The sequence below is a fragment of the Ruditapes philippinarum genome, unplaced genomic scaffold (genome assembly GCF_026571515.1).
Source record: "Ruditapes philippinarum isolate M1 unplaced genomic scaffold, ASM2657151v2 ctg4891_1_1_1_1, whole genome shotgun sequence".
NCBI lineage: Eukaryota > Metazoa > Mollusca > Bivalvia > Venerida > Veneridae > Ruditapes > Ruditapes philippinarum.
In genome coordinates, this window is record NW_026866488.1 from 1 (window position 1) to 72,089 (window position 72,089).

The window sequence follows — 72,089 nt, forward strand, 5'->3', positions numbered from 1 at the left end:
AATTTGACTCAAACCGTGCATTTTCTACAACAATGCACTCAGAATGATATCTATTTCCTAATTTAATTATAAGAGATTTATGTATGATTCTTTTAGGGTTTTTCGGGTTTTCTGAGATATATTGATGAACTTAGTTCACTGAAATGTAATGATGTTAATTTTTTGAAATTATATGTCTCTTAAAAATTTCAAAATGTAAAACTGATCAATATCGTTTAGGGTAGCGAAGGTTGTTATTTCCAAAGGCAAAACCGTTGCATGTCCTTTTAACATGTTAAAAACGTTATTTGTTTAATTACTGAACAAGATGTTTCTGATGAAAAGTTTTTATTTAGACCTTGTTTTTAGATCAGGAAATAATTGTAAATTGATTTACAAGAATAAGCCGTTAAGTTATACAAGGGCTAGAGAGTGCATTTTAGAAAGGTTACGTCCTTTTACGGGTAATTTAAATATTGGCTTGCACTCGCCTTAGATCCGGTGGAGATAAAAAACAAAACCGTAGCTGCTAATGCCGGGGTAAATGAATAGGTGGTTTGGAAGCGTCATGGTCGGTGGAAGTCCGATAGTAGTAAAGATGGCTATGTTGCGGATTCTTTGTCTAGACGACTTGAGGTTTCTAAGATACTTCTTCTTTAATTGACTCGGACACTTATAAACGCTACGTGAACGTAAAGCCCTTTATTTTTAATATCTACATGCTTGTCCGGCAAAGCATTTATGAGTTTGTTTTTATATTGGTCCTTTATTAAGTGTTATTGTAAAGAGTGAAGGAAAGACTAAAATTTTCACGCGTTTCATCAAGTATAGCGTGAAAATATTGTCTTAACGATGCGTATACACAATATTGTAATGGTCAGTTTTTGTAATGTATATACATAGTATCTGCACGTGATATTGCGTGCGATATCGTGTTAGTATATATAGGGGTTTTACAGTAGGTTAATTCAGTCTACCGGGACACTAGCGCATTGTTCAGTCGGTTTTATCCAAGTTTTTCATTTAAGTATAATATTATGACTTAAGGTCAAGGATTGGATATACTATATTGATTATCTGCTGCCAATTATTGAAAAAAATATTTTTTTTTAAAGTTTATATCAGGCATCATTTTACGCTTATTGTAGGACAAACATATGGAGCTTAAATATTTATTTTATCAATTAAAGATTGATCAGATTGGTTTATGTTGCATTTTCTTTTTGTAATGTTATATTATATGTATAATGGTTGCAGAAAATAATGAGATAATAAGCAGGTTAGATGTATGTTAAGAGTGAGTACCCCCAACACTCATCGCGGTATGACATTGACAAATGGGAACAGGTTTCCAGAGTAAATTTCTTTCAAAAGTAAAAGTTTTTTATCTCTGGTTTTTCCTGGGCGAGTCAACCGTGATCATTATAAGAGTATTGTGAAATTTGTGAATGGTTTTGTATCATGAGAAATAACAATCATTTGTTGATTCATATGTCAATATTTTGTTTGTCGAATGATGAGCCACGTGATCTAACAATACATGCTTGTCCGGCAAAGCATTTATGAGTTTGTTTTTATATTGGTCCTTTATTAAGGTTATTGTAAAGAGTGAAGGAAAGACCAAGTTAAATAACAGGCTTGAAGTATACGAAATAGCTTATTTCCACTTCTATCTTTTAGTTTTGCTAATTTAATCCCGTTTTTTGATTGAAATTGGTTAAGGCAAACAATAGCAACACAAATCAAAGCACAGAAGGCGCTGAATTTGTTTGGGTCTCAGAATGTAAGAAAGGTGCAGGTTGTAAGATTATATGTATAGTGCCACCAATGCCTTCCAGCGTTTTAATTGTAGTAAATTGGCTATAAGACTAATTGCAACACTGATATTCAATCCAATGTTTATTTGACTTTAACAATTTGAAAAAAAATGAGTTACCTTTACTGGGATATGAACTCCAGACCTCTCGCTTCCTAAGCGAGCCCGAAAACCCTTCAGCCACGGTGAATTTATATGTGAATAGCCTGAAGAAAAACCATATTATTCTAAATTAGGGCTTGTCACGACTTTAACTGTTGTTTAACACAGATGTAAATAATCCTGGAGCTTACTATAAGCATGTATATTTATAAAAAAATCAAAGGGCTGCAAGTTCTGTGGTATTTTCTGATCTTAGCAATCTAAATCGTACTGTATACCTGTATGCATTTTCCTGTATAAGTTTATTTTTATGTATATAATTCATTTTGCAAGGCACCAGAGTTTGATACATACGGAATTCTGCATAACTAGAGTTGCATCAAAAAATCATTTATGTTCATTTTTTTTACGACAGCCACACTTTATCCTGACGTGTTTTTTAGTGGGATAGAAAAACTTAATTTTTGGATTTATATATGAGACAAAGGTACTTAAAATTGTAAATATAGTTTTGTGATTAAATGTTATTTTCGGTGATGTTTCATGGATACCAAAATAAACGAAGATAGTGATAAAAAAACGAAAATGTAGTAGTGACAATACATGTAGCGGTTTATTGAAAAATCCCAGAAATGGCCGCTCGCCGCAGGGTGATATAACCATTGACAACAGTTCAAACGTTATTGATCTAATACATCAAGCTAACACTGTGCTTTTCAATGATACGTTATTACTAGAAGTTTCTGTGTTCGAATCGTGTGAAGCTGAAATGGCTACGAAATGTACCAAAGAGGTAAAAACGCCTCCTATTTCCACATCTCAATCTACTAGTACCTTGAATATTCCTATCTCTACAGATTCTTCACCTACAGACGCTGTAATAGACTACCTAAAGCGCATAGAAACCAAATTAAATCACGTAGATCAAAGATTAAATACTTTAGATACGCTAGAAAAAAAGGTCAGTAATTTTGAATTAGACTTGAAAAAACTTTGGATTTTTGTGTGCATGATCAAAACAAACGCATCGATCAGAAGGTTTCGGATATTGACCAGCGTGTTGATAACCTTGAATTTGCCCTTGGCCAAGCACAAAGTGAAATTACTGAAGTGCATAAAGATGACTCTAAAACCAAGGACGAACTTTTATATGTCAAAATCTCAAAGTATGCGCAATAACCTGATATTTGGCAAGATCCAGAGCTTAAGAATGAAACACACGAGCAAACGGAATCATTGTTGCGTACATTTCTTGTAGAAAAGCTTCAAATCGCTCATGAGTTGGTATCAAATTTGAAAATTGAACGTGCGCATCGTATGGGCTATAACAACAGAAATAGTTTGAACCCCGCACCTCGCAGAATAGTTGCAAAATTTGCATTCTTTAAAGATAGAGAGATGATACGGCGCCAACGTGTTAATCTAGACAAAACTGATTTTTTCATGCATGAGCAATTTCCGCCGGAAATAGCTGCACGAAGAAAAGCTCTCATCCCAACACTCAAAGCTGCTCAGAAGCAGGGCCGAAGTCCTGGATTGCTTACGATACGCTTTACGTTGATGGATTGCCGGTACGTGACGGTAAGCTTCCAGAAAGTGCATTAAGTGGTGCGAAGAAGTAGCATTGCAATGAGGCTGGACTGCGTGTTTTATCGTGGAACAATAATGGATTAAATAAAAATAAACTTGAAGACAGTGATTTTATTAATAAACTTTCAAATTATGATATAGTGTTTCCTGTTTGAGTCGTGGGGTAATAAAAATTCGGACTTTGAAATTAATGGTTATAAATGCTATAACTTTTATCGTAAGTTTCAGAATCGTCGAGAGAAGCGATGTAGTGGAGGTGTAGTTGTATATATTAAAAAAACAGTATAAGTAAGGGTATAAAAATAATTAAAAATCATTTCGACACAATTATATGGCTACAGCTAAATAAATCTTTTTTTCATACATCTGATGATATATATTTATTGCAGGTGTCTATATCTGGGTTGATGGATCACCGGCGTATAACTGTATAAATGATGATCTTTTTGATATTATACAAAATGACGTCTATTGTTATGAAACAGAGGGGATTATATATTTGATAGGTGTAAAGAATGCTAGGTGGGAAATGGGGACAGGAAAGACTACATAATTTGTGACAGACCTGTACATTTTATAGATAATGATGATTACTGTCCGGACGAATCGATCGATCGCTATTTTCTATGGACAATGTACATAATAGCTTTGGTATCAAGCTGATAGATTTGTGTAAATCTACCTCTTTAAGAATTGCTTACGGTAGACTTGGTAATGATTTTAATAAGGGTAGTTTTACATATGCTTGTACAACTGGTTCGAGCGTTATTGACTATTTACTGCTTCATGAGCAAAACTTTAACACGATTAAATATTTTTCTATTGAAGAATTTAACGAGTGGTAAGATCACGCTCCAATTAGTTTTAATTTAGCATGTAATTTTGTTTGTGATGAAAATGATAGTCAATACGAGCGAATCAGTATTAAATGAATCAGTGACCTCCGTGATGATTTTAGGCGTAGTCTTATTTCTATGTTACCGAAAATGAATAGCATTTACTGATAATACTGACTTCAGAAATAAATCAGAAATGAACAATTGTATTGAACAATTTACGAATATTATAAATGATGTTGCAGAACCACTGTTTCACAAACATTATGTTGTATATGATACGCCTCGCTTTAAAAATGCAAGTTGTAAAAAAGCGAAATGGTTCGATAATGAATGCTCTATTGCAAAGAATGAATATGTTAAGCTGTAAATGTATACAATTTGTGTAAAAATGATGAGAAAATAGAGTATTGATGTGTAGTCATAAATCTGTTTATAAAAATATTGTTAAAGTTAAGAAACGAGATATAAAATAGGTAAAATGAAAGAAATAGAGCGCCTGCGCCATTGTAAACCCGGAGATTTCTGGAAATTTTTTTCTAAGAAACAGAATTCACATGAAAATAGCGGAATTAGTACTCAGGAATTTTATGAATACTTTTCTAAATTGAGTGATGATTTGCCTGATGTTTACAATGATAATGTTGAACAATTCTGTAGCAGTCACAATTTTGTAAATGAGAAATGTATTTTTGAAGAACTAGATTCTCCAATAACGGCTATAGAAATTGAATACGTTATACGTCATTTGAAGAAATGTAAATCCTTTGCGGGTGATCAGCTTTTATATGAATATTTTATTGAATCTTCAGATATACTGATGTCACATTTAGTAGAAATTTTTAACGGTATATTGGATTAACGGTGTATTTCCAGATCAGTGGATGAATGGTATTATCGTTCCTTTATTTAAGAAAAAATGACCCATGTGACGTAAAAAATTATAGAGGTATTACTTTAGTGAGTTGTTTTTCAAAGATATTTACAGGGGTTTTAAATAAAAGGATTTCTGATTGGGTTGAAAATAATAATGTTGTTAGTGATGCCCAGTTCGGTTTTCGTAAGAATCGTTCAACTATTGATGCAATATTTGTATTAAATGCTATTGTTAGTAAAATTTTAAATGAAAATGAAAGACTGCCATGTGCTTTTATCGATTTTAAAAAAAGCATTCGATAGTGTATATCGTAATGGTCTGTGGTTTAAGCTTTATAATGTTGGACTCAGAGGCAAAACGTTAAATATTTTACGAAGTATGTACTCAAAGGTTAAAGTTCATGTCAGAGGTTGTAAAACATATTCAGATTATTTCGAATGTTCAATAGGATTAAAACAAGGGGAGGTAATGTCCCCTTTACTTTTTTCATTATTTTTAGAAGATTTAGAGTTATTTCTCCAAGATGATGTAAACTCTGGTATTTGTTTTGATGAAGTTGCTTTTATACTTATGTTATTTGCAGATGATATAGTCATCTTTGGGAAAAATACTTATGACTTACAAAAGAATCTTTGATTTATTATTCACGTATTGCAGTACTTGGGGATTAGAGGTTAATCCGGATAAAAGTAAAATTGTTGTTTTTAGAAAACGTGGGCCTTTAAAGCATGATGAAAAATGGACTTATAACAATATGCATATAGAAGTGGTTTTCTAACTTTAATTACCTTGGCACAGTTTTTAATTATACCGGAAATTTTAACCTAAATCAGGAAAACATTGACTGGTAAAGGCTTAAAGGCATTAAATATGCTGCTTGCTAATACCAAAGGCATGTCATTAAAGCCAAGCACCCTTTGTCAACTATTTGATGCATTTGTTGGCTCCGTGTTAAATTATGCGAGCGAGATATGGGGTTTTTAGCAAAAGCAAAGACATTGAGAGAATTCATTTAAAATTCTGTAAGTCAATACTCTATGTTAAACAAAGTACTTGCACTATGGCTATTTATGGAGAGCTATGCAGATACCCGCTGTTCATTAACAGATATGTCAGGATTGTAAAATACTGGCTAAAAATTGTAAACAGTGAAAATATTATAGTTAAAAAGATGTATGAAATAATGTTAAATGATTGTCAAAGAGGCAAGGTAAATTGGGTATCTAAAGTAAAATCTTTGTTAGAAAATAATGGATTTTTATATGTATGGAACAATCCTGATATTATCAATATTAAAACGTTTCCTTTGTTATTCAAACAAAGACTAACGGACCAATTTGTTCAGGCATGGACTGCCACATTGTCTGTTAGTTCGAGTTTATGTACTTATAAATTATTTAAAAACTCTTTTAAATTTGAATATTATTTAGATAACATTCCGCTTAAACTTCGTATTCCATTGACTAAGTTAAGGCTATCTTCTCACCAACTACGAATCGAAACAGGTCGCTATGGTAATAATAGAACTGAACGTAACCAAAGACATTGTATGATTTGTAACAGTGGTGACCTAGAAGATGAATATCATTTTATTTGTATCTCTGTTCAGCATACAATCAGATTCGAAAACGTTACATTAACAAATTTTATTTTTACAGACCAAGTGTTGTTAAATTTATAGAACTTATGCAATCTGTAAACTATTCTGTAGTAATTAAACTATGTAAATTTATACGAGAAGCATTTATAATAAGACAAAACATTGTAAACAACTATACTTAGAAGTAATTAAGGCTACTTCCTGTAATCACTTACATGTGCATTAATTTAATACAATAATTTCTACGTTATTTGGTATTGTACAATAATTATCTGATACTGTGGTGTAAATGTATTGTAAAAAGTTTTGTGTTAAATAATTTTTTCATATTTTTCATTTTCGCTTTACATTTTTGTTTTAATTTACATAGTTCATCCTCTTGATATGGGTCATTAGCTTAAACCCGTTTTCAGTGAGTTTAATCACATTTCCCTTTTTTTGTTTTTGTCATGGTTTAAAATGTATATATGTTAATTGTATCATGTAACAAGAAACATAACTTGTTTACGTTACTTAATAAAGAATCTTGAATCTTGAATCTTAACAAAGACACTTAAAAAAGAATTTAACAAAAAAAAAAGTTTCCTCGATTGGGATGTGAACCCGAGACCTCTCACTCACTAAGCGAGCGCGTTACCACTGTACCACGGAGACGTTATATACACACAGTCTGAATAACATCAAGTCATTGTAAATTAAGAACTTCCATTGCATTTCGGGTTTGTAATCCTTATTAATTTCGAGGTATTTTGTTCAGGATAAACCTGTTGTTTAAAATTGAAGTCAATAATTTAGCGAAAATCCTCTCGCCCAAACAGTCCGACATGTAGAATCTATATATTCCACTACTCGGTAGGTTGTGTAGTATTCGGTAATCGACATCGCTAAAAAATAGCATTTTCATTGATATCAATGAAAATCAAATTCATCCGCGTAATTTGTGATTGTGCATTTATTGACAATTCTATAAGACAAACACTACTTTTAAACTTTGAATGCGTTGTAATTTGTTGGATACTTGTAACAAAATAAAAATATTTCTTTCTTTTAAATCGCTAGTTTTTAAGCTGTTTTGGGAACTACTTGTTGTTAGGTTTGTCGGGAAATTCTGTGTCAGAGATTGAATGTCAGCTATGTATTTACTGACCTTCGGTCAGAAAATACAAAAAGGATTGGAGCACCACACTAAATACCGTATTCCGGTATATACCGGACAAGACGCTTGAATCATAAAATGCTAAAATCTTGCCTTTTTACCTAACGGAATGAACTTTAATAGGTCTAATTTTTCATGGCTTTTTTTTACCAAAAAACCTTTTTTTGTATGAAATTTAATGAAAAATGTAAAAATTTGGGGGGAAAAAAAAAGATATTTGTTTTATTTTGTGACCCTGATTTCCTTGAAGGGGTCTAGAAGGGACTTTCTCCATCCTTATTGAGCTAAACCCCCCTTTAATCCCCCTGCCCCTTTAAAAAAACGTCCAAAAGAAAAATCACATGACGTAACGTCGAAAATCAAATGTAAATATCGACCGTTACAAAGAAAATCTAACGTTATTTTTCTCTTTCTGTTTTATTTTGAACTTTTGGTGCCTGTGTTCGAAATAGTTTATCAAAAATTATCGAAAGTATACAAAATAACGAAAAATAAATTCAAAAGCTAAAAAAATATAAAATATCAAAATATCGTCTCGATAGAAAATAATCTCTTAATTTTTAAAATTATTTGTAAATATTCATATTATTTATTTATTTATTCATAAACATTGTTAAATAAATGAGAGAAAACTTATCTGATAGATAAAAGCAGTAGATAAAACAATTTTTGAAAAAATATAGTATATCAGAAATTCTGATATATCCGGACCTTGGTGGCAGAGATCTACGCCGAAGAATTAAGGGGAGATCACTGTGTGGAGATTGATGTGACGTAACCACTTAAAGAATCCGACGCGCTTAAAATAAGTACGAAAACAAATCAGGCGCAATTTTGCTTAATATCAGGTACGGCAGCATTTATTTGTTGATGTCGTGTTAGAATCGAAATAAAATATCCAAATCGGTGATTTTATCGCTTGAAAACATCACTGTTTGTCGTTCGGATGCGCATCATTATATCACTCGGGCTACGCCCTCGTGATATAATTCCTCGCATCCGGTCACCAAACAGTGATATTATTGAGCGATAAAATCACTGTTTGGAATATATTATTTCTTAAACAATTTTAAAATGAAAATGGTCATTATAGAAATATGAAGTATCCTAAAAGTAGTTTATTCTTCTTAGTAGTTTTTTTTTTGCAATCCAGTCTCAATGATTAAACAATTTCAAGTATAAGATTGGTTTTGTTTTGCATCATTTTATTACTATTAAATGTTAAATCACATGCAATGTCCATTCTGTTCACACTTCTCTTTCCCATCCAACGCAGCAGCAAAAGTTAGGACCACAGGAAGCTCTTTTGCACGTGTTGTATCTGTACGTGCGTAACCCTACTTTACCCGTCTCTTCTCTCTCAAGATTTTTACTGTCATACACATGTATGGATTCGAAGCATTTCTTCCTATAAAAAATAATTTCACTATTGATTAAATACTGCCGTTGTTGTTGACCAATATCTTTAATGACCATCGTGTTGAAATCAAATAGTTTACACAGTAATTTTCTCTAAAACTTTCGAGTTTAGCACTTCTATTAAAGTATGAAATAAAGTATTTTACTTGACGGAGAAACGGTACATGTCCTGACAAACAGTGTGTTAAACTGTTGTACTTGTTTTTTTATTTACAATAACATCCTTTCAAGCACAGGTTATCGGTGTGGAACCAAACCCTACCCACAGGGCCTCACCCCACCCCGATACAGATAGTAACAGTTCTTACTGTTTGTTGGAATTGCTTCTTTTGTATTTAGAGATTAATACACGGCAGAGTAGGGCCGGAAGGTCATAATCGGAAGAGGACCATGATGGCACTGAGGTCGCTCACCTGTATATAGCCCCCCCCCCCCCACACACACACCAATAAGAAGATGTTTCATGCTAAACATCTTAGCTCTAGCTCATTGGGCTTTTTAGTCCCCTACCGGTTTACCGGAGGGGACTTTAGGTTTACCCTCCGTCCGTCTGTCCGTCTGTCTGTCCGTCCGTCTGTCTGTCAGTCCGTCCGTCCACAAAACTGGATCCCGCGATAACTTGAAAAGTACTGAAAATATTTTTATGAAACTTGGTATATGGATAGATGGCAGTATGGAGATTATGCACGTCTTTTTCTTTTCTTCCTATGTTGAAAATTCTGGTTTCTATGGCAACAAATAGGCTGAAAATATGGCAAATTTTACACATAAACTTGATCCAGTGATAACGCAAAAAGTACTGGAAATATTTTTATGAAACTTGACATATGGGTAGATGGCAGTCTTGGGATTATGCACGTCTTTTTCTTTTCTTCCTATGTTGAAAATTCTGGTTGTTATGGCAACAAATAGGCTGAAAATATGGCAAATTTTACACATAAACTGGATCCAGTGATAAAGCAAAAAGTACTGGAAATATTTTTATGAAACTTGACATATGGGTAGATAGCAGTCTTGAGATTATGCATGTCTTATCTGTTCTTCCTATTTTGAAAAAATATCTGTTGCCTTGGCAACAAATAGGCTTAAAACATGGCAAATATAACAATATTTGTGATTAGTCTTTAATTCAAGAGTTATCTCCTCTTTAAGAATTTTGCTTTTAAAATGTTATATTTTGGTAACAGGGATGTTTCAAATATTAACTTTAGAGTGTCCTTCAGTCCGTCTGTCTGTCTGTTCATAAAAACTGTTTCCTGTGATCATTTTTAAAGAACTTTTCCAACAAGTTTACTTAAAATAGAGAAAATTGAAACATTAGTGAATGGCCAATGGCCCTTCAGAATGTTGATGGGGTTCTAACCGGTAGGGGACTTATGGATTGCTTGCAATACTATGATAATTGCTTGTTAAAAGAAGATTTTTTAAATTTTTTTACTATACACATATAGTTAAAAACAATGACACCCCTGGGGCGGGGCCAGTTTTGACCCCAGGGCTTTTATTTGAACAAACTTTGTAGACACTTACTAGAAGATGTTTCATGCTTAATATCTAAACTCTAGCTTTTTGTTTTTTTCAAAGAAGATTTTAAGTTTTTGCTATACACATATATAATGAAAATCAATGACCCCCGGGGCGGGGCCAATTTTGATTCCAGGGCTTTTATTTGAACAACCTTGGCAGACACCTATTAGAACATGCTTGATGCTAAATATCTTAGCTCTAGCCATTTGAGTTCTTTAAAAGAAGATTTTTTAAGTTTTTACTCTATGCATAAAGGGAAAATAAATGACCCCCTTGGGCGGGGTCAATTTTAACCCCAGGGCTTTTACTTGAACAAACTTGGTAGGCACTCATTAGAACATGTTTCATGCTGAATATCTTAGCTCTAGCTCTTTGGGTTCTTTAAAAGAAGATTTTTCAAGTTTTTACTATATGCATATAGGGAAAATCAATGACCCCCTGGGACGGGGCCAATTTTGACCCCAGGGCTTTTATTTGAACAAACTTGGTAGACACTCACTAGAGGATGTTTCGTGCTAAATATCTAAGCTCTAGCTATTTGGGTTTTTTCAAAGACGATTTTAAGTTTTTGCTATACACATATATTATGAAAATCAATGACCCCCTGGGGCGGGGCCAATTTTGACCCCAGGGCTTTTATTTGAAGAAACTTGGTAGACACTCACTAGAGGATGTTTCATGCTAAATATCTAAGCTCTAGCTCTTAGGGGTTTTTAAAAGAAGATATTTAAGGTTTTTTCTTTCGGTTGCCATGACAAACAGAGTTCTGCATGGAATTAAATTCTTTGTACAATATTTAAAAGGTGACCACAAAAGGAACATTCTTGTGAAGTTTGGATGGAATTGGCCAAGTGGTTTATGAGGAGATGTCATTTAAAGTAAAAGTTTACTGACGACGGACGACGGACGGACGCCGGACGAAAAGCGATCACAAAAGCTCACCCTGTCACTTTGTGACAGGTGAGCTAATAATGACCCCGAGGGTTTCAGCCCGAGGGCATTATTCATTTCAGGGCCGATAATCACCTTCCGGTCCTACTCTTACGTGTATTAATGTCTTTAATACACGTATAGATCTAAAAGCTGCATTAAAAAAACAAATAGATCTACTGTGAAGTTCTTTCGTTGAAATTCTCCTCTACACTTCTACTGTTCTGTCAGAGATGTTTACTGATTGTGTGTTCAAAGCAGTAGAATCTGAAAGCAAGTTTTATTTTCATTTTTCGCCCATTCTCAATAAAATCAAGCATTTGAGGTTGAAAAATAATAATAATTTGATGTTGTCATTGTGTCATTTTATATCGCTGAAGTATTAGGGTATTTTGCAAGTTTGCTAGAAATATTTTCAAAAAGAAACTATAATATAACAGGATGGTATTTATTTCGGAAATGACACTGTATTTCTTCGGTAACGTTGATTTCAGATCCAATAATGTAACATATTGGCTGCATATAAATAACAAATGTCTGTAAAATATATCAAAATCTGTAAATTCTCTATCTAGAGGGACTTTCTAATCCAGGAAAATTCAAAGAAAGTGGGTACCTTGCTAATATTCAGTAAATTTCGTCAAAGTTAAAATATTTGTAGAAAGCAAAAACAGTCAATTTTGGAAATGATTATTTTATGTCTTCATTCAAAGGATATATATCATATATGATATATGGGAGGTCGAATGCATACACCAATGTTGTATTTAACATTTTTTTTCAAAACATTCAACTTTCCACTTTCTTAATATTTGGAAAATTTATTGCTCAGCAGTTCTATATTGATCCCCATATAGGATGTCACGTATGTTTCATTTTATTCAAATGCAAGTAATATTATAAAAAAAATGAAATACGGCCAGTAAGCTCTTTGAAGAAACGAATTAGCTATTGATAATTTCAATACCTTGTAATATATTTTTAACCTTTCTGCTGGTACATCAACATATTATTAACATATCTTTCCTTTGTAAAAAACACTTTTGTATCTTCTTACATCTTATATAAGGTAACCGTCACTAACAGGCATGCTAATCCCAACATTATTTCATGCTTTCCAGTGTTTTATTGTAATTTAACCAACGTTTATACAATTCAGTGTGGCAATACCACGTGACATTGACGTCATTTTCGGCATCATTTCCAAGACAAATGTTGCTCGATTCGGAAAAGAAAATAGCCGTAAATATTATATGTTATTTTGGTTTTGGAGTGATATATGTGGATATATTACCTGCTAAGATTTTATATCACCCGAGCCGTTAGGCGAGGGTGATATTTTATCTTGGCAGGTAATATAATCCACATATATCAAACTAAAAAACCAAAAATAATAATTTTTTTACCCTTCCCCTGCCGAGTTTAGACGATTTTTAAAAAATCATTGCTTTTTCAAAATGAAACGTCGAAAAAAGATTCCCTTTAGGGGTACCTCTTCGTCAAACAACATGACGTCACATAATTACATGTCGTATTTTTCCCGTACCTGACGAATGTAAACAAGAGAAAAGGAGTAGTCTATTGAACGCACTTTTTTGTAATTAAATATCAAGCTATCACAAGGTCATATTTGTTTTCAGTACTGATGGTAATATGTATCATTACTCTACTTTGGTACAAATATTTATCATTTGACAGTTAAAAAGTGCTTGTAAAATCGAATTTACATCGCGTAAAATCGAAACCGTAACGCGCATCACCTCGGCGCAGTTTTTTTACAACGTTGGGTACCCAACGGGGAAAATTTAGTGTGTATATTACCGTCTGGCTCGGTTATATCAATTTCTTTCGGGTGATCAATATCCAATCAAAAAGGCGGAAAAAATCTGGAAGGGTAATAATTTATTTCTGTACCAATTTCTTTGGGATATGCACCAGTCTACGGGGGAAAATATAAACTTTCCACAGAATATTAGATTTTCATCAGTTTATAAGCCGTTTTATCAAACACTTTGCATAACATTGGAAGTTGCTTGTAATAGAGCGGGCTTCAGTTGCAAGCTATTTCGTTTTCTGGCGTTATCTGGTCTAAGCCATGATTAAAAAGTCAGGTTTACATCAACCGGGATTACGGAAGGCAAAACTCTACCTAAATATGTTCATATTTTTATTATGAATGACATACTAGTAAATCTTACATTTTTCTTCAATTGTCAATTCTGGCACCAGTTCCAAGTCGAAAAAAAAGGACTACAGTTTAAAGCAGATTTTAGAATCCGTTACAAATGCGAAGCCAACATGCCCTACAGTTCTCTTCTTACAATTTTAGTTTTTCATTGATGATCTTTCACAGAGAGATTTGTGAAAAAAAACTGATTGTTCCTTAAAGCAATAACACTTTACTTGTATCGCAATAGTGCACGTCAAATCACGTAGATTTTAGTCCTGTCGGAAAATAATATTTTGGTTTCGTTTTGAAAGATGATTTAAAGTATTGCCTCATCTTTATCCTATGTAGTAAAATGTGTTTTTTATTCTATTTCTCAATGGCGAAATTGATAAGAAATGTATGTGCTCTCAGTGAGAGAAAGAGTTTTAAAATAATAAAAAAAGAAACACTTTTGTATGCTATGGAAAGGGTTACACTTTAGTTAACGCGAGTGTTGTAAAGCTTAAGATATTTTTTTCAGTTTATTTTTGTAAAGGTAACTGGACAAACACTGACACTCGTGAATGTGACGAATAGGTTCTTCTGTCCTCAATAGAGAGACTTTTAAAGGTATATATATTTTTTTCTGGAATTGTTGTATAATAAATTTCTAGAGTTTGATAAACGATAAATCACAATATTTGAACTTGGAACCTTTGCCGTGTAAATCTGAATAGTATTGTTACTTAGTTGCATTACTTATGATTCTCTATTTATCAAAAGACCCAAAATAGCCATGAATAAGAACGAGAAATGGACGCTATGTGGAGTAAACAAAGTAGAAAAATAGTAAACAGATAATGGATTTTACAAAACCAACAGCCATCGTTCACAGTCAAATTTCTGAAACAAAACATTCAAAAAGACGGAAATAACAATGAGTATCAATAATTATATAAATATTTACATTAACATCTGTAATAGCAACATCGGCAAGATCTATGACCATATGCCACTAATGCGTCCATTGAATAATTGATAGCTAACATAAGCTTAGTAAAATTACGATTTACATTTGAAGAGTATAATTCAATTTTTATCCTTCAAACTGTCAAATGACTTACTTCTTTATTTACATATCAGATAATTCACTTATTTAGTATATATGCGTCATGTTTATCATGTTTTAGATTTTAATGTGTGGTCCTTTTTTAAATCTTTTAAAATGCTACAAAAATCCTGGTGAAGGACATCTGCAGGTCATGCCGCGTGCAATAATCCATGCATTAACATCCAATGACCAAATAGCCCTATCGTTTTATTTCAGTTGAAAGAGACATTATTGTTAAAATGGTTCTACTCGATTTAAATGTTTTCAAACCATAAATATTTCGTTCCCTTCCTCTCTTTACAATGTTATAGTGGTGAGCTCTCTGATAAAGCTGAGTTGAACTGATATAATTAACTAAATTTGTCAGATATGCAGTTTATCAACAGAAATAAACGCAATTATAAAATAGATAGTGTTTAATAGTGTTCTTAAGTGAACGAAGTTATATCAAATTCACGAAAAAACGGTAACCGTGGGTATGAAAACAGGATGTAAAATATTTTTTTATCAACGAGTGCCACTGTGTTAAAAAGCTGAATCTATCATACTAAAACATTGCTACAGGTTCTTAATAATCTATATATATGGTTATACGCATAAGTAGCTCTTTACAAACGAATAACCTTTGACTTTAAAATTGCCGCGTTGAGGCATACTAGTAACCTTTTCACAGCATACAAATCGAAGTGAATCCTGAATGTGCACGTTCATTTGGACAGGCTAGCTAAGTCAATCCGAGCCTGCAACATTTTCAATTTTGCCATTTTTGGGCGATATTTAGGGTTTCTGTTTTTCTATTCCACGTTTAGTATTGCTACATGACACAAATAGATTTTTCATAATCATTACCGTGAAAGTACAATGATTAAGGAGCAAATCAATTTCTTTACAAAATACAAAGACAACAATTTTACGACTTTTAAAATCACTTATAGGGCAGCGAGTAAAAAATCATTTAAATATTCATTTGTGTTTATGTAAATTGTATAGTAAATAAAATGTTTTTCATGGTTAACATAATTATAGAAAGAGACCGGTAGGCAATGTTGCTTTGCATTTGCAACGATTCTAAAATTTGCTTTAAACTGTAGTCCTTTTTTCGACTTAGAACTGGTGCCAGAATTGACAACTGAAGAAAAATATAAGATTTATGTCATTCATAATGAAAATATGAACAAATTTAGGTAGAGTTTTGCCTTCCGTACTCCCGGTTGAATGTAAACCTGACTTTTAATCATGACGTAGACCAGATAACGCCAGAAACGAAATAGCTTGCAACTGAAGCCCGCTCTAATACAAGCAACTTCCAATGTTATGCAAAGTGTTTTGATAAAACGGCTTATAAACTGACGAAGATCTAATATTCTGTGGAAAGCTTATATTTTTCCCCGTAGACTGGTGCATATCCCAAAGAAATTGGTACAGAAATAAAATATTTACGGCTATTTTCTTTTCCGAATCGAGCAACATTTGTCTTGGAAATGATGCCGAAAATGACGTCAATGTCACGTGGTATTGCCACACTGCAATTGGGTGCTGATGATTATATTCTGATAAACCACTAATGAAATTTATAAAATATATTTTTCACTGTAGCCGGACTATAATCTGAATGCAGATGAAAAGAAAATCATAACTAAATGGAATAACAGGCAGAAATAAATGCTGCCATGCGGAAATTTTGCTTCTTTAGGAAAAGAAAGTCGATCTCACCATAGATAATGTTAAGAATGTAACAAAGTTAGAGAAATTTAACAGAACTATATTTCAAAATTGATGATGTGACATCATGATGTGATGAAGTCACAAAGAAGAATGCGCGACGTTACGCGGCAAAATCAGTAAAAATCACTTAAAATCACTTAAAAAGCATGAAATAAAAAGAAAATTTATTTGTTTTACATAAAATATTGAAATATATTTCATTCGAGAACACCAGCTATTATATTTTCACTCATGGCTACGCCACTCGTGAAAATATTGCATCTGGTGTTCACTCAGTGAAATTATATTTCAATCTTACATGTAAAACAAACAAATATCCTCTATTTATCTTTAATTTTCAAAAAATGTTGAATTGTAAGTTGGAGTAACGTATGTTTCACACTCGCTTATTTATGAACTTTATCACGGAATTGAAACTTACATGTAAAATCGACTTTTTTATTTAGGAATCAAAGGAATCAAATGTACATCATTCTTTTGTCATATAAATGCGATTTTATGTTTTTATGTGGGCATGTGTAAACAGTATAAAGTCTGTTTGAAAAAAGAAACGTTTGTTTCACTGTGGTTACTTAAACAAGTTAAAACTCGACCAAAGTTAACAAAATTTACTAACTAATGTCAAATTGAAGTTAACATTGCTGTTATACGTGCATTCTGATTTCAATTTCCCTTTTGATAAACTTACTTTAAAAAATTGATAACGTATGTTTCTGTAACGTATGCTTCATTTTTACATTGAAAACGGGTTGAAAAATGACGCAAGACCGTTTAACCCGCAATAATTTTTGTTTATATATCAGAGATACACACATGTTAATTTTCTTTATTGTTTTGAGTCTTCTTTGAATGGATTGGCTCTTAAATAATGGTAACGTATGTTTCTTTTGAAAATGCTGTTTAAAAGATTTGAATAAAAAATGAAAATTTCCGAAAATAGAATGATATTTGAGAGGCTGCAAGCTTATTTTTACTTATAATTATATATATGGATAATGCTGTATTATCTAGCATGCGTCGATTCAATTATGTAATTTCGGTTTCACTTCTTATTGTTTGAGGTTTGTCACTATTTATTTATATGCATTTGGTGACATTTGATCATCCATTATATCAATGAGATTTTAACAGTCAAATATAATTTTTACCAATAAACAAAGTGCATATTCACACAGCAATGACTAATTGCACATGTTTCGTTTTTTCTGGAACTTATTTTTCTGAAACACTATTTCAAAGTTGAAAATTCTAGTTGGCGACAGTAAATTAATGTATGTTACATTTTAGGGTATTAATGGTACTTGTAAAAGAAAAATAACAGATAGAAATGTAAAACTGAGAGTCCATATTAGACAAATTGGCAGCTACCTTCTAACGACATTTTGACCTCAAGAAAAACCTTCGTATAAGAGCTACCCAGTGGAACATCAAATGCTGTGTTTTATTGAGAATGAGCGTTTTTTCGGAATGAATTTGTCGTATTATTTCTTCAAATTTCAATAGTAACAAAAAGTGTTTGTACTAAATACGCTTAACTCCCATAATAAAAATAAAGCGATTCGTGCTGACAACTTCTTAACTGTTTGATGACGTGAATTATGACGTCATTGTTTCAGTTTGTGCACGTGCACATGTTCTGCGGGCTGATAAATAGTTCTCGGTCCCGGGCCGCAAACTCATAATAGGTCACGTGACACTCATAATCAGTTTAAATCATAGGCAATTTTGTTACTATATATAGTAACAAGTGTATTAATGACCTGTATTTTGGAAGGATTGAAGGATATTTGGGTAATATAGTGGGTCCTTGGGGATGGGACCCTGGGGTAGGGATTGGTCCCCCACCGAGAACATGTGCTTACAAGTATAGCAGAGAAATCAACCACAGGAACTTGAAATTCTATCAAATAACCAATATTAATGATAATATCCAAATATACCCCCTATATACTATAAATTTATAGTATATAGGGGGTATATTTGGATATTATCATTAATATTGGTTATTTGATAGAATTTCAAGTTCCTGTGAATCAAGTTACTTCAGTTTGTCGCAAACAGCACTACAATCAACCTTTGACTCGGGAAAACAGTGGCGTCTCACGGCATACACGTTATCAGGTGACTTTGGCAGCAAAGCATGACACGCAGCCTGTGCTACTACATCTTTATAGCTTACTGGTAATGTATCTGTACCATTGAAAAAGAATCTTTACAGTTTACATTTATATATATGTATAAGGTTGGCTATGAAAAATGGCTTACATTTATTACAGCTAACACTTCATCCCTTCACAAGTGTGTGAAAATAGAAAAGCACACATTTCGAAAGTAAGCACTATGCAGAGCATAAACTGATTGCTTTGACAGGGACCCTTTTTACTCTGTTGACATTCGTAGTTCGTACTTTTTGTACTCAAAGCAAACTATTTTCACTAGCCTTGTAACAAACGGATTGATCAATGCTGAAACAAATAATTTCAGATCTATGTACATGTACAACTGCATAAAATTGATTTCTCTATTCTTGTAAACAAGAGCGATCAGTGATCACATGTGTCGCCTCATGATGGCCAATTTCATGTTGGGACAAGTTTTGTAACAGACGGAGAAGTGATCGGAGTAATGGCGACATAAATTCCTGTAAAGTTAGGATGAAATTGCCCAAGTAGTTTATGAGGAGTAGTGGGGACAAGTTTTATGACAGACGGACACACAGACAGACAGAGCACAACTAGACTTGGTATTGATCACTCCTGTAAAGTTTGGATCAGATTGCACCAGTAGTTTATGAAGAGTAGTCCGACGAAGCTTTTGTGTATCTGGCAACACACAGAAAAAACACCTTTTCATCAAAGGACCATAACTCAGCCATAAATCATTCAACCTGAAAACCCGTGCAATATGCGCAAGGGCTTGAGCTACAGATCAATCCTGTGGTTTATGAGGAGTAGTCCGGACAAGTTTTGTGCTGGACGAACAGACAGACGACGGAGAAGTGATCCCTTTATGTCGTCACTACTCCGTAGAGGCGACACAAAAAGGCACATCCTTCTTTGACAATGTATACATTTTTATAGAAGTTGCAAGAATTTAACTACTTAATATTTAGATCTATATCAATATCTAAGTAATTGTTCATTGAAAATCTTACGTTTTTCGTCGGCACAGCAACAAAAGTTAGGCCCACAGCCTGCCTTAGTACACGTTTCATATCTATATGCTTCAGTAGTTTTGGCTCCTTCCTCATACGTCCTATTCAGTATTCCGGAACTGTATATATGTATGGCATTGAAGCAACTTTTCCTGGCAACGAAAAAAACCCAAACAAGATATGGTTTTAACATAGATAAATTACAGGTATATTTCAGTGTAGATAAGCAATTTCCAGTAATTAATTATCATTTTTGTTCGCAGTATTTTCTCTACGCTCTTTGCGCATGTATTTATTTACTTCTTTTGCTATGAGGATTTCGAAACGTTATAATATTTTATTTGTGCAGTTAAATACACACAATCACACTTACAAGTCAACTAACAAATGAGCCGCGTCACGACAAAACCAACATAATGGATTTGCGACCAGCATGTATCCAGACCAGCCTGCGCAGGATCCATGCTGTTCGCTATCAGTTTATATACTTATATAGACTTTTTAAGCGAACAGCATGGATCCTGATCTGACTTCGCGGAAGCGCAGGCTGGTCTGGATCAATGCTGGTAGCAAACCCAATACGTTGGTTTTGTTATGGCGCGGCCCAAATGTACTTGGAAACACTCACACTCAGACTGATTGCGCTGGTCTGGATCCATGTTGGTCGCAAACCAATTACGTTGGTTTTGTTATGGCGCGGCTCAAATGTACTTGGAAACACTCACACTCAGACTGATTGCGCTGGTCTGGATCCATGCTGGTCGCAAACCAATTACGTTGGTTTTGTTATGGCGCGGCCCAAATGTACTTGGAAACACTCACACTCAGACTGATTGCGCTGGTCTGGATCCATGTTGGTCGCAAACCAATTACGTTGGTTTTGTTATGGCGCGGCTCAAATGTACTTGGAAACACTCACACTCAGACTGATTGCGCTGGTCTGATCCATGTTGGTCGCAAACCAATTACGTTGGTTTTGTCATGGCGCGGCCCAAATGTACTTGGAAACACTCACACTCAGACTGATTGCGCTGGTCTGGATCCATGTTGGTCGCAAACCAATTACGTTGGTTTTGTTATGGCGCGGCTCAAATGTACTTGGAAACACTCACACTCAGACTGATTGCGCTGGTCTGATCCATGCTGGTCGCAAACCAATTACGTTGGTTTTTGTTATGGCGCGGCTCAAATGTACTTGGAAACACTCACACTCAGACTGATTGCGCTGGTCTGGATCCATGTTGGTCGCAAACCAATTACGTTGGTTTTGTTATGGCGCGGCTCAAATGTACTTGGAAACACTCACACTCAGACTGATTGCGCTGGTCTGGATCCATGTTGGTCGCAAACCAATTACGTTGGTTTTGTCATGGCGCGGCTCAAATGTACTTGGAAACACTCACACTCAGACTGATTGCGCTGGTCTGGATCCATGTTGGTCGCAAACCAATTACGTTGGTTTTGTTATGGCGCGGCTCAAATGTACTTGGAAACACTCACACTCAGACTGATTGCGCTGGTCTGGATCCATGTTGGTCGCAAACCAATTACGTTGGTTTTGTCATGGCGCGGCTCAAATGTACTTGGAAACACTCACACTCAAGACTGATTGCGCTGGTCTGGATCCATGTTGGATCGCAAACCAATTACGTTGGTTTTGTTATGGCGCGGCTCAAATGTACTTGGAAACACTCACACTCAGACTGATTGCGCTGGTCTGGATCCATGTTGGTCGCAAACCAATTACGTTGGTTTTGTCATGGCGCGGCTCAAATGTACTTGGAAACACTCACACTCAGACTGATTGCGCTGGTCTGGATCCATGTTTGGTCGCAAACCAATTACGTTGGTTTTGTTATGGCGCGGCCCAAATGTACTTGGAAACACTCACACTCAGACTGATTGCGCTGGTCTGGATCGCAAACCATGTTGGTTTTGTGGCGCGGCAAAAACTCACACTCAGACTGACGCTGGTTTTGGTCGCAAACCAATTATGTTATGGCGCGGCTCACTCAATGTACTTGTGGTCGAAACCAATTACACTCACACTCAGACTGATTGCGCTGGTCTGGATCCATGCTGGTCGCAAACCAATTACGTTGGTTTTGTTATGGCGCGGCCCAAATGTACTTGGCAAACAAACACTCACACTCAGACTGATTGCGCTGGTCTGGATCCATGTTGGTCGCAAACCAATTACGTTGGTTTTGTTATGGCGCGGCTCAAATGTACTTGGAAACACTCACACTCAGACTGATTGCGCTGGTCTGGATCCATGCTGGTCGCAAACCAATTACGTTGGTTTTGTTATGGCGCGGCTCAAATGTACTTGGAAACACTCACACTCAGACTGATTGCGCTGGTCTGGATCCATGTTGGTCGCAAACCAATTACGTTGGTTTTGTTATGGCGCGGCTCAAATGTACTTGGAAACACTCACACTCAGACTGATTGCTTTCATCATACACATGTTCACAATGCATTGACCTTGAATTGCGTCTGACTTCAATCTGCTGGGACAAGTAAGTGATCAACCCAATGTCACAGACACTTGGGGTATGGGAACCAACATATTACCGAATGGCTCCGCACATAGCCGACTGGTTCCCATACTTCAAAGCGCAGCGCATTTTGTATACGATAAAGCTGGGGCCACGTTTGAATATTTATCGAAAGATTTTGTAAACGGAGTAAAACGGCAATAATCTTGATGTTTATTTCGGCTGTTGCGTTGTTTATATATATTACCGTTGAAGTTTAAATTGACCATCATCGTGAAGAATTACACTTCTGTGTCGATGGACCAAAGGATTATGTGAAAATATTGGAAATGGAATAAAATACATGGTGATGTTGATGGTAGGTGTGCGGATATTTTGCGGTATTATTATAGACGTTATAATATGATTTTTTTTCAAAACGGCTTATATTAAGAATTATACATGTATATATAAGCTCCACTACCCCAAATGGCTGTGTCCTATGTCACAAGTACGTAAAAATGCCAGTCTGTACGTTCGTACAGTCTGACCAGGCTTTTATAATGTTAGTACCTTGTTATGATATCAAGATTAGATAACTCTTTACATGTTTAGTTGTAAAGTTAATGGGATTACTTCCCTTTACTTGATATTCATTAATGCTATGTTATATATATGATCATGCCTCTCTGATACCTGACCATTCTCACTTGAGCTCTGGTCTTAACAACATGTATTAAATAGTTATAATAAATTACAGAATAGTTTGAATCTTGTTATTCTCCATACAACATAACATACCTAATTTTTGAATTTTAAACTGAAATTGAAATTTCTTCAACTTTGAATTGTCTGTTTTAAATTAAAAGCAAGGCAATATCAACACACAAATCCAGCAGCTTACGGATAAAAGTACATTATTTCAAGCAATTATAATAAGACCACTTAGACCTGTAATTTATTTGTATTTATGTGTATTCTCATGTATGATATAATGTATGTATACGCACCCTATTTTACTGCAAACTGCATTGCAAGATAAGGAAGACTCGGGTAAACATGATCGGCTGACAGCGTACGTAAGGTCCGGCTCTAAGTTAGGTAGAATCGATGTACATATTCCTTGTGCCATCTTCGTCCTGATACCGGTCAGTTGGGCAGAACCTGTCAGTTGGGCAGCACCTGCATTTGTACATAGAATCTTAATCTGATAAAAGCTGGCATGTAGCACTGACATTGGGAGTTGTCAAATTTGGAAAATAGGTAAATTTCCTCTGACATAAATGTGCACTATATAAAGCCACATTTATGTTGGTCAGTAAGTTTTGAACTTTTTCATTATTTTCATTGAATACATAGATCTAGCTTCTTTTTTATGAAGAATATCAAAATGTTATTCTGCATTATCGGGGGATCTGGCGTGCGAAAAACATGTAGTGCGTAGGAAGAAAGTGTCACAAAACAGATTCAAAACACAAAGTTTCGATGGTTGTGTTGTTGTGATGTTAACTGTACGATATTTGAATGAAGTTCCTCCCCGTGGCTGACATGGTGACGGTGTTTAAAGTACCAACATCTTTACGTATCGCTCTACTTTACAGCGTACGAGAACAACAGTTTAAATCAAATATGCTATCGTAGAATCGGTACACTTATATTTTCTTTTGATTGTATGGTAAAACCAAGTTGATAAGGGTTCGTTCCGCTGAAGAATTTTTATATGGGGTAAGCCATTCACTAAATCAGTTACAAAACAACACGGTCATCTTACGTTTTCTGGTCCCAGTTAATTACAAGAAAAGCATTGATGCAAAGCATCAAAGGGCGTCCAAGCAAGAAATGCAGCAAGTGAAGATGAACTAGTACACATATGATGACAAGATATTCTTATAAACTACCAGAAATGTATATCCACTTATGAATTGAGCGGACGACAGACATTGTTCATTTATGAACTTTGCATGGATGCTTAGAGATTAGAATATTACTTGTTATTTCTTTATGAATCGTGGCCATTAATAGCACGGATATACCATGTATGCAATCATTTATAATCCATATTGTGTAACGCATGATCAAACACGTACCACACCATTTTGTAATTGTCCCTTATTATGTTATCGCTATTGGCGAAGACCCCCTCTTAAGGTATCTGTTCACACTTTAAGTTAGTAAAGATATGACACTGGTTATATTACCATGTTGATCATGTTGAGCATTGTGGCGCCGTTATATGTCGCAACACCGCTAAATGTCGCACTTGACGCTAAATGTCGCACCATTGCCGCTAAATGTCGCAACCGCCGCTTAATGTCGCAAAATCGTCTACCGTTAAATGTCGCAACTGTGACGCTAAATGTCGCACGAATTTGTCTTACCGCTTAAATGTCGCAGCACTACCGTTAAATGTCGCAAGATGAAATTCATGTTTTAAAAATCATGATTTAAAGTAGTATTATATTACTTTTTAACGCTATCATAGTCATTTTTATTGTAATTGCAATTACACAAAAGTGTATTTGCTTTAATTGTTTACTTTTATGAACCTAAATATCGAGGTTTTGAGCTGCTGTAAAATGTAATCTTGACGCTAGAAAGCGTATTCTAGAAAGATACAAGATTGATATTTAATTCTCAATAGAAAAGTATTTTTTCCTTTGTCTCCCTTTTTCATTTATTACCCTGATTGACAACATCTTAAAGGTATTATGACATCGTCGCTATGAGAATTCGGTTTATTTAGTAATTTCATTGATTTGATAACCTTTTTTTCTGGCCAATACTAACAGTAATAAAGTCATACACGGGCGAAATTTATCAAACCGAGCCTGCAACATTTTTCTATTTTGACGTTTTGGACTTTCTTTTGGGTTCTTTTTCTCATGTTTTATCCATGACTGATGTTCCTCAAGCTGATTGTACACACCTCTGAACAGCTTATGCATTCAAGGAAAAATATAGAACTCAAATCAACTGACCCCTAATCTAAAGGACGAAGACCACGTTATCATCCTATTCAAATACAAGAGGGCAATGATGGCCCTGAGGTCGCTCACCTGTATATAGCATCCACCCTCCCCCCGACAGGGCCAATTTTAACCCAAGGGCTTTTATTTGAACAAACTTGGTAGACACCCATAAGGAAGATGTTTTCATGCTAACCATCTAAGCTCTAACTCATTGGGTTTTAAAAAAGATTTTTTTAAGTTTCTACTATACACATATAGTTAAAAACAATGACACCCCTGGGGCGGGGCCAGTTTTGACCCCAGGGCTTTTATTTAACAATCTTTTGTAGACACTTACTAGAAAGATGTTAAATGCTATTAATATCTAAACTCTAGCTATTTGGATTTTTAAAAGAAGATTTTTTAAGTTTTTGCTATACACATATAAGGAAAAATCAATGACCCCCACGTGGGGCCAATTTTGACCCCAGTGGCTTTTATTTGAACGAACTTTGTAGACACTCACTAGAAGATGTTTCATGCTCAATATCTTAAACTCTAGCTTTTTGGGTTTTTTCAAAGAATATTTTTTTAAGTTTTTGCTATACACATATAAGGAAAATCAATGACCCCACGGGGCGGCGGCCAATTTTGACCCCAGGCTTTTATTTGAACAAACTTGGTAACACACCCATTAGAACATGTTTTCATGCTAAATATCTTAGCTCTACTTTTTGAGTTCTTTAAAAGAAGAAGATTTTTTAAGCTTTTACTATATGCATATAGGGAAAAATCAATGACACCCTGGGGCGGGGCCAATTTTGACCCGGGGGGCTTTTATTTGTACAAACTTGGTAGACACTCATTAGAAGATGTTTCATGCTAAAATATCTTAGCTCTAGCTCTTTGGGTTCTTTAAAAGAAGATTTTTAAGTTTTTTACTATATGCATATAGGGAAATCAATGACCCCCTGGGGGGGGGCCAATTTTGACCCCCAGGACTTTTATTTGAACAAACTTGGTAGACACTTACTAGAAATGTTTCATGCCAAATATCTAAGCTCTAGCTCTAAGGGTTTTTTTAAAAGAAGATATTTAAAGTTTTTTTCTTTCGGTTGCCATGGCCAAAACCAGAGTTCTGCATAGAATTAACTTCTTTGAACAATTTTTAAAGATGACCACCAAAGGAACATTCCTTGTTAAGTTTGGGATGAAATTGGCTTAGTGGTTTATGAGGGAGATGTCATTTTAAAGTAAAAGTTTACGGACAGACGGACGGACGACAGGACGTACGCCGGACAAAAAAGCGATCACAAATATTCACCCTGTCACTTTGTGACAGGTGAGCTAATAAAAACACAGAAAAAAGGCTGTATAAGCAAATGTTGTAAAAAATCTATTATTTGCATCCCTTGACATTAAATCACTGATTCTATCTCAATCAAAAGGAAGAATATCATGCAAGTTATCTTTCTACCAAATATGAAATACATTTGTCAATAAATAAAGAATGTATGTGCTAAAGTACAAAAATCTATTTATAGCACTTGTGACCTTGACCCACTGATCCCTACCTCAAATCAAAAGACAATTACCATGCAAGTTATCTTCCTACCAAAAAATATGAAATATATTTTGTCAATAAATAAAGTCTGTGAAAAAATGTAAAATTCTATTTTTGGAACTGGACCTTTTGACCCAAACTTAACACTAACTCCATCCAAAGGAGGAAACCTTAACTTTATATTCCTACCAAATATAAAATACGTCTGTCAATAGTATAATGTCAAAACACCTTGGTGACTTTGACCTTGACCCACATGACCCCTATCTTAACCCATAGGAAGAGGACCTCCCTTTGAATGTTTGTATTAAACATGAAGTACATTAACTTAAAAATAAAGGCTTAATGAGCTAAAATGTTACAAAAAATTTTCACACCAGTGACATTGACCTAAGAGACCCCTTACTCCACAAAAATTTAAGAGGACAATTATATTTAAGTATCCACCTTACCAAATATGGAAGATTCATTTAAAAATTAAATTTTTAGATAAATTCAACTTACCGGAATTAGGTTCACCATACAAGGCCCTATTTCCAAAGTGAAAAAAGGGAAATATCTAGGAAAATGGATGGCACAGTTATAAACCTGTAACATAAATATCATGTTCTTTCTATCAATAAGTAAGTGTGGAAATTATGAAGCCATTAATATAGACAGAACTTAACATAAATCCAATTTGCCGGCTAAGGTTAAAGATATTCATCTTCAAACTGTTTTAAAAGGACAATAAATTGGTTTAAAAATGGGAAACCATAATTATGTAACTGCCTAAATCAAGTAAATTGCAAAAATTACGAGGTAGAAACTTAAGGGAAAAATTCCAGCTTCCCTTTTAGGTTAAAAACCGCGTTACGGACAGATAGACAGACCGGACGGACGGAACGGTTTTGAATTTACTTTTGAATTAAAGTTGAAGCCCGACTGCAAACAGCTTTTCAGCTTTAAGTTCAGCGTCCTAGAAGGTAGAAGCGTTTTTTTTAGAAATCATTACTTGTCCTTTTGCATGGGCTTTACTGTATTTTTAAAAATCGTTTCCATTTTTTATAATATATGTCCACTTTAACTTTAAGCTTCTTGACTTGCCGACATTAGGCTGTTAGATTGACAACTTACTTAGGTTGAAAGACTGATATCGATAGACTGTTTAGAATATCTTTGGCTGTCGCCTCAAAATGCTAGGCTGCCGACGTTTAGGCTTCTAGGGCGTTAGGCAAACTCCTAGGGCCCAGGGGGGTCGTCAGCAACTTAGGCTTCCTCTTCCGACTGCGAGGCAATTTGCCTCCTCAGTCTACTAGGCCATCATTCTGCCATCTCAGGCAGCAAGGCCGTTAGGCTGTCTCTTCTGCCAATTTTACAGACATTGATTATACAAAAAAACTATTTATAGAACAATTGCCAATTTTTTGCAGGTTTTCATACAAAAGGTAGACAATTGTATAATTGCATAAGAAATCAGCTAAAAAATCGAACGCAAAACAATAAAGATGACAAATTTGTAGCGCAGTTCCATTATATAATAAAATCACTTTCGCTTTCAAAACAGACATAATTCTGTCTTGAGTAAGTAGATTTAATTGATATAATACAACAATAAAACTTGAGTTCAACATAAAATTACATCTTGCGACATTTAACGGTAGTGTTGCGACATTTAACGGTAAGGCAAATTCGTGCGACATTTAGCGTTACAGTTGCGACATTTAACGGTAGACGATTTTGCGACATTTAGCGGCGGTTGCGACATTTAGCGGCAATGGTGCGACATTTAGCGTCAAGTGCGACATTTAGCGGCGTTGCGACATATAACGGCGCCACAAGCATAATTGTTTATTATACAATAATTGTAATATCTATTAATTTTAATATAAAAAATACAAATTTTATGAATATTGTTTTCTTTTCTTTTTTTGTGTTTTATGTGCTATTTTAATACTGAGTTTTTACTACTCTTTTTTTATAAAAATTGTAAAAAAAAAAATTAAGAATTCAATTGTCATATTGACCGACGATTATAAATCAAAGCTTAACTGGAAAAAGTCAGTAAATTATGGTTTATCTTTTAATATATAATATTGTTTATTTTTAAACCATGTACATGTGCATTTGTATATTTCTTTATCATTTTTTAAATTATCAATCAATGGAATAATTCATAAAATCTAATTTGTAACTTACTTAACATGGATAACAAATTAAATAAAATGTTTCAAAGTTGATAATGTCATTTTAATACCATAAAAATGTAGCTTTTTCTCAATTATTGTACATATCACGGATTTATATTACATATAAATCCGTGTGTACATATTTATTGTTTTTATCTGATATAGATAAAATGAAACATGGTATTGTTGTGTTTTTTTCCTAATTGTAACGATATCAAACATCTACTCCAAACCCGGGAGAGGCCGGACAATAAACCTGTGATACTATTCGCCGGTCACTTGTAAATCCCGGTCAAAATAGACCGGGAGAGACCGGTAATTACCGATAGGAGTGATATGATAAATAGAGGATATTTGTTTGTTTTGCATGTAAGATTGAAATATAATTTCACTGAGTGAACACCAGATGCAATATATTTTCACGAGTGGCGTAGCCACGAGTGAAAATATAAAAGCTGATGTTCACGAATGAAATATATTTCAATCTTATATGTAAAACAAATAAATTTTCTTTTTATTTTATGCTTTTTAAGTGATTTAAGTAATTTTTTACTGATTTTGCCGCGTAACGTCGCGCATTTTCCTTTGTGACGTCGTTATATCATCATGACGTCACATCATAATTTTGAAATATAGTTCTGTTAAATTTCTTTAATTTTGTTAATTTTTTAAACATGATGTATGATGACATTTACTTTCTTTTCCTAAATAAGCAAATTTACGTATGACGGCATTATTTCTGCCTGTCATTCCATTTGGTTATGATTTTCTTTTCATCCGCATTCAGATATAGTCCGGCTACAGTGAAAATTATATTTTATAAATTTCACTAGTGGTTTATCAGAATATAATCATCTGATATATTGTAATAAAACACTGGAAAGCATGAAATAAAAAATGATAAATAAAAAAACCCGAAGAGCGCGATTTATTGACGGAAAAGGTTATTATTTCATTTGAAAATGTTTGCATTGCGAAATTCTCCAGTTCGCTATTCATTGTAACATATCGCAACATTTCATTCTTAATTAATAATCAAGCACCCTCATACCGATCGGAATGATCGGCTTTTATTATGAACGACTAAAAGGCTCGAGAAGTTGCTGTCGCCCTTTCACAAAATCTGATTTCATTCCATAAGTGCGCCGCGCTTCGGCGCGGCCGCCAATAAAAAAGTTATGTTTCATAAAATTTATTGATTATAGATATCATCTATATATACAATAAATATTTACATGTTCCAGGCATATTTTCTATTCGTTATACTGAAGTCGACTATATTGGTGAAGTATTCGGTGAAGTATGCGCGGTGTGAAATTGTTTAATGATATCGATCTGAGCGGTTTATATCGCCTATTAAATTTGATGAGTAGGAACTGACCACGAAGGTCAGATTTTGTCACTGGTTAAAAGTTCGGATGGAAATTTCCGGATATTGCGTGCGATATCGAAAAACATTCACCCTCGATGTCCACAGTTAGAACTTACGAAGGCATTGGGTGAACTTTTGATGATATTTCACCTTCGTTAAAAGTGTGTAATCGTTAAAAATAGCTCAACAGTTTTTAGTTTAAAGCTAAATTTTCTAGGTAAAATATTCGCAAATTGATTCAAAAAACCTCTTTGTATCATTGAATGCTGTCATTTCATTTCCTTCCGGCTGAACAATTTCTGGAGTTTGGCGAAAAACTTTGTGGCTAAAATAACCTTATAAAAGCCATCTGCACCTGATTAGCGGAGGCCTGATTTGTGTCCAAGCTTCCTTTCTGCAGAACCCTCTATAAGTTGATTTTACCGATAGTTCGCCAAAAAAAAATCTCAAAGCAGGAATTCAACCAGTGTTCTATTATTCTCTGCGGTAACGTAGGGTATTGATACGCGGCATGGAGGAGCACGTGACATGCTTATGACCTTTTCGAAAACCTAGCTAAATACCGTTTGCCGGTACGTTACGGATTTACCTGTAGAACAAAAAACTATTACGTGATATTTCTAATTTCCTGTAATTATTTTACCGTTTAAGATGGAAAAAAACTTGAATGATATGTTTGAAAATTATAAATGTTTCTTTAATATCTATCTCAAATTTTACAAACAATAAATTGTTTATACTGAAAATCTACAAAATTAAAATATTCGTAGTGGCATCAGCCATAATAAATAGAGACATTTTCTGCGTAAACTTGTGTGTTTACTTTATTTATTTTTTGCTCGGAATTATACATAAAATGGTAGGCCTATTTAATCATTTTCTTAAAAAGAAATAATTGTTTTATGTTCGACCGTCTCCGGTCTTCAACCGTCACCAGTTTCCAAAGACCTTCTTCCATTCAACTATTTCCATGATTTATCCCCCCCCCCCCGAAATAATGCTTAAAATAGTTAAATGAAATAGCTTTATTGGAGAGGTCATCAGACCTCTCCATAGTGTTCAGACTGATTGCTGGCGGCATCCATTTTTGCGTATCTGATTGTAGTGAATGAATCTCATTTTAAGCGTAAAATCATTAGGAGCAGTCTACAAAAATTGTTTTGCGCATGCCTCGTTTCAAAATACGGGTTCACTTAAACGAAAAATTAACACGGAAGTGAACAAATCGGCACATAGAAAAATCGGAAAATATCATTTACGTTACTTAGCACTACGTGGATGTTTCACTCCGTTTAATCTGTATAAATCGATTACCGTATTGTTTTCTGAATAACGTTTTACTATTTCATGTTCCGATAAATAGTAACATTGAACATTATAGCTACAATATCACCGCGCACTATTATATGACCGAGTGAACCGTGTATTGAACCGGTATGACTAAATAACGCAACGGAGATTTTTTGGCCCAAATGGCACAAATTTTACCTCAAGTTTGATTTTCTTCTAATGTTGTGGTTGGAGGCATGCAGCTTTATATACTGTTTATTTCAATAAACAGTATATAACAGTATAACAGTATATAACAGTATACAGTTATTTCATATGTGATTTGGGAACAGTCAAACTGTTGGCCCGAGGTGGAGGGGGTAGTGTTCAAACAGTTCAAAACACTATCCCCGACACCGAGGGACAACTGTTTAACTGTTCCCAAATCACGCATGAAATAACTGTTTTATTACCTGATCAACTACTGTTTAACAGTATTTGCAGAAGAAAAAAGGAACAAGAAAATAGTTTTGCATATATTTTAATAATTAAACTTAATATTTTAACTATGTCACGTCACGTCTAGTTCATGATCAAGATCGATGGACGCTTCAAGTGGGAATCCTCCATCTATGACGTCAATGACGTCAGAGCACGAGAGGGAAACAGTCGAAACTATTGACCGGCCAACAGTTCGCGAACGTTGACGTTTTAAAAATTTTAGAAAACAGTAAATAATAACAAATTACATTTATATAAGGTATCAGGTAATAATATCTACTGTTTATTCCAATCAAATGATTAAAAAAAATTTGGATTAAATTTGTTTGATTAACATACTTTATACCCGTTTTGGAAAATGTAGAGGAAATGTTTCCTTATACTTAACAAAACACCAACCGAAAATTTGCTTATTGAACTTTACAAGAAACTTTTATTTTGATACTACTTTTAATAAATATATATATACTTTTTCTACAAAGGGAACTGAATTTAAAATACAAATGTAAATGATATATATCATTTAATTTACATTAGTAATTTTAGATTTTTTGTAGAAAAAATATCCCTAATGCGCCAAGAAAAAGTCCATTTCTCCGGCATATAATCTTTCAAAACATTAACAAAGATGAAGTGTAAAACAAACTTTCATTGCAATATATATAATAAATTCTATTTTGTTAAATAATTTTTATTTATAACCATTCATTGTGTGTTTTATGCCATATAATATCTCCAAATATTTTCGAATGAAACAAATCTTCAACAGCAGCAAAATACCTCTCGCATGCTTCTTTTTAAAGAAGCAAACTTGTATAAAATTAAAATGTTCACCGCAGCAAACCATTTTACTTGTTGTTATTTGTATGTGATTCTCAAGAGTGTACGGTAGAAAACTCACAATGAGACATGTTATCTTCTCAGTAAACATGGTAAAGACCACATTCTAAAGCCGCAGGGAATAGAATATGGTATTGCTCTGAAGTGCACCCCAGTTACCGTGATATAGATCTGAATGCTTTTAAAAAATCTTTGTAATTTTAATTATTGAAATAGAGATAAATGACTTACCTACAATTGGAAGTGCAAGTTCAAGCAGTTTAAAAATGATACACAAGAGTTTCATTTCCGATATAACAGTGAGCAACAGGGTTATAAATGACTTAATCACATAGACCACGGCGCAGTCCTTTGAATGACTTCCTGCAAAACAATGCAACGTGACGTCATTTGCGTTAGGCGTAAATGCGCGCTAATAATAGCGTTACACCAAAGCGTCCACCGGAAATAGCCCTTCAAAGCATCGAATACGAAAGTAAAAAATCACCCGTGGTAATATTTCAACTTAATACTCCATCATAACTTAATCGATTTTTCCAAACTAAACAATAATTTTATTTTGTAAAGCTGATTGTCTGGTTTTAGAGCAGTATTTTCTTTTTTTCTGCAAATTGAATACTTTTAATTTTGTTAAATTTGCGATAAATTGTAGTTTGTTTTTTGACATTTGCGAGCGATGTTGATATTTACCACTAAATCAAGACCAAAACGCATCATCTGTATCAAATCCGTATTATATAAAAATATAGAATTCCTCTACTTGCTTTTTGAGTGGTCACCCATCAACTCGAGCTGCTTTCACTCCTTTTAGCAAAATTTACGAAAACAGTAATGCCTTGTGTACAAAATCTAGGGGGTGTACACGAATATGTGGGTTGTAGAAGGTAAACGAATGCTATGTAATGCAAAAATAATCTTGCATGCACTTACGCTGGATTTTGATACAGATTCAATATTGTAAAGATTTCTTTGGTGTTTATACTTCTGTAAATGTTTGTGTAGCATTGGGAGAATGTTGTAGACTTCCATGGTGTAATGTCCATCATTTCAAATGTATAAAATACTTAATAAACTTTTATGTATGTCTGATAATAGATATTAAAGAAATTGTTATTTAATGTTGAAAGAACATGATAGTGTAGGAAGTGTTATGCGCTAATTTTAGAGTTCTACTGAAGGTGCACAATGTACCGTTTTATATTTTAATGTTTCTTTCTTAGTGGAATAACACAGAAAATATATAACATATACACAGGTTATCCTGATGTTTACAAATTAATATTAAAAACAGTAACAATTATTTCTAGTGGAAAGCCACAATACAATGTTATCACTTGGAAATCAAAAATCTAACTTTTAATTCAACACAGCATTTGTTAACTTCATTTTGCAATTTTCTTTTTATGAACTCAAAAAAATTCTATTTATTTATCAACTTTAACATAGCTATACCTCAGCATGTAATAATACATAATATATATAAGCTATTTTAAAATACCTGTTTTAAAGCTAGACATTATAGTCTATAAGTATTAATGTCAAAAAGCAAATTATATTAACAAAGTACATGCTAATTTATAGAAAGTTTACAAGTTTTATCAACATCTAATGATTAGGTCTTTTAAGATATATATTTCATCTTTGTAGAATTATACAATTATAGTTCAACATTAATTTGCAAACGAATGCATTATATACGATACTTCATAATACTTTCCTATTTTTTGCTACTCAACAGTTATAAGTAGCATCACCCATCATCAAACATAATGCAATTATCAACACATGAAACTACCAGATACCGCAGTGGCACATAAAATCATGATGAAGAAAATTATTCCGACCAATGACACTAAAACACAAGCAACCCACTACTTTAGACACCAACCAAACCAAATATATGTATTGGTAACACATACACCTATTCAGTAACTATAGATAAGATTTAAAATAATTCACACACACTCAATTCACTAACAGAAATTTACATACAAAAATCTAAAATATAGTGATGATGTCTAAAATAAGCAGATGCAAAGTTAAAGCCATAAACTCAAGAATGACACTACAAACATTTTTTTCAAAAGAAAATAAATCATATGTCCACATTATCAATAAAATAAAGCCCAATGTTAGGTAAACATACCTTTAAGACAATACTGACATTAAGTGGATTCTATCTGAGAATTAAAAACATGTGAATTGATAAAACAAAATGTTCTGTAATTTATATTTATTCTCGCACTGCTTCAGTTCTTCATAACTTTCGTCTCCTGAATTATCATCAATTTTGACGTATACACATCTATTTCTGCAAACGTTAATGCAATTGAAAGTTCCTTATTTCGTCTTGTATGTCTTTTTTTCTATTCTATCTCCTATAACTTTTCATAATTTCTTTTTTTTCCAACATTTCGTCTAATTTTCTTGTGTACAGGTTTTCTCATTTTTTTAAATTAAAATTTCTGCAAATGTCCCTAGTTGTTATATGTCCTTAGAATGTCGATTTTTTTGTATATCACTTAGTTTCCTTTTGTTTCGTGGGGTGGAATAGGTCAAGAAATAGGGGGTTCTGCTTTTATGACAAAAGCTGACATTTCTTCTGCATTTAATTTATGCCATATATGGCCAGGTGAGTATAAAAACCGAGAAGGGATATTGGATTCAAAAAATGCTGTCACAAGGCGCATCATGTTCATGTTTATTTTTGATTTTTTTTTCAAGGTTTTTTACAATGGTTTGTGTCTAAAGAATCAAAATCATACTACATTGACCATCTACTATAGATGATTTTTTATGGCAGAAAAATCTTTTGAAAAATGCTTGAATTTAATTCGAACATTTGATAAAATTTGCAATGAACTTAGTGTCCCCCTAAATGTCGAAAAATGGATGGGACCTGTTAAAACTATAACATACCTAGGTCTTGAAATTGATTCAATCAACCAAATGATTAAGGTACCTTTAGAAAAAATAAGGAAAGCGAAAACAGTCTCGTTTGGGTGAGAACGCTAAAAAGATCAGGCTCAGGCTCAAAGATTTACTTGTAATCAGTCGTTGGTCTATGTAATTTTATATCGAAAGCTATTCCCAGTGGCCGTGCCTTTAAAAGACGTTTTTATGGCACCATGTCGTATGTAAAGAAACCGTTCCATTTTATTAGTCAACCAATGCATGAAAGAAGATGCAAATATTTCGCAAACTGTACATAACAATTTTTTGAAAAATTCAATACTTATGTTATGTTTACAAAAAAAATGGGTAGATAACTGCCATTTAAGACTATATATAACGGAATATATTGCATACATGTATGTCTTTACGTCAATATTCATTTTCAACAGTAGCTGTTCACGTTTCAACAATAAGATAATTTAATAAAATAAACAATTTAGTTGACAATACAAAACAATTCATAGTCAATAGTATGCTAGAAGGGTTCCGTAGATTATCGAAAAGACATGACACAAGACACCCGATAACACAAAATGTACTGATACAGCTTTTATCAGCCCTACCTAATGCTTGCAGATCACAGTATGTAGGTTTAATTTTATTTCAAATGTTTTCTGTCTTACCTACATAGGTCTGTTAAGAATAAGCGAATTTGCATTGCCTTAAAAGAAATAAAAAAAGTAGTTTTAAATGTAGATGACGTAACGATCATTCAAAATCTCATCAGGTTCAAAAACGGACCAGATGAATTTAAAGCACACTCTTTTCGAATCGGCGGGGCTTCTAATATATTCCGTGAGGGTTGTGCTATAAACGATATAAAATACAGAGTCCGTTGGCGATCTTACGCTTATAAATCCTACATCCGATAATTTTATAGTATTTCATGGAAAAAAACTTATTTTTTTAGGATCTGCCACAATGGCTGTAATGTGAATGCCGGCGATCCGAAATTTGGCTATTCAAATAAAGTACGTATTTGTATTAAGAAACCGTTACCGGATCTTAATACACATTAATGTATTAAGAAGAGCAATTTGTGCTGTTGTAAAAAATGTTATATATATTGGCATTATGTGCATGATATTGTTTTTTTTTGTTGCATGTGTTAATGTGTAACAAGCAGTTGGCATTATGTGCCTGACATTATGTGTCTTTTTTAATTTATAACACCCAGTTGGCATTATGTGCCGGACATTATGTGTCTTTAATAATCTATAACACCCAGTTGGCATTATGTGCCTGATATTATGTGTCTTTAATAATTTATAACACCTAGTTTGCATTATGTGCCTGGCATGTGTTTTAATAACATTACTTGATAATTATATAATATTAAATGGATAGGTAATACATAATCAAACTTATTTCAGCCTGTAAAATGTCGGATGTTTGGATTATAGGCTCTTCAATTATTAGGGATGTCTTTCAAACAGCATGCCGCAGAAGTGAAGGTGCTCACTTGGGACTTCAATTTCTAGGTTATAATGTTATATGGGAAATATCAGGGGGCATGGAAGTTTCTGATGATTTAAAAACCTTCGATAGAATACTTGCCTTGAGTTTAAAAAATGCGCCAAAATGTTTTGATATTTTACACTGTGGCGGGAACGATTTAGGAAATAGACCTGCAGTTGAAATCATATGGAACATCAAAAACTTTAAAACAGGGACTTTACTGGAAAAAACGCTTGATACAAAAATAATTTGGTCTCAGTTTTACCAAGATGGTCATGGAGATATGTCCAATGTAACAAAACTGCAAATTAAACCCGCATGCGTATAAATAGTTGTATCGGTACATTTGTTACTAAACTCGGGGGTTATTATATTCGTTACGCTAATTGACTTTTTCGATGACCTAGCTGGGCGCCGTTTTCTTGTACGTTGCCGTTTTGGCTGTGGGAAATTACACCAAATGAAGTACATAGCATAGTTACGAGATATTTCTATTTTTCTATCATTATTTAACCGTTTAAGGTGAAAAAATTGATGTTTTTAAAAATTATCAATACTCGTTTAATATCTATTGCAAATCATTCAAAAAATAAATTGTTTATATCGAAAATCAATAAAATTCAAACAGACGTAGTGGAATCTTCCATAATAAATAAGGTCATTTTCTGCGTAAACTTGTGTATTTACTTTATTTTTTGTATGGAATTATTCATACAATGATATCTAATTATTTTCTTATAAAGAAATAACTGTTTTATTTCAATTTAATTTAAAAGGCTGAAAACATTTGAGTTCGCTATTACACTCCATTAGGTGAATTTCCCCGGGGATGTGTGCGGAAGGGTGCCAGGGCGCGCGTTTTGTCCGTGAATATTACAGAAAAACCCTAGGTTGTATAGGCCGGATGGCACACACTTGTCGGGCTTTGGTAACCACGTTTTATTGAATGCAATATCGGGCGCTCTCTTGAAACACATTCACGTCCATGGCTTGGTAGGGAAAATTTTTAGCTGTGGTAGCCCGCTTTGGCGGAAGCCCACAGTCAAATGTTTCACTTTGCTTGTGGGCTTTTGGCATGTGCTACCACGTTTTTGCAACCGTTGCCGGGGCAAAAACAGTTATAGTAAAGACATTTAGTAGTTTTAAATCGAAACACATAGACATTTCAATAGGTTAAATAATTAAAATGCTTTTATCCAGCCATGGCCATTTTCATACCGCCACTCATAAAATAATTATTGTCTTGCCACTAGACGAAAATAAATCCTGTATTTATAGAAAACACTTGAATGTCCTCCATGAATTATGTCATAATATATTCAAAAGCAACCAGACATAAAATCGTATGTATAAGATATCTAGATGTATATTAATAATGATAATTCAATAAGCATGAACCGAATGTTCATTTTTTCTTGTGTACGACAAATTAAGAATAATTCAAATATCGATTGAATTATACATCCAATTTGTCGTTAGATAAATCATCAAAGGGTGATAATAAGACAACAACTTAATACATGTAAATGTGAACATAATATTACCATTCACAAACGCATTCGTTTTCTGATGAAAACATGACTTAAACAAACCATGTTTCGATGAAAGCGATGCTACGCAAACTTAGCGACAGTAAGAAAACGTGACAGACGTATCTATGAAACAGTGAAAAAAAACGTCCACAAACGCAACCGTGTAACGACGAAAAAACGAGGCAACAATAAGAAAAACGTCCACAAAGGTAACCATGTCAGTTTAAAACGAGGCTACAATATCAAAACGTCAAAAACGTGAGCATGTTTCCCAATTACGATAAAAACGAGGCTACAATGAGAAAACGTCACAAACGTATATATGTAACATTGAAATGAAACTACGGGAAGAAGATGTTACAAACGTAACTATGTTACGATAATAACAAGAAAACAACAAGAAAACTTCACAAACGGCATGTTACAATGCAAACGAGACTACAATGACAAAACGTAACAAATGTACTAGAATCTATTAAGACTTTAACAAAACGCGTAACAAACATATCTATGTAGCGATGAAAAACGAAAACTTATAAGAAAAATATAATCTATTCCATTCACTTTAAGTATAGTTGGCTCAGAAAGTAGTCTAAAACCGCACTGACATAACTCGTATGTTTACCATTTTGGAAATGAATAATTTTGCGATTTATGTCGCCAGAAATAAGGCCACTGCTCCCAAACTGACAGAGGTCCAACAGGGAATGTTTCTACCACATATTAAAATTAAATATTAAAATCACTTCAAGTTTTTTGTTTGCATCTGCGTGATGACATCATCTGCATACTTGGACAAGACAAAAGTTCCAATAAAAATGATGATAAAATTTATCACATCTTTACACACATGCTTCTATTTGTGCATTTTAATGCAAATGGTCTTATATTTAAAGTCAAGTGTTAAAAAATTGTTAGCGTTTTGACAAGAATTCTTTTGTCAAATTCAGCATATTGCAGATGTGATATATGTGAGGAACGAACAACTCTGCTTCGAAATAATTTAGAAACATCAAAAATGAAACCATGGTGAAGTTACAATGAGACTACGATACATTAAGTTAACAAATGTATCAGTGTTACGAGGAAAAAGAGGAATAAAACATATAAGGGAGAATATGAGATAATAATAAAACCGTGGTTCGTGTTCATGTAATCAGGAAATAGAGTATACCATTTCACAAACGTGTCCCTTTTTCGATCAAAAACGAGAAAATATATATGTAATTAGAAAATGTCACAAACGTAACATATTGCAATACAAAAAGAGGCCACGTAAAAGGAAAACATGACAAACGTAACTATGAAAACGAGGCTACAGTAAAGAAACGTCACAAACGAATCCCTGTAATAGTGAAAACGTGCTTTTACAGGGAGAAAAAGGTCATAAAACGTTACCATGTTACGTAAGAACGAAGCTACAGAAGGTAAACGTCCACAAACGTAAACCATAACGAGGTTAAGTAAAGAAAACGTCACAAACGTAACCATGTAAACAATGAAAACGAGGCTAACAGTAAAGAAACGTCAACAAACGTAACCAAAATAACAATGAAAACGAAGGCTACAGTAAAGAAGCGTCACAAACGTAAGCCATGTAACAATGAAAACGAGGCTACAAATAAAGAAACGGTCACATAAACCGTAACCATGTTAAAAATGAAATCGAGGCTACAATAAAGAAGCGTCACAAACGTAACCATGTAACAATGGAAAACGAGGCTACAATAAAGAAACGTCACAAAACGTTAACCATGTAACAATGAAAACGAAGGCTACAGTAAAGAAACGTCACAAAACGAAACCAAAAAAGTAACATATGAAACGAGGCCTACAGTAAAGAGGCGTCACAAACGTAACCATGTAACAATGAAAAAACGAGGCTACAATGAAGAAACGTCTACATAAAGTAACCATGTTAATGAAATCGAGGCTACAATAAAGAAGCGTCACAAACCGTAAAACCATGTAACAATGAAAACGAGGCTTACAATAAGAAACGTCAAAAACGTAACCATGTAACAAATGAAAACGAAGGCTACAGTAAAGAAATGTCATAAAACGTAACCCATGTAGCAATGGAAACGAGGCTACAGTAACAAACGTCAAGCAAACGTAACGCAATAGTAACCAATGAAAAAGAAGGCTACAGTAAGGAAAACGTCACAAACGTATCCGCGGGTTAACAGTGAAAACGAGCCAACAGTAAGGAAACGTCACAAACGTATCCGCGTTACAGGGGAAAACGAGGCTACAGTAAGGCAAACGTCACAAACGTATCCGCGTTACAGTGAAAACGAAGCAACAAGTAAGGAAACGTCACGAAAACGTATCCGCAGTTACAGTGAAAACAAGGCAACAGTAAAGGAAACGTTTACAAACGTATTCGCGTTACAAGTTAAACCGCAGGAAAAAGACTATATAGTACCCTGTTATAATGAAAACAAGGCTACAATAAGAAATGTGACACTGAAAACCAGGCTGGCAATAAGGAAGAACTTTTACAAAAGTAATTTCATGTAATGGTCAAGGCAAATGTATCATTATAAAAATGAAAATGATACTTCCATTATGAAAAACGCCACAAAACGAAACCATGTTGAAGAAAAAATGAAGGCAATATCAAAACATTACAAAAGTATCCATGTAAGAGAAAAAAACGAGGCTTAAAACAAAGCGCAGTATAATATGAGAAATTGGACACAGCACCTCGGATATTAAAATATTGTTGTATCCCCTGTCGTATAACGGAGAGAGAACACACTGATGTTTCACATTTTATTACTCAATATATAAGTATGTATCTGCTCTGGACAAATACCAAATTCGAATTACCTAGACTGGGCTATCCGACCACTATTTATAATGACAGCTATTAACATATAAGAGTATATTGAATGAGTGTAAGTTCAATACTGAATTTATTGCACGAGTTGAATAAAATTATATTATGCGAGCCTCTGGCGAGCATAATATTATTTTATTCAACGAGTGCAATAAATTCAGTAATGAACTTACACGAATTTAATATTCTATTTATCACACACCCAAAATAAAGACCATTTAAAGTGAAAAAAGAGTCATTTTTCACTGACGCGCCTATAGTTTCATGCTAACATTTAGAGCGTCTTTACTATGTTTGTATAACGCTAATGACGTCACGTCAAAATATATGCACGGCCGTGCAAAACCATATTTACGGAGTCGCAAAATCGGCACGGGTGTATGATAAAAAATGTTAAGATATAGTTCCCCCTTAGCATTAACAAGCGGTTTGCTCAGTTATGTCAAATAATATAACAAATATACATGTATATCCAAATGTTTTTGTTGATGCATTTTGTGAGACAGACATCCTCAAAGAGAAAGTTTGATCTCACACCTGGTCCGTGGTTGAGATCCAAATCCATCCCTTTAATCAATCAAAGCACTGAATGTACTGATGGGGAGGCTATGACAGAATGTTTCAGACTTATGGTTTCTTTTCTTTTTGCTTAAAATGTGCTGTTATTTCAATTATTACCAAAATAAGAAGATATGCACATTGTGTCATTTATCCTTACTGTTGTGTTCAAACATTCATATATATGGTTAATATGGTTGACTATTCATTTTGTTTATATTCCAGAACATTTCATTGAGGTCTACATTCGGACTGCTAATCCTGCAAATTTTGAAAAAACCTAAACTGTCAATAATAAATGACATACCAGAAAGTATGACGACTGTTCATTATAAAATAACAATAACATTTTACAACTGACTGTTCCTTATCAAAATATTCTAGGACTGTTCATCATAAATACTTTATGTCATTTTATTATCATTGAATGATAATAACAACTGCAAGTTATGCAACATTTTTATTGAACATAAAAATTATACATATTTACATGTCATGTACCATAATTGAGATCAATAAGATACTGTCTTGTGATGAGTATTAATATTCATGCTCTACGGACAGAACGTTGTCTTCTTCCGAAGCAAATATCGAATAAAATCACGTTTCAGAAAATTATTCCCATTTCATTACTCGTCGCTGACTTTGACGGCTTCGGATATTTATTAAAACTAAATATTTCTTGAAAAAAAAATACATATCTGCAAAGCTTATTCAAAATTGAATCAACCTAAGTGAAAATTGATCAGGAAGTTATATCTTCTTTTTTTACCGCCGACACGTTAATAGATAGATTCTACAATCTATTGTTAACGAGGGTGTGCGGTTATTACGTAGGGTTTTCCCTGTCGACCATTTCCCGCAAATAAATGAGAACATCGAAGCGTCAGTGCTATGAATGGTGTTATAATTTATAAATAGCGTGTTTTGGAAGTTTTTGTTGAAACTTCTCCAAATCCCTCCAGAGGCGTGCAGTCAGGAAGTTGATGCCTTGACAGTATTGTCGTCTCCCTTACCACCAACGAACGAAGAATGGGCTACCAGGAAGATTCGGCTTGAAAAAGACGTCCCCGATGCTATAATCTCGGACATAGGGTTATTCCGGCCCCGAGTATAAATAAAATTAAAACACACACACTTTTCTTGAAAACAAGACAAAAAAACAACAACACATTTTCTGTAGTATTTTTTCAAGTGTTGTAAAATTAATACGAAATTCCTTATGACGCCGATTATTTTTAGAACACAAACATATAAGTTTTTTTATTTGATTTATTCAAATAAACATTAATCACTTTGAACAGCGCCCGAAAATATCGTTTTCAAATTAAAGTTTCGTAAGATATGTTGATGAATTCCCGATGCTAAACTGTAAGTCATTCGTATATAGATGCGTTTTTTGTTGTTTTTTGTTGTTGTTTTTTAAGCTTCTTATTTTTTAATATCTTTTATGTATCTCATAATCTGTATTGAAAATTTGAATTTTATTACACATGGACTATCAAATTATGATGCGTTGCCCTAGAATTGAATAAACTTTCTAATACCCAATACGGGGTAATTCATTTGATTGAAGACTGATCTTTGCGTCTTTCTCTGAAATAATTATTTTCTTGTTAAAACATATTTGACCACATATTTTTGTCATTTAACTGTTCACTTTACAGCTATATGATTTAGCGGTTTATGAGCGTTTTCCGCGTACAGCCTCCTAGGGTGTACTAATAAGTTAGTTTTCCTTAGTTATCACGCAAGCACGATCCATGTCTCCGATGTAAGCGACAATTTACCATTATTTGTCTTTAAAAAATATTAAGGACTATTAATGGTTTTTATCAACAAAAGAACATGCATGATATTGAGACTACGGTGTTGCAACGTTCTAGTTAATGACCCGTCGCTGCGTAGTAATTGGAAAATTGTTATCAAAAATAATAACGAATATTTAAAAGCATTTACTTATAAATTTTCATTTATGCTTTTTGTTAAAAAATTATTGATAAAGTTATTATGTAGAAGGATTACTATTATTACAGACGTACGTATGCCTAAACCTGATTACCGCAGCAGTATGACGTCACGGAGTAGTGATTTTGAATAACAAACTAAAATCAAGATTTTTTCAGAGAATTATTATCTTTACAAATTGTAGATATGAAATTAATGAATGAAAATATTTTCATATTGTAAATGTCTGTGATGAGTGATGAGTCAGCTTAGAAAAAATCAAGGTACTATTTTTTGTGACCTGATTACCGCGGCAGTAAGATTTGACGGACTGTATTAACATTGGGGAGGCATAGTCTCCCCATAAACTGTTTCTATGGCCATACAAGGTTTTTGCCATAGACCGCGAAATACAACTTTTGTTTGGTTACTAGGATATGTTTTTATGTGTAAATGTAAACTTTAAATGTTTTAACACTTACTTTTTGTTTCAAATCCATCTGTTACTTACCTACCAAGTGCGACATTTAGCGTCAAGGGGTTGCGACATTTAGCGACAATCAATTTTTGTGCGTCATATAGCGGCAACGTTGCGACATTAAGCGGTAGGCGATTGCGACATATAGCGTTGATTGCGACATATAGCGTCAGCGTTGCGACATTTAGCGTTAGTTGCGACATATAGCGGCGTTGCGACATATAGCGTTGCTACAGACATATAAAGTGATTTCATCATCTGTACCTGTGTACCTTGAGTTGAAGCATGTGCTACCACGTTTTTGCAACCGTTGCCGGGGCAAAAACAGTTATAGTAAAGACATTTAGTAGTCTTAAATCGAAACACATAGACATTTCAATAGGTTAAATAATCAAAATGCTTTTATCCAGCCATGGCCATTTTCATGCCAACACGTTTTTATTAATAAATACTAGTACGTTTTTTAGACTGATGTCTCTTCTTTTATTCCCAAGTTGTAATGTTTGAATAAACGAAATTATTGGTGATATTAATGTTTTTTCTGTCTTGCTTTAAACAAAGACTTGATTATTGTATTTTGCAAAACTAGTATCAACAAATAATTGATTCGTCTTGTTGTGATACATTTAAACAATTCAAAACTATGTTAAGTCCTGTAAGATATTGAATATGTATTAATCTACCATTTTGTATAAAGAAAGCATTTGCAAAATTCCGTTGTCCAAGTCAAAGGTTTTTAATTGAAACTGGATGTCATATTAGTGCTCGCCATTTTTTTAAGCCAATCACCGACGAGGATTTTTAAAATTTTTTTAAATTTTTAAAATTTTAAATTTTTTTTAAAAAAACTGGAGTTTTTAAAATTTATAAAACGCAAGCCCGGGGGAAAGAAAAACCGGTTAGAGTGTTTTGGGAAATCTTCTTCGTAAAAAAAAGGGCAAGCCCCGCTCCTTTTTAGCTTCTTTTTTACAAAGAAACCAAAATATGCATCAAAACCCTAAAACTTGGTCTACAAAAAGATGTCGTGGGGCCCAAAAAACGGTAAAAGTTTGTCCCGGAATCCCAAAAAATTTCCCAAATTCCCTGAACCCCAAATTTGATTCAAAAATTTTTTGGCCGTTAAACCCCGTAGGGACGTGAAAATTTTTGTTGAAAAAGTACGGAAAACGAGATTTCAACTAAACCTTTTGTTTTTTTCATGTTTTTAAAAGGGAATAATCCTTGGGGGGGCAAAGGTGTGAAGGAAACCCTTGTTTAAATTCTACTTGTTTATGGGGGTAAAAAATGAACAGAGAGTTTTTGTTTTTGCTATAAATGATAAAAATTTTTTTAGCGTTTTAGTTAGGGGCGGCATAAGGTAAACCATGTGTGTGTTTTGTTTTACCCCTCGGGGCCAGAGTACTATGTCGTGATTTTGTTTGAGGGTCATTTTTAAAAATCCCCTTTCCCAAAAGGCCCACCCAGATTTTTAAATTTGGACTTTAGTTTCCTTTTTTTGGGGAAAAATTTTTGTGTTTCGAATTTTTAATTTTGGGTGCGAAATGGTTTTAAACCTTGTTTATACGAAACTTTGAAAAGGGAAAAAGGGGCCCGGGTTTTTTTTTTTGTGGGGACTTTGGGCCCATGGCAGAAAAGATAGCCTAAAAACTTTTAAAACCCTTGTTGATAAATTTAATTTAAAAAGGAAAACCGGGTTTTTTTTTAACCCATTTAGATCATTGCCTGATTAGTAGTTTGACTTTAAATAATTTTGGGGTTTCATTGGTTCAAAAATTAGGGTCACAGTGACGCTAAATGTAAAATTATGGACAAGTCAATAAGTTGCATAAATGACACTTTTACAGGCTGGTAAAGTAGGGGCATCCTTGTACTATAGCACATGTCTAGTTAATTAGAGACACTCACATGAATGGTGTAATCTGATTGGTTAGTTATCTCGTGGCCACAACTTAACTATGTCGTGGCCACGACCTAGTAACTCGTGGTCACGACTTAGTATCTCGTGGCCACGAGATAAATAAAAACGCACACATGTCACCTTTGTGCCACCGTAGATAATTGAAGGAAGCTCAACAATATCTTGTCTGCTTAAGAAAGGCGGTTGCTTTTATGTATTCATATATGTAAACATTATTATATAGCACATACTGACTTAACGTTGTCACCATATGCGCAGAAATAATACCTATATATACCTATCTTCTCAAGAACAATGTAGTTGCTGTATATTCAGCGTTTATATTTCAAAGGAAACTTAAGACATAAAACTATAGCTGACAAACAATATATATAGAACCAACATAAGGTGCATTCATTCGGTTTTATGAATTTGCATTAATATGATTGAATTTTTTTTTAAACTAAAACACGCTCAAAAACAACAATTTAAACCAATTTTGTGTTCAATGTTGAAGTAAATCCCTAAAGAAGTAAAAGTTAAAAGGGCAGATAATTCTAGAAATAATGACTCTAAAGCTATATCCTTGTTATATCATTATGATGTGGTTGATGATAAGTATTAATATTTGAAATTTCAAAATCCTTTGTGTATTTTTAGGGGAAATTATAAGTATTCTGGAAATAGTGCAGCTTTGTCAGATATAATCTGGTTGATGATAAGGAACAGAAAGTTTAAGTTTGATGAAATTTAAAAAAAAGAATAATAAACAACATGTTAAAAGGGAAAAGTTGAAGGTAAATTCTAAGTTCAAGGGTGATAATTCTAGAAAAACTGGTGCTGCTGTAGAGTAACATGCATTTGAATTTTTGAAGTAAATACTTTATTCTGGAGTTATGAACCTTGTTGGTGTTGATGATGAGGAACATATATTTGAAGTATATTTGAAGTTATAGTAAAAGATATTTTACTTCTCAATTTTTTTAGGCGGACGCCGACGCCGGCTGTGATGGACAGCTCTTCATGTAAATACATCGTTTTGTCGAGCTAACAATGGAATGATGATCACAGAACCTTGGTAGGTACGTTTTTTCTGTATATTTACGGTAATTGTAAGTTGAAAATTGCGTTTTACTGTACTAAAATCTAACTAGATAATGTAAAACACCAAAATATTGTTTTGAACTTGTCATTTATACAACTTTTTCTTACATTCTTTCTAAGATTAATATATACATAAATATAAATGAATTAATATCTCTTTTGATGTTTATAGATCTGAGCGATGTGTATCTGATTTTTTTAAAAAGTGTAGCTCATTCCATTAGTATTAAGCAATCATAACTTTTCGGCTTTTTCCGTAGGTATAGAAAATAGCCGAGGATGTTCCGATTGAGAGCTATTTTCTACAGCAACAGAAGTTGGGACCACAGCCAGTGTTCTTACAACTGTTGTATCTGTAAGTGTGCAGACCTTCTTTACCGGTTTCCGTATTGTCTAATGTTGCACTGTTGTACAAGTGTAGTGCGTTGAAGCAGGATTTTCTGAAAACACAAAATTACAAATATATATATGAGGCACGACGCGAGAAAACCGGTCTTAATGACATTTTTTTCGAAATTTGGTTTTTCACATATTATTGTAGAGAATTTCTTTCTGAATATGACGGTGAAAACCGTTTTCAAATCAAAGGGTTAGTTATTTAGATATACCAATTTAACGAACGTCATATATTTGATCACTTTGTTAGCAAATGACGTCGAAAAATTAAATTTTGACGTTTAACGTTGTTAATTGGAAAATTTAAAACGGCAATAATATTTAAAATCTTAAGTTCACTGCATCAGTATGTTTAAGCTGTAAAGAAGTTAGTAATTAAGTTATTTAAACTATAGACTTCCCGCTTATTTCGATTTTAGCGTTGCTTAGCAACGTTATATAACAACGCCCATAGGCGAGTCATACATGGCGCAAATAATTGTTTTTTCAACCATTACAACACTATATACCTTTAATGTGGACAAAATTATTCATCATCTTTACGGGAATTTTTCATACTATATACTGCTTGAAAAACAAATATATATTGAACGGGAAGGTACAGGTGTGTTGGTGGGTTTAAGTATGCCCGGGTCACATAGATTGAAATGAGACAAATTATTAGGTAAATCCCAAAAGAAATAAATCAACAAAAGTATATAAGTCTATGTTTAACGTTTAATACTTATGAAAAAAAAAAACATAGTTAAATAAGAAAGTTCTCTTTTTCTTTATAACAGTTTCTTTATAACAGAAACAATGGGCCGTATATTTTAAACAACAAACAAACAACAGTTCTGGATATTTAAATCTGCACTTAGCTGTTATAACAGTGCACCTTTATCACTGATAATATGATTAACTGTCTTGACAGACGAACACACGCACACTTCGCGACACTGCTGACATTCCCTATGCGTAATAACGCTTGACGGACACATGAACTGAACCGGAATCCGTGTTCTTTCAAGAGTTGAATAAAATATTCCTAGCCTTCAGGTGTTACATTTAGTTTGCCCATAACCACACCCGGTGTGTTCGACTGGAACCGGAAATTTTCTATCAATAGAAAAAATGATAAATATCAATATCCGTAATGAAAAATAACGCAAACTTATTTCCTTATATGCTTTAATAAATAAAAAAAACAACATTATTCGGAGCGCATTCACAACTCGGTAAGTTAAAAGAACGGAAGAGCTTGGACAGTTTTTAGAGCATGACAGTAAACTTGGTCACATGACTGATTTTCATCAACTGTTAAATGTGTGTAAAATATTTTTTTTTGTAAATAAAGACTATCCGTACATATAAATCTAATTAAACCAGAAAAAAAATGTTACAGAATTTCACATTTAGTGTATTAGCTGGATATATGTTGCGAATTCCCTCTGCATAATATTTTGCTCCGAACATTTTATGCTGATCACGAAAAATATACATGTGGAGACATTCTATGTAACAACAATTTCTATTAATATGTGATTACAGAACCATTTCCTTATGTTTTTTTCTGTTGTTTTTTTTTAAATTTTATTATTTGTTTGTTTGGGTTTACGTCACATCGACACAGTTTAAGTTATATCGCGACGTTCCAGCTTTACTGGTGAGGAAGACCTCAGGTGCCCTTCCGTGCATTATTTCAGGCACGAACGGGCACCTGAGTAGAACCCCCCGACGTTCCGGAAGTGCGGATGTTCCTCACATGGAATCAAGTCCCTTTTGGGGATTACCCCCGGGGGGGGAAAGTGTTGAAAGTAAAACGCCCTTTAACCCTGGGCCAGGACGTTAATTTTTTTTAAGTTTTTTAAAAAGATAGAGCTTATTACTTTTTAAAGGATAAAAACAGTATTATTTTGTCTTGTAATATAAAGTTAAACAAAATCAAGAAAAAAATAAAGCTTCTTTTAAAACAATTAAAGAAAAAATTAACATTTAATTTTATTTTTAAAGATTTTTCTGAGTCTGGATTCTGATTTTTCAACATTTGCATTTAAAATAAGTAAACTGCTATGTTACCTTTTAAAACCCTAAATTTGGTTTTAAAATCCCCCTAGAAAGGGTTCCCTTTTGCCTGCAACTTGGGGGAACATACGGCGCTGTTGGTTGTAGATGACATCTCTTTAACATGGGGCCAGCTGTTGAAGTGTTTCTAAATCATGCCACCGGAATTTAATCTTTAGATGTGCGAACCCCGTATCAACTAAACATGTCCTTAAAAAGAAAATTATTTTTTTTGTAATATTGAAAAGCCTTAATTACCTGCTGCGATTTGAAGTGCTTTTTAACAATACTACAGTGTTCATGATACATATATTTTTGTATTTTGTCTTAACCAACGCAACCAGCCCTAAAATATAACGAATGCTTGTTAAAATATAGTCCAATAAGTAATTAATTACACAATCTATACACAAATTAAGTTTTTTAACTTAGAGAAAATAGTAGGACCAAGTTAAAAGACTGATATTTTAACTGTGTACAGACTTGGTAAAATGATAGTAAAATCCCTAAAATGTTAAAGCACTGGTATTTATTTGCTTTCAAACTAAATATACTGGTGCAGCAGTACTGGTATTTGTACTGATACTATATGAGTTGACAAGTAGTGGTTGTAGTATGTTAGTAGTATATCCCTAATACTGATATATATCTGATTGTATAAGATGGTAGTTTAGAGTATATATTAAACATCTTGTCCCTTATATCATTGTAAATATTTTGCTACAAAATGAAAAAAATTTCAGGATAAACGTAAGATGGACAAACTTTTCCTCGGAGTCACGTGTGGTAACACTACGCCTTATGCACTCATTATATAGATCACGTTCCAATAAAATTGCAAAAAGAATATCCTAAGTAAAACATAAATTTGAAAGTTTTAAAACAACGATTTTTGTAATCACGGTCATAGGAATCATGATAACGTCCGAATAAAAATCACATGCATTCTTTTAAATTCTTTAGTGTATTGAATCTTATAAAAAATACGCTTGGAAAAAATTCAAGCATGGCAGATATTTGTTTAAATTATTTATAAGTGTATTGCTACATTATTGTTCTTTTCATATAATTACAATTTTTCCTATTATTACCTTTTTGTGCGAGAAGAACGTGGCCCCACAGTGCTGTCGTTGCACTAGTGTAAAATTTTTTCACGTCTGAATAATCAATGTCAGGATCTCTCGAAAAATCTGTTTTGTGAGTTGATAGGTGTTCTCCCAAAATAATCCGAGTAGAGGGATTTCAGATCTTATGAATGACAAAAAATAATGAATAAAAAACGGTTATAAAAATTTGGCATCAGCCAGGATACGAACTCGATTTATTTGACTGTGAGGCCACAGCATTATCCACTGAGCTATTCTCTCAGCAATTCTTAAGCATGCTAATTAATCAATAAAAGACAATATTATATCTAAAAAAACCTTTTTTTCATTTCATGATGATTGACATATATTATTTTATTGCTTGCATATTATAAATGAATTATAGAAACATATTCTAGATGAATTATGAAAAAGAGTATTAATGTAACTTGCAGCTGATTAGCAACCTAAATTTAGATTAGCCTATAAAATATGAAAGCAATTGGTAAACCCCTACAATACAGTAGACTTAGATCTAATTAAGATCAAAACAACGTAAATATATTCTATATAAAGGCACCGATGTACGTTGCCGATTAATTTATTCTTGTGTATTTCAAAGCATACTAGTCTTGGTGTACTGTAGATATACAGTACAGTACAGTAGTGAGTACAGAACTGTAAACGTCAGTGTTAAATTACCAAAATAATGATAAAATATTGTCTTTTATTGATTAATTAGCATGCTTAAGAATTGCTGAGAGAATAGCTCAGTGGATAATGCTGTAGCCTCACAGTCAAATAAATCGAGTTCGTATCCTGGCTGATGCCAAATTTTTATAACCGTTTTTTATTCATTATTTTTTGTCATTCATAAGATCTGAATGGCTGTGACTAAAAAAAGGATTGGAGCACCACACTAAATACCGTATTCCGGTATATACCGGACAAGGCGCTTGAATGATAAAATGCTAAAATCTTGTCTTTTAACCCAACGGAATGAACTTAAACAGGTCTAAATCATCTTTTCACACCGAATCAAGTACGATAATCAAGGAAAAATGTAAAATTCGGCGAAAAAAACGATATTTGTCTATTTTGTGATCATGATTTCTGCAATAAGTATACGCAATAAGAGTGACGTCATTTAAATCGCTGTAGTGCACATTTATTGTAGTGTCATTAAGACCGGTTTTCTCGCGTCGTGCGTCAATATATTATTGTCCCCCGCCTTTTCAAAGAAAAAAGGCTGTGACTAAAAAAAGGATTGGAGCACCACACTAAATATTTATCAATTCGATGCTCTGATTAATAAATATGATATGTTTTTGTTGGTGTTTTTCATATATTATACATTATAGACACTTACTTCTAACTCCTCCTCCATCATATAAACTTTTCTGTGAATCCTAACGATAATACACTTAAAAACAATAACACACGATAAAAAGCATTTCCGTGTTTACATGTGTATACGCAATAAGAGTGACGTCATTTAAATCGCTGTAGTGCACATTTATTGTAGTGTCATTAAGACCGGTTTTCTCGCGTCGTGCGTCATATATTATTGTCCCCCGCCTTTTCAAAGAAAAAAGGCTGTGACTAAAAAAAGGATTGGAGCACCACACTAAATACCGTATTCCGGTATATACCGGACAAGGCGCTTGAATGATAAAATGCTAAAATCTTGTCTTTTAACCCAACGGAATGAACTTAAACAGGTCTAAATCATCTTTTCACACCGAATCAAGTACGATAATCAAGGAAAAATGTAAAATTCGGCGAAAAAAACGATATTTGTCTATTTTGTGATCATGATTTCTGCAAGCGTCTAGAGGTACTGCTCCAATCCTGTATTGAGCTAAATCCAAGAAAAAAGGGGGATATAGGAATAGGCTCCGTCCGTCTGACCGTCTTTCCGTCCGTCTTTCCGTCCGTCACACTTTTGTGTCCGGTCCATAACTTTGTCATTTATTGAAGGAATCTAAAATAACTTGGCACAAATGTTTGTTATAATAAGACGATGTGTCATGCCTAACAACCAGACCCCTACCTTCAGGGTCAAGGTCGCACTTGCTCATTCAAGGTCAACATTGTCTATTTGAGGGTATATGTCGTGTCCGGTCCATACCTTTTTTCATCTTTGAAGGGATTTTGTAAATACTTGCCACAATTGCTCACAATAATGAGAAGATGTGTCATGCGCAATAACCGGTCACCTACCTCCAAGTTCAAGGTCACACTTGGAGGTCAAAGATTAACATAGTCTGTTACAGGGTATATTTCGTGTCCGGTCCATAACTTTGTCATTTATTGAAGGAATTTGAAATAACTTGGCACAATTGTTTGTTATGATAAGACGATGTGTCATGCGCAACAACCAGACCCCTACGTCCAGGGTCAAGGTCGTTTTTGTAATAGTTCAAATATTTTCAAAGTCCATTGACATATGGCTTTGAAACTTTGCACACTTTTTCACCATCATGACATCAACCTGTAGACAGGAGGAGGTAACTTTATCAAGCATTTTGACAGAATTGTACCCCTTTTTCGACTTAGAATTTACGTTAAAGTCTTTGTAATTGTTCAAATATTTTCAAAGTCCATTGACATATGGCTTTGAAACTTTGCACACTTGTTCACCATCATGACCTCAACCTGTACACAGGAGGAGGTAACTTTATCAAGCATTTTGACAGAATTGTGCCCCTTTTTCGACTTAGAATTTACGTTAAAGTTTTTGTAATAGTTCAAATATTTTCAAAGTCCATTGACATATAGCTTTGTAACTTTGCACACTTGTTCTTCATCATGACCCCAACCTGTAAACAGGAGGTGGTAACTGTATCAAGCATTTTTTTTTTACTATCGAGCACTAAGAATAGACGAGCGTTGCTGACCTACCGACAGCTCTTGTTTCTTTAACAAATTTATTGTTGCATTTGCAGATCCATTATTGATCATAATTTTGGACTGAAAATCCTTAGATCCCTGCCTCAATCTTTTGAAATAGCACAATTTTTTGCTTCATATAAAACTTTCCCGAGGCGGGGGACGTTGGTAACTCTGTAACAAATTCTTGTTATATTTAATAATTATCGTTAATTATTCTTAATTATTATCATTAAAATATTTTTTTCATTTAAGTTGTAAGCAACTCATGCATTTAATCTAATTCTAAGCATATTTTAGAGAGAGAAAAAAAGTTTGGTCACAACTGACTATTATAAAATACTGATATTCTACACACCAAAACTAATTACCGTGAAAACTCCAAGCCGATAATTTTGAATGTCTAATGTATTTCAAATCTCATCTTTCACTAGATTCTAATAAAGGAATCGTTAACTTATTAACAAGTTTTTTAATCAATCACCTATATTTTTTAATTTTCACTTAAAATTTCAAAGATGTAGAAATTACCACAATATCTATAAGAAAACTCTGTGGGGCAAATTCGAAAGGACATGCACTTTCCTAAAAACAGATTTTATTTTCAAAGAACAACCAATATGGCTAGAACAGTAAACGGTATTTTATGAAAATAGAATGAGAATAGAACGGAATAGATTAGATCTGTTCTAATAAACGTTATCCTGAAATGTCCTACTCCCGACAGAAAATTAATTGAGCTATTTGGATCAAATTCATTGTTTTCGTTAACTTTTTTAATTTATAACAAACATAAAACAAAGCAGGCATTTCCAAAAATGTCATGATTCCCTGAGCACTAAAGCCCGCAGGATACGCGTTTAATTCTTGAGGCATGACGGTGCACGTGACTTGTAGACCACGCGATCTGTTAACCGTATATCCTTTCCGAAACCCTAGGTAAATACCGTATGCCTGTACGCTACAGATTATTTAAGCTCTTGGAAATTACAACTAAAGACTAGTGAGTATGGTGGCTGATTTGTGCCATTTGTGTTTTCGTCCCGCCACCCCGCCAAGCGAAAAGTCGAGAATTTACAAGTTAAAATGGCGGGGTCGTGGAGCGAAAACACGCTAATTAGCGCGGGCGCGCGGCGAAGTTTAATAAATAAAACTTCGCTCCGCGAGGGCGCGGAGCGAGAATTAAGAAATAAAACGGCGGGGGCGCGGGGCGAAGTTTAATAAAAAAAACTTCGCCCCGCGCCCCCGCTAATTAGCGTGTTTTCGTCCCGCGACCCCGCCAAGCGAAAAGTCGAGAATTAACAAATTAAAATGGCGGGGGGCGCGGGGCGAAAACACGAATGGCACAAATCAGCCACCATAAGTGAGGGATATATTTTGTTTTTCTAATTTTCTATAATTATTTTACCGTTTAGGTGGACTAGAAATGTGTTCCCCCATACTACACTGTTTTGCCAATCTTATGACTCTATTTCAATTTTTTTTTGCTTCATGTGTCACAAGTTGAAAACTTTAAATCTTTTCTAAGTAAAGGGCGAGAACTTTACAAATACTGAATAAATCCATAAAAAAACCAAGGTGCATAAGTAAACATGCTGACCAACATTCTAGTAAACCTTCAGGCTACATGTATGCATGAATAAGCTGAAAATTGCAAATTTATACTAAGTCAAGGGCAAAAACTCTAACTAAACTGACAATAAAAAAAGCAGAATAACAAAACCCTAGGTGCACAACTTCACATGCTGATCAACATTCCTTTAAATTTTAATGACTCTAGGTCAAAAACTTTTTTGAGTTACATGCGACACAAGTTGAAAATTGTAAATTTTCACTAAGTCAAAGTCATTAATTCTAAAAATACTATATAGATCCACAAGACAATCCCTATGTGCACAATTACCTATGCTGATCAGCATTTCTGTAAAGTTTCGTGACTCTAGGTCAATTACCTTTGGGCTACGTGCGACACAAGATGTAAGTCGCAAATTTTCAATAAGTCAAGAGCAATAACTCTTAAAACACTGAATATATCTAGACGAAAATGACACGTGCAAACTAGCCGTTTGGATAACTCTTTGTTAGTTTACACAAATATACATACATTATGATTAGAATGTGCACGATTTAATACGACTTAAACACTGAAAAGTAAATGAAAGATAACATAACACGTGTCTCTCATTGTAATAGTGCATATTACACAGGAACTGAGAGACAGTTGTCATTTCTTTTACTATACCGAATTAATGATGTAATATTGATTATATCAAGTGATAGAACTGGAACATCACGTTTCTTAAGTCTATATAGATTACTCTCCTAAAATGATATTGACGGATTTTACTCATATCCAGGATAAAGGGGGGTAAAATAAAAAGAATAATAATGCCTGAGACGATTTTGCAGAGAATGTGGCAAAACCTTTATCTGATTCTAGTTAAAAATAATATGAACAAATATCTTATCAAGGCTTGGTAAAAAATTACAAAAAATACAGTCAAGTTCAGCCATATATATATATAAGCAATAAAGTATACTTACGAAATATTGCTGCATACATCATCACAGGTGTCTTTGCCAGAACAATTTCTTCTCACAGCGTACACGTGACCGTGTGCTCCTGGCAAAATGGCAGTGCACGTGGCCTGTGCTATCTCGTCTTTGAACGCATTTGGATTGGGGAGAGGATCTGGAAAAATATTATTTATTTATTATATTTGTAAAGTCATTAGACAGACAGACAGACTTACATATACTGTTATTTACAATCAGGTTCTACAGTAGGGTACATATACATGAGAACAACCTGATTTATTCACATTGACAAATATAATATATTTATACACATGGAAGTTTGTATGCAGATTATGGTATGAATAAAAATTGTGGAAAGGATTTTTACTAATTTTTCTTTTTAACGAAGGGGACAGTTTGAGATTATATACTTATATTTGATCGTAATATACAGTCGCTTTAGCGTTTATACAGCAATTTACGTACACATTCACAAGTATGGCAAAGTTGCTTACAGTTCAGTAAATAGAGTTCATAGAAATTGAGGATCTCGTGCAACTTGTGGATGTATACACGTGGGTTTACATAAATGTGAAATACATTTTAAAAGTAATTAACACACGAGCTCAAAAATTAACAACATAAAGATTCACTTGATTGCCTGCATGGGCAAGTTATTTTTTGACATTTTTTTCTCAATTTGGAAACCGTTGCATCATGTAAATACAATAATGGCTCGGTTACATATCGGGTGTAAATTACGACATGAAATAATCAATCAATCAAGTTTGTATCTATATAATAGATTTTACAATGATTTGTCGGTAGAACTTCTGAAACAATACCTAATTCTTTCATGAAGTTTATCAACTAAATTCCTGTGAAAGTTTTTAAATAATATCCAACGTGTTTTTTTTCCAGATTTCATTGAGAATACTTACGTTTATTGATAGCGCAACAACAATAATTTGGTCCACAACCTGGATTAGTACATGAGTTGTATTTATATGCATGAAGGCTCTCCTTTCCTGTCTCGGTATTTCCTATCATGACTTCAGGATAGACGTTTACAGCATTATAACAATGTTTCCTGGCAATTAGAATCACATGATTAATATATGAACAATCAATCCGATGAAATATTTTTCTAAAAGAGTTCCGAGCCATTTTTGCGACGGACACGCCCACAGGGAATTCTGTCATTTTTTTTTCTTTCCCACTATATATATATAATATAACAAGGGATACAACTCAAAATTGCTCAATTCATGAAAAAGTAAATACAACACAGTATACAACAGATTATTGGACATTGATGAAAGAATCGATAATTAAAAAAAAATGACTCACTTTGTTACATGGACAAGATATTATTAAAAATAACCTTTCATGATTCATTTTTACACATGTTCGTAAAATTTTGGTTTGTAAAATTACACGTGTAAAACGACATCTTGTGCAAACGTATGCTCATATAAGAAAGTTTAATCATGTTATCGGTTAAATATCAATTATCCACCACCATCAATTATGCAATCATTAACTTCTGGTACAAATTATTGTAACATTTTATGTTTGTTTTTGATACTTTCTATCCTCGGCTTCCATTTTGATGTTGCTCGTATGTTCCAATGCGTAAATCCAACTTCTGTTAGTAACTGTCAATTTCATTGGCTAATGAATAATAATAATCCGGATAATAACGGCATATAGCCGCGACGAATAGCGTTTTTTTCATCAAGCCAATGAAAATACTTGGAACATAAACACACCTGCAAAATGGACGACAACTTGACAGACAATGTAAATATTGAAATGTTAGCTATTTCCTGCAATGTTACAGGTTTTAATGAAGTGTTTGTAGTAGAACTTGGGTAATGACTCGTTCATATATTAACTTATACAATAACTTTGATGGAATAGAGGATATTTTATACAGTTTACACATGTGAATGCATTTTACGAACCCGTGCTGGTAGTGCGGGGCCACGACTTGTATCCCTTGTTTATATTATATATATAGATTTAATAAAATAATGACAGATTTCCCTGTGGACGCGCCCTCAGGCGCGTTCAGAGCTAAGTCATCTACACATGGGATTTCGTCGGCTACAATCGCGCAAAGTGTCCTAAACCGATTTACAGCCAAACATGAATTTTATCCTTTAAAACTCCCATACTTTGTCGGGATATCTTAAAATCTTCCATATTTAGCCTTTTCAATTTCAAATTAAGTTATCCAAGTCAAAATATGAACGTATATGATTGATAAAAACGTTGTAGTCCCGTAGTATTATTGCGCAATATGCAAATTACTGCCGAAACGATTTACCGCTGTCGAAAAAGTAGGACAGCAAATTATACTATAATAAATGTGTAAGCTCTGAGTTCCAAGAAATTATTAGTAGGAAATAAATATTTCTATATTATACAAAACATTATTATCAACAAATCAAAAGTTTTTCGTGACTCTAGAATAACTCGCGCATTAATAAAATAAGAACTGATACACACAAGATGAACACAGGTTTTATTATCAATCTGGTCATATATTTTCATCCCAGGTCCGATACTCCTGCCTGTGGTTAAAGGCACGTAATGCATAAGAAACGGGAAAAAATCTATGTAGAACGCTTTAAAAAAATGTGTTTCATAATGTTTGTAATAATAGATTAAGAAAATGTGAGATGTTGACAACCTATAAAAAAATAAATGATTTGTGATAAAGGTAGCGAAAGATAAACGAATAGGTATTTTGACTTCCATACAGAATGCTATTTACTATAAGAGTTTTACTACTTGCCAAAAAGAAGAAATATGGCTATGAGTTACTTTTTGGAAATTTAACATGACATCAAAAGTGAAAAGTTTTTGAAAAAAAAATGACAGCATTTTTAGGCTTAATGAGCCTTTAAGGGTTTGTTTATTTGAAAACATTTCTTTATGGTAATGAAGAGGGGTAACGGGGAAAAGTCATGGCGACAACGTTAAAATAACAGATAAAATTTCCGTTTCAAATGTACTAAGAATACTCAAGATACTCCCTCGTGCATTTTTTTAATCACGAGACGGTACTTGGCTGGAGGCAAAAACCATCCGCAAGCAGACAGGAAAGCTTCGCCATATAAACTATATATAGAATGCCGTCAGGATTTGAACCCACATCAGTCATTGATTTGAGGACAATTGAAGTAAATCACTTTAAATTCAAAGATTAAACAAGGTTTGTCTTTGGCATATTTGTGTTAAAAGCTGTTGTTTATTGTATGAAGTAACTGTGTATATACCCAAGTTTACTGCACACCGCATCACATGTTTCTTTAGAGCCATAATTGCATGATCTCCTTACAGCATATACATGATCCGGTCCGCCAGTGAGTATCGATGTACAAGTTCCTTGTGCTATTTCGTCCTTATAGTTAAATGATTGTGCATGACCTGAAACAAACGTTGCCTTGGTGTAATTATACTTATTTATAAACTAAGTACACAATAAAATAAGCACATCAGGGTCTGAAATCTCGCTACCATTATTTGTTTGGTCTAACAACGAAATCATTTCTTTTTATAAAAAAAAGCCGTAAAACAAACCTTGAAGTGGTAGGTATATTATTCAACTGACATTTTGTTATGTCTCATTTACATTTATTTTAGATTTTGATAATTGTCATTATAGAATTTACAGATGATTGTAAAAAAGATATTTAACTGTACATTTATTCAACCGCGTTACATAACATGAATAATTATATTTCCTGAATCATTTGCAGTCCTAATTACTTATTTGTGCGACTGCACCATTGGATTTTTTTTAAACTTTGAAAATAAACATAAAATTAAATTAATCGAGCTTTTCCAAAACTTTTCAAAGATTTTTATGAAATTAAACTGATCACACGAGAATGTATGTCTCGAAACCACTTTCAATTTATTCAAATACGTTGTAAATAGTTCACTATAGCAATAAAATTCATGAAAATTTTGAAAATTATTTAAAAGTAAAATATTGTGAAGTGAACAAAGAAAGTAATTTACACATTGCAAACGGCACTTACAATCCACGTTTATAACCAAAAAGAGGTCAAAATATACATACGAGTAAATACCTCCTAATGTGTTAGTAACGCAGCAGAATACGCAGTAGAATTATAGTGAATGATACTGCAAAATCAGTCATTAGTTGCACATAACATGTAAATAATTAATTAAATATTGAATCTTTTAACTTTTCTTAAAATCTTAATACAATTTTCAAAAGACTGAATTTCATGAAACATTTGGGCTCAACTGAAGGCGTGCAGCTTTAAATAAAAGGATTAGAATTGAAAAGAGAAAGAATTTTCGTTTTATACCAGACCAAATACATAATTATCATATTTTTAAGAAAAATGATCACGCTTGTGTGTAACATAATTCTTTATTTCCTCAAAACCCTAAAACACAGTATAGAGGATATTCAAGTTTTGATTTTATTTTCTATGAATACAGGATTTGTTTTCATCGAGTGGTATGAAATATGATAATTATATACTTATTTATTATAATTATCCTTTTTCTCTCTCCTTAGACCTTACAATTCTAAAGACTTCATTAATTTTGGGAATTGGCTGAATTAAGAAGAAAGTAGTCCCGCAAGACACCAGTGAAAATACGGTAAATATGTCTCATTGCAGTGAAAAATAAATTTTTACAATAAAAATACGGTAAATGAAAATACGCATTTATTTCATTAATATTTTTCAATATTTCATTTATAAGTATAAAATAAATATAATGTACTGTTGGATTTATACACAGAATTTTTCTTTTTGCATTAAATTTAAAGGCTTGTTCTTCATATATAGTAGATGATATTTCTCAAAAGCACAGTAGTTTTTTTTATAAAACTCTTTAGAAATGTCAGACATGTGTTTAATAATGTTTTAATAATGGATTTCGAGCGTGAAGATGTTTAACGACTGGGGAAAGTAGCGCTGAACGTGAAATAACGTGTCATAAATGTAGCAAAATGTAAACAAAATAATATTTTGACTTCTACACAAAATACTAAATCCCTATAATTATACCATTTGCCAACAGAGCAAAGAAAGCAAAAGACAGTTCATCTATGTCGCAAATTATTTATTTTTAAATGCAACAACATTCCAGAAATAAAAAAAATAAAAAATAAAATTGATAGCTTTTTTTAGGCGTAATGTGCCTTTAACCGTCAGATATAACGTTTATTGCACTCTGATAATATCCCGTTTCTTTCTTCTGAAGACATACGGGTCATAACAGAATTATTTTGAATTGCTTACACATTTTACCTAGTATAAGTTGACTAATATAATTTAAACGTTTGTGTATTTTGATAACGAAAGAAAAAAAGAGAGAAATAATTTGATTTCTGTCAATCTATACGTAAAGCAGCAGCAGCAGCAGCAGCAACAACAACAACAACAACAACATGAATAATAATAATAATAAGTCACAACTTACCAACAAAATGAAGCACAACCACGAACGCTATTAAGATGACACTTGTGTACTTTGACTTCATCATTACAAATGTATTTAAAAATTTTAATTATTGGAAAAGTGTTTTAATCCGTCAACAGAACTGAAAACAGAACGTTTTAAACCACCTGTACCTGTAAGACATACCTTTGTTTTTAAGGCTGGACAAAAAAAAACATTTGTTACTGTTTTTGTTACAAACAAACAAACACATTGCATGCTTCGAGTTTAATATATTTTTTAATATTATTATGCTATATTGTAATATAAAGGTCTGTAGTTACACTTTTATTGAAAGGAAAGAAGATACTTCCACGGAATTAATATTAACAATTTAAGTCCGAGATACTACTACTACTCTTATAGCATTTTAGCTACTAGTAAGTAGCATATACAGGGTTGCCAAATATCTATGTTATACTTACAGATATTTTACACGTTTGTATCAACTCTAGTCATTATACTAAATCGCCTTGTTTCCATATATTACTCGATTTTTCACCATTTTCTATTAAAATTTGATTAAATTCCGTCGCCCAATGGTTAAAAGTGCGTTGACTCCAAAGCACTTGCCCCTCATCGCTTTGGGATTCTTGCCTGAAATAATGCACGGAGTGGCACCTGAGGTCTTCCTCCTCCACCAGCAGAAAAACAACCCAAAATGGTAGAAGCTGGGCTAGTGATGCTAAAGTGTTAAATATTTGATTTGGACTTAACAAAATTTAAATTTAAATCTAATATATTGAATACACGCCAACATTTTATTTATAACAGTGTCATGTTATTTCAAAACTGACAAATTATATCAATAAGTTGTACGTTCAACCATGGCACTCGTAGTTGCTTACAGTCATCAAGTTAATTTTGATTCTCTTGCTTTTCAGTAATAAACACAAATGAGATTTTTGTGACATTGATTATTAATATGATTTGGTGACAACTTTAGTAGATATTGATTTTTGGAAAACATAAACCAATTTGACCTACTTAAAGCAAATTTGATTCCAGCTAGATGAAATGTACAAGAGGTACTCAAGCACTGGTGTATTGTGATGAAACAGGTTATTGTTGAAAATGCATGGATATTTATGCATTAAAGATTTTATTTTCTGTTTGGGTATCAGAAACACATTTTTACTCTTCTTTTTTTCCAAATTCCAATTAAGATTTTCCGTAACACAACAAAAAGTTTTAAAACAATTTAAAAACAAAAGAGGTCCTAGTATATTTTCCTTATCCATTCTTTACTATTTGCTTTAGATCGAAAATGTCGATAAAATGTACCAATGGAGTCAACAGGAAATAAATGAGGATAAACCTATCTACCCTACCCATGATTTACCTTTCGTGATTGTTAGTTGATTTGTATTAAACAAAAGCTTATTTATCTATGAAAATCGTGTTTGCCATTCAGATTGCGTGACTTAAAATGAGCACATGCTACATACACACATACGTATGTCCTTCCGTCCTTCCGTCCGTCCCACATTTTTGTCCGGAGCATATCTCAAAAGTATTTGAGATATCAACTTGAAACTTCCTAGGTGAATAGACCATATTGAGGAGGAGTGCGGTGTACATTTTTTCAGTTATTGCCCTTTGTTATTTTTCATACTTAATTTTTCACCTGAGTTGAGCAAAACTAAAAAAGTCTTTGAGATGTCAACATATAACTTCATTGGTGGATTTTACTTATTGAAAAGGAATGCTGCAATAATGATAACTCTACCCGTTATAATTTTTATGCTGTAATAATGATAACTCTACCCGTTATAATTTTTGAGTTATTGCCCTTTGTTATTTTCCGGAGCTTATCCCAAAAAGCGTTAGTGGTATCAACTTGAAACTTCATAGGTGGATAGATCTCATTGAGGAGGAGTGCAGCACATAATAATGATAACCTACCCTGCATTATTTTTCAGTTATTGCCGTTTGTTATTTTCAGCCATCAGTATTCACATAGGTTTCACATCTGTAATCACTTCAGCCATACCAAAAGACCTCTTAAAATTGAATTATTCTGCTCTACTACATATACATTCTTCCAATGAACAAACACATTCGGCGGGGGATGGCCATGTTAATATCTATTACTAAAGAAAAGAAAATATAAATATTTACGACAATAACATATTTATCTTGTAAATCGTTGCGGACGGTTTTCAGCGTTTTTGAGAACTATCAGGATAAGCCTGTATATAATAGATTCATATTTCGATAGTTTTATCACGTATGCTCATACTGGTACATTTTCAACAACGTGCATTCAAATTTATTTCTGTAATCAAAGATATAAAACTAATAGACAAGTTAAGAATTTCTACTTGAAATAAAAAAGAAGCCTAACACGTGGTACAAATGATAACTAATATTGCATATCGGATATGTTTTATTCCAGTGTTTACAGAAAAACGGCGCGTTGTCGGACTTTCGCCGAGTCGTCCTGTCGCTAAAGATGTACGCCAAACGGCGCGTTGTCGTGCGGCGTGTTGTCGCAATGTCACATTGTCGCTCGGTTCAAATCGAAGAATTGACTAATAAGCCAAGTGACAGGGCGACATCGCGCCACACGACAACGCGCCGTTTGTATTGGCGTGCTTCGGTCGAGATCGGTCGTGTTGTCGCCATCGACAAGACGAAAAGGCGACAACGATATTATGTTGCGTTGTCGCTATCGACAATGCAACGCGCGATGTACCAAATCAGCCACCATAGTAAAGTGGAGACACATTCGTATTTTTGTCATAACAGGGGATGTAACTCCTAAACGTTTACCAAAGGTAGCTGATACTGTATTTACTTCCCTTATGTCAGCACGGAGGTAAGTCGTATCCATCTGTTATGTTTTCATAAAAAAATGCTTTTGATCAGTATAAAGGTGATTTTATACGTTTTGTTTACATGTGTATTAATGGTATAAATATCAAGTTCTGGTTTAAGAAATCAGTTAATAAGTTGCATGGTTTCAGCTGAAGTAATGCTACTCTTATACGGGGTTTGTCTGAGTTTTTCAATTAGAGAAGACCTATTAAGTCAGTGACAGATTTATGGAATGTGCTATATATATAATGCTGACACTCTGAACTGGTAACAGCGTTGGTTTGGGCAGTGCATCTATGTGACTACCAATTTGAGAAACAATGCTTGATTTAGAAGTGTTGAGCCTTGCAGTTTAAGCTTTGGCATGTCAGTCCATTGCCAACCGATTGTTTACCCTTTTTAAGGATTATTTGTGGTTCTAAATGTTGAGGCCTTTTTTGTATAGAATGACTCAAATATAATAATAGTTATTTCATCCGAAGTAGAGGAAAGTATGTGCGTTGTATGATAAGAATCAATATGTATCGTACAGTACTAAACTTAACAATAATCTTGCAAACGAAGAAGGTCGTTGTCGCAGCAGTGGTAGGTCTGATTGAAAATGTATTCATTGTCACATGAATATATAAGAGGATGAGTACCATTCTGTCCTTGTTTTTCCACTGTATCGCCGTATTAGAAATGTTTGTTTTGAAAAATAGCATCATGTCTGAAATGTTTGGTACTTTGTATCGACAATAGTTCAATGACATCTAAGTCTTGATATAAACAACTAAAACACAACACAAAGTGTGTCTTCACTGTTTAATTTACTAATTCCAGGTGCGCTAGAGCTTCATATATTTAGGCGGGAATGCATGTTACAGGAAATCATGGCTGTATAGATAGATGATCAGTACATAATTCTACAATGTCCAACTTTTGCTGCACAAAGTCTGGACTGAGCCAGTAAGGCAGGTTAAATTTTAAGTCTCGCAGCTCATTTCGCACATGCGTCTTATAAAACAAGCAATTGAATATAGAAGGAACATAAAAACTATTAATTATAATCTTTAAAATTTCTGAAATGGAAATCTACTGAAACACTGAATTATTTAGGATGTACTATCATTTTCTTTGTAAAACTAGTTTATAAACTTTAAATATAATTTCCATAACCAGTTAAAACCTGTAAGTCCTAGCAAAGTATAAACTCCGAACAACTCAAGTATAAACTCCGAACAACTCTCAATAAAGTGACTTTATGCGTGACGAAATGAATTTTAATATCGTTACAAAAGCTTTTACAAAAGCTTCCGATCGGTTAACTTCCTACTTTACTTTTTTTCTGAAAATAAATCTTAACAGTTATCAAAAATGCGTACTACAAATTTAATTTTCACTGCATGAATTGTATACGAGTAATTACATAAATTTCATACTTTTTGAAATGGATCTCAAAAGGTTAAAGCAGCACGCCTCCAGATTCAAGCTAATTTTCATGAAAATTTTGAAAAATTATTTAAATGTGTAATATTGTGAAGTAACCAAAAGGAAGCAATTTACACATTATCAATGGCTTTTTCAAATCACGTAAATTACCAAAAAGGGGTCAAAATAATATGCATTAATAGCCTTTACTGCGTTAGTAACGCAGTAGAAATATACAGTGTAGTTGTAAATACTGAAAAATCAGTCATTAATCACATATAATATGTAAAATATTACTTGAATTTTGAAACTTTTTACTTTTCCTTACATCTGAGTACATCTTTCTCAAGTTTGATTTTATTGAAATATTTGGACTCATCTGGAGGCATGTAGGCGAAGACGGTGTTTGAAAGGAAATGAGAACCTACTGGTTTAGTGATCACACTGGAGCCGGCTGTTTTTAGTTAGCTGATAAAGTGATTCAAATTACAACAAATAAGTAATTAACAAAAAACGTTTATTATAACGAAAAGCATACAGAATATGAGCCGCGTCACGACAAAACCAACATAGTGCGTTTGCGACCAGCATGGATCCAGACCAGCCTGCGCATCCGGTCTGGTCTGGATCCATGCTGGTCGCAAACCCATTATGTTGGTTTTGTCGTGACGCGGCTCATATTATGAATGGAATCAATTTGACATTTTCTGAAACAATATCTAGACTGGAAGGCATTATGTGTACATGTTTATATCTTGTATACACTTTAAATATCAGAAATAACAAATTAAAGTGGAACAAATTTCAACAATATAATAAAGCTGATCAACATATAAGAGGCGCATTATAAAACATTTATTCCCTTATTAATAAAACAACTAAAATATTCACATGTTTTAGTAGTAAACTTTAAAATATCAAGTCACTCCTCCCAAACCCACCATAAAATGACCTTATCATGAATAAAATATAGGTTGAAAAATTATTTTTCGCATGCCCTATTGTTAAATATCCGTTTGCATACATGTATTAGCAAAATATCGTTTATTATTTATCAGATTTAAACGATTTCACTTTACTTAAAATCACGTATATTCAAATAACCCTTCAATGAAAGTTTGACATGTTTGGCAATTTTGTAAACATTCAGAATTACAATTAACAAAGATAATACTTGATGCAAATAATAGCACAAAATATCCGGTAACTATTAATGAATAAGCCTTAGTGCTCGAGAAAAAGGCTATACATATATAAATGAAATAAGATTTGAGCATAAGTGATCACAGAAACACACTGTTTACAAACCATGGTAAAATAAAATAAAACAAGAACGTCATATGTTTAGCACAGCAGAAAAAAAGATATTATGACAAGGAAATTAGTGATGTTGAGTATAGTATTATTCTAGCAAGTCTGTAAGTCACTTTTGTTATTTGATGCCACCCGTTCTTATATGCGATTTGTTCAAAGCCTTACTTTGAGAATTAATCAATTATGTTATTTTAAAATCGATACTACGTTTAAATTAAAAAAACAAAAACAAAAAAACAATTCAAGCCAAAATCAATGGTCGTACTTTTTTACATTTGATATTTTGCAGTCTTTTTATGTATTATAACTCAATTTTCCTTTTTCTAGTCCCACCAACAGTAGAAACAATGTATACAATCATGTATAAGTATAAGGTAATTGTTTAAGTTGCCACAAAAATCACTTGCTGACCATTGATATCCCTCCATGCTTTATTGCATGGGCGAATGGGACATATGAGCTGACAGGAAACAGATCAAAACCTCTCACTTTCCGTAAGCTAGATGGATAGCTTTCTTACATGAAATAATTCAACTTCCTAAGAGCCAAGAGTTATAGCTTTAAAGTCAGGTACTTCAATGTATCTGGAAAAGATGCTCAAATCTCTAAAGATACACACCCCTAAAGAAAACCAAACAATAAAACATGTTGAATTTGTACTGAAACATTGTACTGAATCATTCGATATGTTTAATATTCAGCCTGGATATAAAATTATGTCATTCTATGATTGAAAAGGACACAGCACAAATGCAATCAAATACAAATTAATATCATGGTAATCTTAAGGGATAATAAAACATCTGATGAAAATCGTCTGCTGTAGGCGTTATAACTATCTTTTTAAGGCTTGGTAAAATTAACAAGACACATTCCAAAGAAATAAAAATCAATAAAAATACGGCACTCTTATTATCTGAATCTGGAGTCAGTTTCCAACAACATCACATTTAAAATGTACCCGTTTTTTCTACATTTTAATCCTTACACATAATATTGATCACAGCCGGTCCGTGGTCGTTATAGTCTTCTCGTGTGACCCATTTTGAGCTCATACTGTCCAGTGATGCCATGATAGAGCCCCCACACCATGCCGAGTAACGGCGTTCGTCGTGGGGGATTTCCTTCACTTTAACGCCGAGACCGGACGGAAATATTTTGTTCATCTCTATTTGCATTCTCATTGTCATCCCAGAGAACATGGTGTTTCCCCCAGAGAAAACTATATTCTTACATGCAGACTTTCGTATATCTGGTTCGGCAAGGTTCAAAGTTCTCTCTATTTGCTGGTGAAGACCCGGACAATTGCAATGAAACATTGATGGCTTGAATAAACCCTCGCCACACATTAGCCTTTCTTCATTGAGTCGTATGGATTCGCCGTCTGGTAGAGTGTAAATTCTTTCATAAAAATCGGTAGATTTTGCCAACTTTAAATCGGCTTCGTAATCTTCCGAGACGAACACTAACTTTTCTTTAATTGCTTTTGAGTATGGCAGCGGATCTACTGTGAATGTTTTATTTTTTATCTGAGATATCATTTTTGATAGATAATAAGTCAATGACTTGCCTGCATAGAAAGTCTTTGGTATTGTTTCTCTAATGAGATGTCCCTCGTACACAACACTTGTGTATGTGGAAGAATCTCCGGACTCTACGACAGTCCCTGTCGTCAGTCCAGAACTGAGCAAAGATAATACAGATGTGTCCTGAAGATAGAGTGATGGTACATCCAAATACTCGAACATTATTTCAGATAACTTTTCCCTCATATAATTTGGATTTAAAGGCGATTCGGCTATAAATACGTTTTGTTCCTCGGAATTTACTTCTAATTTTGTCATAGTCTTGTCATAAACATCTTGCATTACGTCCCAATCTACCACAATTCCATTTTCAATCGGGTGAACTTCAAGCAGACGACACTGTTTATGACCCGGAAGTTCAATGTCAACTGCTTTAACCGATGGTCCAATTTCAGTGTGTTTGTCATCAGCCTATAAATAATCAGTAAAGTATGCAATAAAACGATTTAAACTTGTTTACGTAATAAAACGATTGGTGTTATGATGTTTTTCCCTTTACAAGTGCATATCATTTGACTGAAGACAATAAAATGCAAAAAGCAAAAACGCTGCAATTATTGTTTTTCGATCAACAGCTTCTCTGTTATAAACTGATAACTTATAATGTTTAATCAGAGAAAAATCCGTAAATGCATATTATAACTATTAGCAGTAAGAAAATTGTTTTTTAAACTAAAACGATTGGTGTTATGATGTTTTTCCCTTTACAAGTGTATCTCATTTGACTGAAGACAATAAAACAAGTACGCTGCAATTATTGTAGTATAGATCTAGCTTACTTTTTCGATCATCAGCTGTTTTATTATAAACTGATTATCATTATGGTGACATATTTCTGCCACCAGATAACCATATAACTAACTAGTTAATTAAGAGGTTAACTAGTTACGTAACTAGTTAACCCCTTAATTAACTAGTTGGTTATGTGGTTAACTAGTTACGTATTTTTTCCAATAAATAAAAGATCATAACGGGATATAAATGCATGTTATTGCCTACGTACTATATAACCTCTTAATTAACCAGTTAGTTTTATGGTTATCTGGTGGGAGAATTATGCCACCATACATTATACAGTACGAATTATACTTAAAATGTTTGATCAGAGAAAAATCCGTAAATGCATATTATAACTATTAGCAGTAAGACAGTTTTTTTAACTAAAAAGGCAATGTTTAAGGGGTTATGTTCTACATATGATAACAGAATTATACTAATTTATACAATACATGTACGAGTATGTAGTCATATAGTCACGGATCCACAAACAACAAAATGAAATATTAGTGTAAAGTTTACATGACACATTATTATATACATATAATTATGTAAATTTTAAAATCAATATGATATGAATATTAACATGATTATAAAGCTTGGAGAAACTTTTCAGTAGACCAAAAATGCAAATCACGTCACATTTTGTTACATTTTAAAATTTAAGTATTTCTCAAAAACATGCGCTTTAGTGAAATATTGAAATAATCATCTAAATTGCACGTGAAGCTCGTTCTATTACTAAAGCACAAAAACCACGCGCATACATATTTAGTTCAAACATGTGTGCATTTAAGAACATTAAAACCTCGCTGAAAATCTCGAAGAGTTTCATGGACCTTAATCTTTACCGGTACATGGAGCTATATAAATATATGTATGTCTAAGGTATTTTAACATGTTACATATAACATTTATGCTATGAAACTGTTGTAGCTTTTGATAATGCGGGGATATAAATAATTTTAGGAACATTGAGGGCATTCAAGAATTTTTTAAGTCAACGACTATTCAGGCATCAGGCAGATATAAAATGCACCATGAATAAACACTACGTCCTACTACAGATCTACTTAAGTATTGTAAAGAAACCGATTTCATTTTAAGATAACATTAAATAACAAAAAAAAAAAAAAAAAAAACAGGAAGAACAATTAGGCACTTAAATTTCGAGTTATACAATTCGTTAAATGTTTGCAAGGGATGACAATTTCTAAAAAGTCGTTAAAATGCAATTTTGTAAAAAAATATACATTTCCGACAAAAGAAGTTTAAATGATAAATATCTCATATTCTATGCAAGGTGCAAACAACTTATGTATTAGATTTCTAGTTTGAAATATATAACATCTTAGACGTAACTTTGTAGAAAATTAAGCTATGTACATTCAACAAATTCTTACGAGCGTATCGTAATAATTATCTATACATCGTTATTTATTTAGATCCAAGTTCATTGTATTTAATACGTTTACCGTCTACGCTTTATAGATAATCATTATGTAGCCGATTCACAACAGTGACTGAATACCTTAATTAACTTACATTTTGGATTCTTTAGAAAATAAGACAGTTTAAGAAAATAGGAACGCACGATAAAAGAGGTGTGAACGATAATTATGTCACAGTATGTAAGTTAACTGTGTTCACTAGACTATGTACAGTATATGTAGACTACTTTTATTATTTAGTTCACTAGGTTACGAATTATTCATCCGAACTTGTCAATGTACTGTATACAGTTATTTTACAAACCTTGAAGATAAGGTCACGGCACACAAGTTTTGGATAATCGTCCCCAGCAAATCCAGCCTTAAGTGTGTCACTCCCGGGGTCAATAACGACAGTATTTCGTTTCTCTGT

General features: G+C 33.5%; 3 protein-coding genes across 3 annotated transcripts in view; all 3 read right to left on the reverse strand.

Moving 5' to 3' along the window:
• Window positions 1–9,035: 9,035 nt before the first annotated feature.
• On the reverse strand, window positions 9,036–33,479 carry LOC132732632 (uncharacterized). The gene is made up of 5 exons (XM_060719103.1): window positions 33,345–33,479; window positions 23,462–23,633; window positions 19,972–20,123; window positions 18,860–19,007; window positions 9,036–9,364 (listed from the first exon to the last, which is right to left on the reverse strand). Exons 1-5 carry the CDS (start codon window positions 33,397–33,399, stop codon window positions 9,205–9,207), a joined length of 687 nt encoding a protein of 228 aa, XP_060575086.1. The 5' UTR covers window positions 33,400–33,479; the 3' UTR covers window positions 9,036–9,204.
• A 14,477-nt stretch (window positions 33,480–47,956) lies between these two features.
• On the reverse strand, window positions 47,957–62,446 carry LOC132732631 (uncharacterized). The gene is made up of 5 exons (XM_060719102.1): window positions 62,302–62,446; window positions 60,108–60,258; window positions 57,762–57,910; window positions 56,848–56,995; window positions 47,957–48,327 (listed from the first exon to the last, which is right to left on the reverse strand). The coding sequence occupies exons 1-5, from the start codon at window positions 62,363–62,365 to the stop codon at window positions 48,183–48,185; spliced, it is 657 nt and encodes a 218-aa protein (XP_060575085.1). The 5' UTR covers window positions 62,366–62,446; the 3' UTR covers window positions 47,957–48,182.
• Window positions 62,447–68,122: 5,676 nt separating this feature from the next.
• Window positions 68,123–72,089, reverse strand: part of LOC132732630 (actin-3-like) — a 4,201-nt gene continuing 234 nt past the window's right edge. Inside the window, exons 1-2 of the mRNA XM_060719101.1 lie at window positions 71,982–72,089; window positions 68,123–69,860 (exon numbers count right to left, since the gene is read on the reverse strand). The exon at window positions 71,982–72,089 is cut by the window's right edge and continues 234 nt beyond it. Of these exons, the coding sequence (XP_060575084.1) occupies window positions 68,841–69,860; window positions 71,982–72,089 (1,128 nt within the window). The 3' untranslated portion in view covers window positions 68,123–68,840. The remainder of the gene's footprint in view (window positions 69,861–71,981) is intronic.

What these genes read in the sequence shown, in the direction of transcription:
- LOC132732632 (XM_060719103.1), bottom strand. Translation starts at nt 33,399, where the DNA reads ATGAAACTCTTGTGTATCATTTTTAAACTGCTTGAACTTGCACTTCCA. An exon ending in GCAGTTTGCAGTAAAATAGG is followed by an intron (nt 20,124 to 23,461) that starts GTGCGTATACAT and finishes TTTCGTTGCCAG; the next exon opens with GAAAAGTTGCTTCAATGCCA. An exon ending in TTGCTGTGCCGACGAAAAAC is followed by an intron (nt 19,008 to 19,971) that starts GTAAGATTTTCA and finishes TCAATGGTACAG; the next exon opens with ATACATTACCAGTAAGCTAT.
- LOC132732631 (XM_060719102.1), bottom strand. Translation starts at nt 62,365, where the DNA reads ATGATGAAGTCAAAGTACACAAGTGTCATCTTAATAGCGTTCGTGGTT. An exon ending in GGTTGTGCTTCATTTTGTTG is followed by an intron (nt 60,259 to 62,301) that starts GTAAGTTGTGAC and finishes CGTTTGTTTCAG; the next exon opens with GTCATGCACAATCATTTAAC. An exon ending in GCGGTGTGCAGTAAACTTGG is followed by an intron (nt 57,911 to 60,107) that starts GTATATACACAG and finishes TCTAATTGCCAG; the next exon opens with GAAACATTGTTATAATGCTG.